Source organism: Mustela erminea, chromosome 18 (genome assembly GCF_009829155.1).
Source record: "Mustela erminea isolate mMusErm1 chromosome 18, mMusErm1.Pri, whole genome shotgun sequence".
Taxonomy (NCBI): domain Eukaryota; kingdom Metazoa; phylum Chordata; class Mammalia; order Carnivora; family Mustelidae; genus Mustela; species Mustela erminea.
The window spans coordinates 53587807-53659360 of NC_045631.1; the positions used below are offsets into that span (position 1 = coordinate 53587807).

The 71554-nt window shown below is 49.1% G+C and overlaps 2 long non-coding RNA genes across 2 annotated transcripts; one reads left to right on the top strand and one right to left on the bottom strand.

Annotated features, from left to right (window-relative positions):
* Window positions 1–15680: 15680 nt before the first annotated feature.
* Window positions 15681–26567, bottom strand: LOC116578445. The gene is made up of 6 exons (XR_004280882.1): window positions 26459–26567; window positions 26002–26091; window positions 25734–25779; window positions 21255–21445; window positions 18030–18247; window positions 15681–16027 (listed from the first exon to the last, which is right to left on the bottom strand). It is a non-coding gene; the product is annotated as an uncharacterized LOC116578445 (long non-coding RNA).
* A 157-nt stretch (window positions 26568–26724) lies between these two features.
* Window positions 26725–27801, top strand: LOC116577089. The gene is made up of 2 exons (XR_004280382.1): window positions 26725–27238; window positions 27716–27801. It is a non-coding gene; the product is annotated as an uncharacterized LOC116577089 (long non-coding RNA).
* The last annotated feature ends 43753 nt before the right edge of the window (window positions 27802–71554 follow it).

The window sequence follows — 71554 nt, forward strand, 5'->3', positions numbered from 1 at the left end:
GGGTCTCTTGATCTCTAGAGGCTTGCTCAATGGACCCCACAGGTTTATGGAATCAGAAATGGGAGGTGTTTTAGTCTGGTTGTGTTCTCACTGAAAAAATTTTTTATGCAATATCTCAGCCATTGAACACTCTTCAGTCTCTTCTAGAATGCTTACATTGATTGAGCACTCACTTTCCCTGTCCTGGAGATCTACCTTCCTTCCTTCCTTCCTTCCTTCCTTCCTTCCTTTAAGAGAGAGAGAGAGCGATAGCATGGGGGAAGGGGCAGAGGGAGAGAGAGAATCTCAAGCAGACTTCCCACTGAGCACAGAACCTGATGCAAGCCTTGATCCCATGACCCTGAGATCATGACCTGAGCCAAAATCAAGAGTCAGCAGCCCAATCAACTGAGCTACCCAGGTGCCTGTCCAGGCGAGCTTTAACTGTGCAAAAGTCTAATCTCTACAGTCTCTACCAACAGTCCACGGTGACCCGGCTCTACACCAACATGGTGGGAGACTTGTCTTTCTTTCAAACATAGCTCTTCAACTAGTTACACAGTTTTCAGGATTTGTTTGTTTGTTTGTTTGTTATTTTACCACATGCTAAACCTTTCCAGTACATTTTACACATGACTTGGTCCCCAACTCTTCCCTACTTTGTCATTCTTCTGTGAATGTATTTAACTTACTAACATGCCCCCAATTAATTCCAAGACCCCAAGTAGGGTTTGACTAGTACGGAAGATGAGTTGATTCATCCTTTTAGTAATCAGATATTTTTGTAATCAATTCATAGTTTTATTAATTTAAATTAAAACTGTATTCATTGTTATGGTAGCCACAGTACCCAGTTATGTGATGGTGAGATATTTCTCACCTATTCCATAATTGTACAACTGAGTTTTGAACTTAATTACCAAGCTTTACATTCATCTCCGTCTTGACTGGACTGTGATATATACAGGCTCCATGGAAGGAAAACGAGGAAAAGGGTTTTACATCATCGGCCCCTCACTTTTCCAGGCACCGTGACAGATGTTTCATATATATATGATCTCATTTGATCCACTTGATAACCCATAGAGACAGGCGTTATTATTACATTTTTATTAAGGAGGCAACTGAGGTTCAGAGAGATTAAACAATTAACCTAAGGTCCTGTAACTAATAAATAGCCTCAGACAACTACCACTGACTCCTCCCCAAACCACTACCTGCTCCCACCTACTGAATCTTCAGTTTTCAAAAGAAAATTTGAAATAGAGTTTATAATGGGAAAAAAAAAGAATAAACCCTTGTGTTGTAAATCATTTTATAGGGAATCTCTTTAGGGAAAAAAATCTGACCAAAGACCCCACCCCCACCCCACCTCCTGCTCAATACCTTGCAATGCCTTCCTATTCACTTAGAATACAATCCAAAAATCTCTACCAGAGGATCCCCCAGGGGGTTGCAGCTATAGCCCACAGACCAACTCCAGTCCTCACCTATTGTTGCCAATAAAGCTTTATTGGAACACAGTCACATTCATTAGCTTATAGATCATGTATGCTGCTTTCTTGTTATGACGGCACTATTGAGCCATTGGAATAGAGATCAGGATCTGCAAAGCCTAAAATATTTACCAGCTGATCCTTTACTCACCCTCTCCCTACACACTCTAGCCCTTGCCCATTTCTGTGACCTGGTCTCTTGCCATGACTCTCCTTATTCTCTGTGACCCCACCCCTCAGCCCTCCATTCGCAAATCTGTCAAGCTCTTTGCCACTTAATGGCCTTTGCACCTGCTCATTCCTTGGCTTGAAGCACCCTTTCATCATCCCCATTTTTCCCTTTCCATCTTTCAAATGTCAAATTCTCCACGGGACCTGGCTACCCTAGATCGAATGGTCCACATGCTGTCACTCCAGTCACTCTCCCATCATCCTCTCTACCCTGGTGACACCATCACTTTCTGAAAGCATCTTTGCCGTTTGTGTCCATCACCTTTGACTAAGGCTTTGAACTTGGTGTGTGGGCTTTTTAAAAAAAAAAAAATATTTTTATTTTTAAGTGATCTCCATACCCAACACGGGGCTTGAACTCACAACCCTGAGATCCGGAGTTGCCCGCTCTACTGACGGAACCAGCCAGGTGCCCCTGAACTTTGTCTTATTCCCAACTTACCTCTGGTATCCAGAAAAGTGTTTGACGCATAATAGGCGCTCAGCTTATTGATGCATTTGTTGGTAGAGTAAGCTGCTTTTATTCCCCCAGATCCTCAAGTGGGAATTGAGTATTAGGGGTTAAGAAGCAAAAAAGTCACCAATTCTTCTGTAATTAAATGATCAATGAAGTGAACACGTGATGAACATTCAGCTAGGAGCTAGGGACTCCAAAACTAATAAGATAAGGAGCTCGCGAGAAAAAGGATGGAAGAAAAGTAATTAAACCAACAATAGTGTCGAGGGTTGAGCTTAAGGTGTGCACGGAACGCAGTAAAAATACAGAAGATGCAAGGCAGAGAGAGCCTTCTGGAGGGAGGGGAAGGGGGCTAGCTGCAGGAAGATATTTCAGGCACAGAGAAGGGACAGGGTAGGAATGAGGGGACGCGAAACAGGTTCATGCTTCGGGGCCACCACGGCTTGGTTGGGTGCAACCAGGGTCGGATGTGGGCAGGTAAAGTGGCGGAGAATTAGTTGAGACAGAAGCAGGGGTAGAACCACAGAGAATTTTAGGAAGATTTTAAGCAGGATAACGACAAGAGCCATTGTGTGCTAATAAGAGGATACCACCCCCCACCCCCCGCACCCAGCTCGCTCCAAGCCAGACTTTTGATGTCACTGTTTTAATCCAGAAACAGGGATTGTTTCCTCTTGGAATCTCTTGTCTAGTCCACTGCGGAGGACGTGAAAACCTGAGGTAAGGTTAAGGCAGGGATGCAAAAGGGAAGAGACGGGAGTGAGGATGGCTATGAGGAGACTCGAGAGGTAGAAGTGGGGTTTGAGAACGGGTGGGATGTAGACCGAGAAAGTGGGGCCAAGCATGAGCCCCACCTTCTGTCTTTGGGGACCTGGTGAGAGGAGGTGCCATTGAACACATGGCCAAACACAGGTGCATGCCCAGCAGGCATTGAATACGTGTGTAACCTCCAATACGAAGCAAGCATAGCATGTGGGATGTGACCAAAATGCAACTCTTTTACTGTCTCTGTAGGCTTTATTCGGAGCTGGGGTCTTCCCTTGGCCCTGAGTCATCATGGGGGGTGGGATTGGGGCTGAGGGAAATGAGGGAAAAGAGGCCATGATCTGTCCCAACATTCTCAGAAAATACAAAGTCCTTCGGTGATATAGTTACAAAATAATAAACACTTTTCAAGGTCCCCTTTCAGTCATTGAAATGTCCCATTCCAGGAAATACCTAAATTGATTTAAAATTTTATCTTCTGGGGCGCCTGGGTAGCTCAGTGGGTTAAAGCCTCTGCCTTCGGCTCAGGTCATGGTCCAAGGGTCCTGGCATCAAGCCCCGCATTAGGCTCTCTGCTCAGCAGGGAGCCTGCTTCCTCCTCTCTCTCTCTGCCTGCCTCTCTGCCTAATTGTGATCTCTGTCTGTCAAATAAATAAATAAAATATTTAAAAAAAAATTTTATCTTCTTCCTTCCTCACCTCATGATTGCTTCAGGATGGAGAGCCATACTTGGGGAAAGCGTGGTCCTTCCCTTCTCTGCCCCCCTCCCACGGGCTAGCTGCTGTTCCCTGTGCCCGACAGAGTCCCAGGAGATGGGATAAACAGGGGAGGAAAGAGAAAGAAACATTTATGGGGACGGTGCCCCATGTCGGGTCCCAGCAGGTGGTCAAAGCTGGCATCCCTGGTGGGGCAGGCACTTGATCAGAGCTGACATTTTCCCCTGGGCCACCTTCAGGATGTCTCCTTTGTGTGACTGTCTTGATTCAGGCGCATATCTTCTTACTCAGACTGGTGGTTTTCCACCCCTATCCCACTCAGCATCCTCTGAACACCCACCTCCAGCCTCTTTCTGTGAGGTCTCGCCCCCGCAGATGGCTCTGTGAGACAGGAGCCACGAAGCGCCCCTGCTTGCTCTCCGGCCCAGGGAACCACACAGGGTGAGTGAAGAGAAATCGCTGAGCCAGGAGAAGTCACCGCTGCTCACATCCCACCTGACTTACCTAGACGCGTGAGTCAGCCACCGGGGCTCTGTGATTCTTGGCTGTAAGAAGGCATTTCCGAGCTTTGTGTGTAGCATCTTTTAAAGCCCCATTTGCTAACTTGAAGAGAGTGGATAACACTAGGGTGTGCCCCCAAGGAAGCAAGGGTGGGCACAGAGAGCATGGGAACTCCCCGGAAAGCATCCTTCACAGATTTCCTCTTCTTTTTCTGTCTCTGACCCTCCCTTATTTTACTGAGGTACAGAATGAAAACAAAAAACCTTCCATACAGTGAAATGCATGGATCTGAAGGGTGTACCTCTGTACTCTCTGGTAAGTGTATACATCTGAGCCACAACCACCCCAACCAAATTAGAGAACGTGGCTATCACCCCCGGAGAACGTAACCATCAACCCCAGTCAATCCCCAACTCCCATGGACAACCACGGGTCAGATCTCTATCTCCACAGATCAGATCTGCTTCTTCTTGAACTTGACATAAATGAAATTATATAATGTATACTTATTTATATTTCATTTCTTTTTTTTTCTTTTTTTAAAAGATTTTTGTTTATTTATTTGACAGATCACAAGTAGGCAGAGAGGCAGGCAGAGTGGGGGGCTGCGGGGGAAGCAGACTCCCTACTGAGCAGAGACCCCCCCCCCGATTCGGGGCTCAATCCCAAGACCCTGGGATCATGAACTGAGCCGAAGGCAGAGGCTTTAACCACTGAGCCACCGAGGTGCCCCATACCTGGTTTCTTAGGTTCATCACAATTCTATTCTATTTCTCTGAAGTCCATCAATGTTTTATGTGTCAATAGTTGACTCTTCTCTTGCTGAATCGCACTCCCTTGTGTAAATGTACAACAATGAGTCCATCCATTTTTCCTACTGATGGACATTTGGATTTTGTCTGGTTTGAGATGACTGCAAATAGGGCTGATAGAAATCTCTCTTGGGCAAATACCTTGAAATGTTTCTGCTGGGTCATAGGACAGATAAATGCTCAACTTCGTAAGTACCTGCCAAACCATTTTTTCTAGGTGCGTAAATCCTTATGTATTCCCATATGAAAGAGGCTTCCAGTTCCTCTATGTCAATGACAACATTTGTTGTCAGATTTTTAAATTTTGAGACCTATTTTTGTGAAATGATATTTTGTCCTTTTACTTTGCATTTCCAGTGACCCCTCTTCCTTGATGCCCTCTGTCATTCTCTTGTACTTTCTTCTGCATTATAGAATTAATGTGATTTCAGATCTGATGACCCCCTTTACTCATTTAGAACCCAGATGTTTCTTTCCTTCCTTTGAAAAACAAATGAATATCCAAGATATCCATTTTACTTAGGATGTTTTTAAAGATTTATTTATTTATTTTAGGAAGTGGGGAGGGGCAGAGGGAGAGGAAGAGAAGCAGTGCTCCCCGCTCCTGAGCATAGAGACTAACAAACTCGGGGCTCCACTCGGGGCTAGATCTCAGGACCCTGAGATCATGACCTGAGCCAAAATCAGGAATCCTATACCCAACCAACTGAGCCACCCAGACACCCCATGACTTTTCATTTTGCAGCTTCCTTAGAACTGTATGAATGCAGCTAGAACCATGTACAGCGTGCCAAGTACTGTGGGCAGTGCGGGTGACTGATTGTACTGGCCCTCTGTGTCTAACTGCAGACAAATAAGGCTGGGAATCTAGGACTATCTAATAGGAGACTCGCAGCTTCATTATGGGCAGCTTGGGAGACAGAGGAAGTCAGGATAATGGAAGGGAATGTTAAAGTCCAAGTAAACATCTGAACTTCTAGGTCATGCTTATTCAAGTTACCCTAAATTCTCTCACTTGTGGGGACCCACATCTGTACAACTAAAGGACGTTATAGAAAGATCATATTTGTGGGGCTTTTGCACTTTATGGCTTTAAGCCTCTAGAAAGAGTAAGATCTGCTCTTCTTCTGGGTGTCTCATCTCTGTAAGTTTGGGGGGCTAGAAAAGGGAATGCTTCTTCTAGGGCCCCCAAAGCAGAGATGGAGGAAGGAGTCTGGAGCTTCATTTCCCTTTACGCTTGAGGCCCCTAAATCCCAGACTGGTCATGCCTTTGTCCCATCTCCCAGCCAAACAGAACCACCTCTCTCCAGAGCCAATTTTGAAAGTCCCTGAAATTTCTGAAGCCCTCACTGAACATGAGCACACATCTGACCTCTGCATTGATTTCATCACCCAGCTGGCCCCTGTCTGAACCCCAGCCTCCATGGAGAATTCTTGAAATCCATCCTATTCTCCACCTGCAGCTGTTTTCTGGGATTTCAAAAAAAAAAAAAAATGATATGGCATTTTTAAGTCTCCCCAATGCCCGCGCTCCCAGATTCCCCTATTCCCACCCAGGCTCTTGCACGTCTGATTTTCATCTGTGTTATCTGGTCATTTCGACCCAGCTATAATGTAAGTGGTTAACTACCGAAAGCTAAGCCTGCACTCATGCCGGACAGCAAAATTAAGATGGCAGGAAAGTAACTTGAGCCAAGAGAGTATCAGAGACCAGCCATGACCAGTCACCGATCAATAGACATGAGGGCAAATAAAATTCAGCTGTCCAGGGAGAGGCCAACACCCACCGCTATTAATCAAAATAACCCTCATGGGCACAGAGTGTAGAAAGGACTGTCTTGCTCTGGTCTGTTCCACCGCAATGCTCAAGAGGTCCTAATCATTGAGACAACAAATGTTTCATGCTCGTCGACCACCTGACAGGCTCCACGCTGGAAGCTGGTGGCACAGAGAGACCCCACACCTCGTAAGGAGAGACCGGCATTAACAAGTCATTTTAATAAATTATGGAGTTATGTTTCTGGATTAAATGTAGTCCAGGGAGTTAAGTGAATAAAGAGCTTATAGTCAGGTGTGCCTTAGTCTCTAAAATTCATCATCTGAACATGTTTTGCTCTTAAACCCCAAAAGAAAAAGAAAAGATTATTTCATAAATAAATAAACTGATTACCTAGAAAGAAATAACCATAGCCTGATTTGTAGATTCTTGCCCCCCCTTCCATTTGATTAGCATCTCGATGGCCCCGCCTGGCCAGGTTATACTTGATTACAAGTCTAGCGGTTTCACTGAAGCTGTCGTTACCATTCGATTATCGATGGCGAGCAGTTGGGATGGGCTGGCCAAGTCCTCCCTTTCCCAGAATCTCTTGTCTTTTCTGATGTGACATCTACACTCTTTCTCCGAGCGGCCACATTCTTCACACTTGATTTCTCAGAGCTCCCCAGCCCAAAAGTCCCCCCGGAGGAAGAGTCCAATGGCTTTTGAAAGGGAGCCAATGATTCGGTCTTGTCCTTTCTGCTTATTCCCTGTAACGTACCGGGCCATCGTGGACAGAAACGATTCGGGGTCTTAACCTGCTGGGTGACTTGATGTGCCGAGCGCCTGACAAAAGCCAGGTTTACGCAAAGCTGACGTAACCAGATTTCTCTCAAACGTATGCGAGATTGAAAGAAAGAACAGACCCCAGCAACAACAAGGAGGTCTGCTTGCGGATCCGTCCCTCTGATCTGTAACAGATAATTCGGTCTCCGTCCTGCAGTGTGACTCTGAGAGTGGAAAGGGTGGGAGGGGGGCAGGGACCCCCTCTCCGCCGAGGACACCCTTCTCGGGGATGCCCGCCCTGCCTGGGAGAAGGCTCTGGACAGACTGTAACCCCCCCCCCCCCAAGGCAGGGACCCACCCCGCAAGCTGCTGATGTCTTGCCACAGCTGTTTCCGTGTTTTATTACAATTTTCTCCGCCTTTCATTTTTCAGGCCAAGGAGAAACTCAGGGGGCCCATCTGTTTCTCTCTTGCCCTTTTCCCTGTTCCCAGAAGCAAAGCTCACACATGCCTGTGCGCGCGAGCACACCCCACACCAGGCCACCACAGGCTGCTCTCGGGACAGCGAGGGGCAGGAACCAGAAGTGAACCCCACCCACCCATCCGCACCCCAGGGACCTGCAGTGAGAGGCCGTGTGAGGAGAGAGGAGGGGGCCCTCTCAGAAAGCTGGGAAGGAAGAATAAATGGTGACAAGGGCAGCAGCTATGGGAGCGAAACCTCGTCAAAGCAACAGGTTTCCTCCCGAGGAGAACATTGTTTTGTTTTTTGTTTTTACTTAAACTCTCCTATTTAAAAAACAAAACAAAACAGACCTCGTGGTGTAGATTCACTCTCGTCCAGAAAGCCTAAGAGAAGCGATCCCATCGGGCTTAGGAAGAGTTAGAAACAAATTAAAAGAGTAACTTCCTCATCAAGATGGAACAAAATATTGTCCTTTCTAAAGAGAACAACACTATGAAAGCCAGCCAAAGCCCCACTCCCCCCGCCAAGGGCCCAAGGATGACGCTAGGCCTTGGGGGACACTGTCATATTTAAGTTCTAGACTTCAGGACCACCCTCTGCTTCCTTCTGGGGCACCAGTAGGTCTGCACGTCCTGTTGGTTCTTTCTTGCCATCGGGTCCCTCCATAGCCACCACCCAGGAAAAGCTGGTGCAGCCCTAGTAGATACTGGTACAAGTGTCTTCTTCCTTCTGCTGTCATCAGAGTTTTCTAGAGCACCGTTCTTGGGTCTCTGGATTGTCCAAGAAGCTACAACACTAGACCCTAAGGACCACCCTGAGCCAAGCAAGCCAGACTCTAGGTTCTTTTTCAACCTCAGGTTCCCCCCACCGCCCTCTGCCACCCCCATGAATCCATCCCCATTTGTCTTTCTGGGTAATCTGTCCCACACCCCATCACATTGCTGGGCCCCTCGTCCTTGGAGGGCAGCGATTCTCAACCTCTGTACTTTGGGCATCACCTTGTTGGGCTGTCTGGCACACGGTAGGCAGGTTGGCAGCCTCCCTGTCCTTTAGCCACTCCCCCGTGGTGGGTGGCATCCGGTTCCAGCTGTGACCATGTATAATCGCCTCTAGATATTCCCAAATGTCCGCTGGGGAAACAAAGTTGCTCTGGTTGAGAACCGTTGCTGTGGATCTCTATTCCCACAGTTCTTGGGCTGGAGCATACTGCTACTTCCTCGCCTTACTAGAATTCTGAAGACTTAAATCATCTCCTCCAAAGACCGTGAACGAGCGAGCCTCGGCTGAGCTGATCTTGGCCGTGCATGTTCCCTCACTACCTTCCTAAGTCTCAGATATTTACCTGTGCTTTACTTTGTCAATGCTTCCCCCACTGTTTTATAGGGGTTTGTCTCATTTAGAGCAATTGCTTTCAAGCTTCTGGAGAACCAGAGTTGTGTCTTCCTCTTTTTTCCAGGCATCACCTGTAGCTCTTAGCAATGAATACAGCATTCCGCTCATCAGAGAGTAGCTGGCACCTAGTGATCCCTGAAATCTCTGTGACAGGAAGGACGGGACTGAAGGAAAGGAGAGAGGAAAGATATTTAATAAAGCTCCTTATAGATGGAAGAATGAGCAGTATTTCTTAATTGTTTCTTCATGATCTCTGTCTCTGCCCAAATATTTCTTTATCCCTCTACTGGCACTTGCTTCCCGAATCACTGAAATCATATCTGAAATGTGAAGTCTGGGTAGCCCCAGCTTTGGGCCTGGATGCCAATAGGACACTGTTTCCTGCTTAATAATAACTTCCGTCTCGAAAACCTCCTGAAAGGCACGGTCTTTACTCCAGAGCTTTGGGGTCTGGAGCTCTGTTCTGGTTTTCCACTGTGGCGTGCTCACTCGGGCCTTGGGTCTCACCAGTGTCAAGTGTGAAGAACTTCCCGATGGTGCGTGAAGGTGGAGGACAGGAGAAGCTGCGGGACGCATGAAAACACTGAGAAGCCGCCAAGCTACCACAATGGGCAACGCCTGCCCACACATCTCGCACAAGACACAATCGTGCGGGCTGGGCTTGGGGCAAGGTTGGGCTGAGCCGTAGGACCAGAGGGAGGAAGTGAGCCTGGAGAGAGAAGACGGAGTCGACCCACTGGTTTTTCCCAATAACTTCCAGGGTCATTTCAAAGAGCACATGAGATCATACATGGCACATTGTGCGGGACCAAGAGACGGGCTTCCGTCTCTCTTCGCCACTTCTCCACACCATGCTGCCCTACTAGCCTTCCAGGTCACCTAGCGCTCTGACTCGCATCTGTGTGTCTATGAAACCATAATCCCGAGCACAGACCCCATTACTCACCACAACGGTCTCACCACTCCTACCAACAGTTTCCCTGGCCCTCTCCTAGTCGCATGAGAAAATTCAGAAACTCCTGAGCCTGTCCCTGTCCCACCTTGCCTTCCTCACCTCCGTCCCCTTGGTTACCTCTTTCCATTGCCCTAGCGTTTTCACCAGCCTCAAGCTCTTGCCGCTTCCCTTGCTGGTTTCTGTTGGGCTCATGGTCTCCTTCCACCCGGTTCCACCCATCTCAACAGCGTGGACCCTCCTGAGCCTTCCCGGCTTCACACTCCCACCCAAGGTAAAGGACCTTTCTTTCCCCCAGAACAGCAAAGCGTCTTGAAGGGACTGTTGCATTTGATCACACCTAAGATGCCACTGATTAAAAGACAAAACGTGTGTCTTCAAAAAATGAAACAAACATATGTTCTGAAAACGTGTCTTTCCTGTACAATTTAACCTGCATCACTGCTACTGTGTATGTGTTCTATTTCTGAGCTGTGGTCTTTTTTCTTTTATTTATTTGTTTGACAGAGAGAGAGAGAGAGAGAGAGAGAGCAAGCGAGCACAAGCAGAGGGAATGGCAAAGGCGAGGGAAAGGGAGAAGCTGACACCCTGCTGAGCAGAGAGCTTGACGAGGGGCTCCATCCCAGGACCCCGGGATCACGACCTGAGCAGAAGGCAGACACTTAACCGACTGAGCCACCCAGGCCTCCCCGAACCTCGATCTTCTTAACGGCGTGGCCTCCTAGTGGCCCACTTCTGTGCTCCTCCGCCATCTGAGCACAGACCCAAAGCCGTATTTACATGTAGAAGCGAACGTATTCAGATCTGTATACAACATGGGCAGTAAGGGGCGCCGGGGTGGCTCAGTGGGTTAAAGCCTCTGCCTTCGGCTCAGGTCATGATCTCAGGGTCCTGGGATCGAGTCCCGCATCGGGCTCTCTGCTCAGCAGGGAGCCTGCTTCCTCCTCTCTCTCTGCCTGCCTCTCCGCCTACTTGAGATCTCTGTCTGTCAAATAAATAAATAATTAAAAAAATCTTCAAAATGGGCAGTAAGAACGCATCAATATTTCAGACGGCAACAATCCTGGTACAAATACCCAACTCCTTAGGTTTCGTAGTTAAAAATGTATACTTGCTTCTTTTAATGGCTCAACTCATCACACATCTCAAACTATTAACTTATATGGACAAAATATAGACATTCATACAAATGAATGAGGAAGAGCAAAAAAAAATTACAAACTATCAGAACGTATCACACCAGAGCACCTGCTGAGTGTAGATGCTCTACAAACCTGCCACCCCACCCACCCCCTCACCCCCCCACCCACCACCGACGGGAGCATTTTGCCCTGATGCTTGCATAGCCCTGGCAGGGAGGTGAGTGAGTTCCTTGAACGCCACTTCTCAGATGAGCACCCATGTTCATCTCCACGGGGTCGGGTCCCAGCCTGAGAGTGGCTGAGGAAGAATTTGAACCCACTCTATCTTGATGCCGGAATCTGAGCTCAAGAATTTCTAAACAACCGGTGGGCCTGGGTGGCTCCGTTGTTATGCATCTGCCTCCAGCTCAGGTCATGATCCTGGGGTCCTGGGATCGAGCCCCACATCCGGCTCCTTGCTCGGCGGGAAGCCTGCTTCTCCCTCTCTCATTCCCCTTGCTGTCTCTCTCTCTCTCTCAAATAAATAAATAAAATCTTTAAAAAAAAAAAAAAGAATTTCGGGGCACCTGGGTGGCTCAGTGGGTTAAAGCCTCTGCCTTCAGCTCAGGTCATGATCCCAGGATCCTGGGATCGAGCCCCGCATCAGGCTCTCTGCTCGGCAGGGAGCCTGCTTCCTCCTCTCTCTCTGCCTGCCTCTCTGCTTACTTGTGATCTCTGTCAAATGAATAAATAAAATCTTTTAAAAAAAAATTCTAAATAACACCTAGTCTACCTCTCTCATCCAAGAAGCTGAATGTAGTCCCTCTCCTAGAGAACAGCACACCCCACTGCCAGGCCAGCCAGCAGCTGCTCTCCTGCTCCTCAGGGAAGGAATCAAGTACCTCCGGAGAGGATTCAAGGGAAGCCACAAGAGCCATGAGGAGACCCCTTGGACTCTCCTCCCTCCTCCGAGGGAGAAACCAGCAAGGACCTTCCCATTTTGTGCCCAGCCCTTGCCCGGGAGTTTCCTGGGGGAAGGCCTGGCTCCTGCATCGGGGAGGCACTGGGGACCCTAGAGCAGAGACATCTGGTCAGCTGTGCTTGCTGCGGGTGAAGGTCCATTCTCGGGGGAAGGGGGCTCCATGGAATTAACTAGATTGTATGCATGGTTGGGGAAGGAAGGAGTAAAACTGGCTGAGCCCATGAGCTGGGGAAGCCTTGAAAACTATGCTCCAAGCCACTGCCTTTTCTTATCTGCTCCGTGGGAGCAAATAATCACTACTCACACTGCGTGAGGTGGTTTCCCCTTAGCTGCTTCACTGCGCTGTGGGTCCCAAGAAGAGCCCCCTCAATTTTCACTACTAGGGCATGGAAGCTTTTCTTTTCACCTAGGAAAATGTCATGCAAGTGGTGAACATTTGCAGATACGTAGAAATACGCGTGACCGTGTTGCAAACGGGCAGAAAGAAGGAACAGAAGAACCACACACTCTAGCTCCCAGCGGAAGCCTCTGATGACCACGCACGCGTGCCAGGCCATTCACCTGGTGCCCTGAAAATGAAAGAATGAGAACTAAGGCAAGATGATTTCCTGGACTCCTACTTGGCGGCTTGTACTGAGCACCTGTCTCGTGTAGCGTCCCGGTGACGCCCTGAGGCAAGGCCCATGTGCCCCATTTTCCAGGTACTCAGGAAGGAGGTGGCCGTGAGAAGAACCACCAAGACCCCAAGGATCATGTGGGCTAAGGACCTGACAGCAGGAAAGCGCTGACTGGAACCTCACTGGGACTCCAAGCTTCTGGGCAGTGAGGCTGCATCTCACACCACTCCTGCCTGTCCTCGCCCCCAAAGATTATACCAGAATGCATCCCTCAACAAGATACCCTATGTGAACTCTGGAAAGGGTTTCCACACTCTCCCCGCGGTAGACAAGGTGTCTTGCTGCCACAACCGTCGATACGCACTTGGATTCAGAATTCACGGAGAAAATCATCCCGTTCATCCATGCACAATACATTCCTGCTTACCTTTCGGTCGTGAGAACAAAACACCATCGCAGGGGACTGATTCCTGAGAGTGGTGCAGACTTCCCCTTGCTACAGCATAAAAGCACACCATCCTATAACCCTGGCATCTTAGTCTAACTCTCAACTGACCGCGTGTGGTTTGAACAAACAGATGCTTTCCCAGTAGGAAAGAACACAATGCCCCCAGAGATGCTAAACCTGGGCCATGTTTAGTTTTGATCATCTCCGTTTATAGGGCTGCGTGATCTGCCCACTGGGCTCTATTTTCTACCTAAGGGATTGTTACCCTGAGTTGCTGGGGCTCTGAGTTCCTTATCCCCACACAGTGGTCTCAAGTCATAAATTTCAAGCAGCTATTAACTTGGCCAGACAGATTTTTAAGACTCCTATGGACAGCATACAATTAACCATCTCCTGTCAGCTGGAAAATCAGCTCAATGGCCATTCAAGTTCATGTCCAAACTCCTTTACATTAAGAAACGCTTAGAAAGGTTCCTTGAGTCTCAGAACTAGGATCTCTTTGAAACTAGAGAGACAGGAAGAAGTCCAAATGGGAAATAGAATTGGCCATGAGGAGGAAGCTCTACCCCAGTGTAATATAGGCACGTGAATTAGAATTTTTTAAAACTCCATTCTTTCAGAAGACTCAGAAAGAAGGAAAGCAATGCTCCAAAAGGGGTCAGTGTTCTCGCCTAGTTAGTTCCTATCCTTTTGTCTGGTTCATCCTGTCATGGCTGGGAAACTCTCTTAGCCCCTACGGGCTGCTGTAACCGAACAGCCCAATAACAGAAATCCATATCTCATACTTCTCAGGGCTGGGAATTTCAAGATCAAAGCTCCAGCGAATTCTGTGTCTTGTGAGAGTCCACTTTCTGGTTCATAGATCCTGTTTTCTTGCTGTGCCCCCATAGGGCAGAAGGTGGCTAGGGAGCTTCTGGGTCTCTTTTACAAGGGCACTAATTCTCTTCATGAGGACTTCACCCTCGTGACCTAGTCACCTCCCAAAGTCCCCAGCTCTTAAAACTATCTCCTTCATATGTTCGGACTTCAACGTATGGATTGGGGAAGGGGGGGTGGGGCGGTGGCAGCGGGATGGGATTCGGGGAGTGACACAAGCATTCAGTCGGTAAAGGAGAAACATCAATACCCATGTAACCAGGACAGCGGCTCTAATGAGATGACTTCATTAGTGGACATCATTATTTTAACCATAGTCAAAAACGTCAGCGTGTCAAGAATTAAAAAGTAAAAGTATCCTAAAATAATACAATAAAACAAAGCATACTGGGATTTTCTCTGATTAAGAAGGCATTCTCAACCCTCTAAAAATCCAAAACCAACATGAGATTGCTGATTTCTCTCCTTCTGCCTGGAAATGACAACATTCACCATGAGACCTAACTTTAAAGATCTCCAAAGGGAAAATAAAAAATTGCTAAATCTTGAAATTCCAGGAGAACCCATTCTGGGTCTTGAACTTGGACCTTTTATGGGACATCTATTTAAATGCAGATTATAATTTTCTACCTGGGGTTCCTAATCTGTTTTGCCACCAAATCAGATAGGGACACCTTTCCCCAAAGCGGAGCCCAGGCTACGCTTGAGTTCGGTTCTCCCTTTCTGCCGCCTCCCTGCCTGGCTGGGTCTCTCTTCATGATGGCGGCTCCAGTGCGCCTACTTTCCTCCTGCCTGGAGCCCAGCTGTTCAGGAACAAGTGCCTGACAGGGGTGTGAGGAGACGATGAGCAGGGGCTGTGGGAAATGAAGAAGAGCAAAACACTTGTAAAGTCTGGAAGCAGTTAGACCAGAGTTGTCTTTCTGTCTGCAAATGGGAATCAAAGTTATTATTTATACTGTTGTTCAGCTACATTTCAACTGAAGCTGTATCAAAGCCTAGTTAATTTATAGCAGAGCCACTAAGTGAAAAGATATATTCCGAATTCCAAACAAAGTTACAAATGTAGGCTTGGGAAATAGTGTGTTCTTGAGTTGGAAATTACACGTCTTTACGAAGAGACCATGAAGACTGGATTCAATGATTTAACTCCTTTCTCAAGACTTTTGGTTCTTACTGATCGAGCTTGCCTTTAACCCAGATAGCTCATTTTCATCCCATAAAAACCATTACCAATTGGATTTTGACATTAAAATCTTCAGGAATTTCCTGTTGACCCTGTCGAATTTCATTTGGTTTATCTAGATCGACTACCAACTCTCACATCATTCTGAATTTTTATTGGTGAAGCTCTGTACATGAGTTATCCCTTCCAATTACTGATCAACACATTTAATAAGCATTTCATCCATTTGTTATTATGAAAATGTCGAGTGGGTCAGTGGCAAAGTAGAATCCAAATGATCTTCCTCTGGACATTTTCCGTCATCTTAACTCTGACTTGGTAGGGAACTGTTGAAACATGCTTATAGGAGACGGCCAGCTTAGGCACAAGGACAAGTCAGCCGCCTATCTCAAGTCCCTCTGGTTTTTGATGCCATCCTGCTGTACCACCCAGTTTCGGTGTTAGAGCTTCGTGAGCTGAGACCCGACAGCTGTTTTTTTTCTTCCATCACACCTTCTAATAAAGGACTCACAAAAAGGGTATTTAAATTAGCACCTACCGGATCTGCATTTAGTGAAAATACCTTTTGAAATACTAGATGACGATATAGGACTTTGAATAATTCTATTTCTCAAAACCAAACATGAGCTTTACAAAAACACGTATGAAGTGCTGCTGAAACCCCTAGTCTCATTCTCCAAGCCAGCTGGGGGGGAGGAGGGTCACAAGATGCTCTTCTTTCTCCTTCTCAGGGACACTGTGGGGCAAAGCTAAGAAACTCAAAGTTACTTTTAAGTGTAGTAATTTCGACTCTGGCAATCAAATCTTGTTCTGGGGAGGAGAGAACGCCTCATACCAGGAGATGCGTTGTAGATAAGCCTTCTAGAACTGGCAGCACCCACAGTAAAAATGGTTGGGCTTCTCAACAGACCTGTTACATTCAATGTGACAAAACAGGGCACTATCAGATCACGAGCTGTCCAGTCCCAGCAAGCCCACCACCCCCATGGTGGCAATGGCGGGGCCACAACTGGGGTGGGGGATGGATCTGTCAATGCAATCAGTCGTCTGTCTCGGAGGCCACCTGGGTTCCTCGAGAAGGGACACAAAGACAATGGAAACCACTGAATGGAAGAATGAACAAGAGAAGGAAGGAAGGATGGTGACCTCTAGCGCATATCCCACCTGGCTTACCATGTGCCAGGTATATTCTGAGTACTTTGTGTCATGGGAAAAGGCACTACAATCTCCATTTTACTTGTGAGGACACTGGGGCAGCAAAGAGTTAAGTCACACGGCCAAAGTCAGGTGGCTGGTAAATATCAGAGATGGGATTTGTACCCAGAAGATCTGGTTCCAAACCCTCCCTTTGAGTTCTACAGCCTCTGGAGCCGAGGGAGGAAAGCAGGATGGAACAGAGCTGCTACATCACTCCAAGTTCAAGTCCTTCAAGGGAGGGCTGATGGGAACACTCGGAGAGAACAGCTTGCTTCGGTCCCAGCTAGATTTCAAGGTCCTTGAATAGTCCACGCCACTGGTGTCTCTATCCTTTGCCCTGTATCCCACTCCCACACTTGACCTTGGTATCTTCTGCCCCACCTACTCCCACAGCAGCTTCTCCGCGCCCCCCCCCCCATATCACCAATTACAAGGAGGCTGGCAGCATTGACAAGCCATCTGTTTTTAATTAAACTACACACACTCACACCTCTTTCTTGGTCATTTCCTAAGAGGTGGGAGGGAGAGATGGGGGTCTGGGGAGGTTTTGAAAAGCATTCTTTCCACCTCATAGCGCCCTTTCCTCCCCTCTAAGAGCCCCCGCCCCAGGGGATGTTCCACTGGGTGAGGGGCTAGGGCTTTCCACAGTGACTAGGCAGAGGGACAGGAGAGAAAGAGGGAGGGAAAGGGGGGAGGAGGGGCAGGAGGGAGGGCGGGCACTGGAGGGGGAGGGAGGGGACGAAAGAGGAGGGGGAGGGGAGGGGAAGGTGGAGGAAGGGGAGGGGAAAGGGGGGGAGGGGGAGAAGAGGGAGGAGGAAGAGGTTTGCCTCTCAAAGATGCTTTTCCCATGGAAATGCGCTGTGGCTGGTGCCCATTAGCATCCCTAATGCATAATAAGGATTCAGCCTATTGTCATGCAAATTAATTCAGATGACAACACTCTCTCCTCGACAACATGCCCGGGCACGGGGAAGTTTCTCACACTGCCTCAGCCAATGCTAACTGGTGGTCTCCACCCTCTTCATTAATTATTTTACCCCCTTCGCTCCTGCAAGGTTTGTTTTTGGCTATGACCCCCCCTTCACTCCCCAGCTGCTGCTGGCTACTTTTCATTCTAGAGCGCTTGAGAACACCCCATAAGCAAAATACAACAAAAGGAAAGTAAATAACAACTAGAGGACAATCCGCATTTCAGAGTCCTGAAAAGGAAGGGTCTGCTTGAAGAGGGAGGTGGGGTTATTTCCAGGCATCCAATGAGCAAAGGCCCCTTTATTCCCTTGTCCCTTTTGGGTAAGACTACCTAAGCAGTATCTCTTTGTCCTGCTGGTCATTTGGGGCCTGATAAGATGGATTCCTTCTGAGCGTGACGACAAAGGGGCTGAGTCATTCTTGCCCTTGTCTTCCTGCCAACCTCTTACTCCAGGCCACGGACCCAGTGTTTCCCACTTGTCCACATCTGCAGGCTTCCGGCTAGTGCTGCACCGGGCTGAGACCGGGTCTTGCTCGGGAGGGAATTCTCTGTCAAAAGAAAGAGTAAACATGGGATGGCTTGGACCAAGCCAGGGAGCGAGAGCAGTTGCAGCCCCTTTGCGCTGCCGGGGTGGGCTCGGCAAACCCCCTTCCATCTCCTGCCCCGCTTGAACGTCCAGGCAGGCATGTCATACCCTGACCCCTCTCCTGGCCTGATGATTTCTCCCTAAAGTGAAGAGCTGGCCTCACCCTTACTTCCAGAACTATCCCTTCTTGTTCTACACACAGCAGAGCAGACCAGCTGTACCCCCATTAGGGAATCTGAGGACCAAGCCAAGTTCGGATGGTCTCCCTTTGCTGCATGATCTCAGGCAAGGTACTCACCCTTTGTGGGTCTCGGTTGACTCCTCTCTAAAATGGGAGTAACAAAAGTACTTGCCTAGTAGGGCTGTTATGAGGATAAACTCACAATACAAGCAAAGCACTGGAAACAAGGCCTGGGACACTGTGAGCATTTCTCATTAAGAGTTAGTTAGCATCAGGGCGCCTGGGTGGCTCAGTGGGTTAAGACTCTGCCTTTGGCTCAGGTCCTGGTCTCAAGGTCTTGGGATTGAACCCCGTGTTGGGCCCTCTGCTCAGCAGGGAGCCTGCTTTCCCCCATCACCCCCCCCCCCAGCCTGCCTCTCTGCCTACTCTGTGTCAAATAAATAAAATCTTTAAAAAATGTAGTTAGCACCAGTAATTTTCCCAGACGTTTTCCTTCTTTTGGTCTATCTAGCTAACTCTCCTCTTTCCAATTCAGCAGAGTTCACTCCCCTACCTCTTGCTTCTAACCCTCTGAGCAGCCCTGTTCCAGTTTTTGTTGCCGTCTAAGACATTTTATGACAATAAAACTCCTAATTAGGCAAAGCGTTGCCGACAAAGAGAGCATGTGACCCAGGGACTACCTTTGTCCCCTGAAAATCCTGACATTTCTACCATGCATCTGAGTAAATGGGGTAAGGAAAGATGGGGAGAGAAAGATATTCTAGAAATTAACTTTAGCTTAAACATTATCTGAACAACAGACAGGCTTTGTAGCCGGACACAAATTATATGCAAATCACATGCAAATCTGAATGTAAATACTTTGGGCCCAGGGAGAAAATCCTTGAGGAGACATTCCCATTCCCTTGTCCCCTGCTTCTCAAGCTGCACTTTGTGTTCTGATTGGTTAGTTTGGAATTCATCATAAAGATTCAAAGGTGCATATAATTGTCCAAATGGGTTCAATTCACCTGTTTGGCAAGGGTCAGAGGCTAAAGAGACCTTGAGAAGCAGACATTCTTGCATGAGCTTCTTCGGTGGAAGGGAGTGTTCTGTCCACCCACCCCTACCCTCCCTCCCAACTCCTCCGCCCCCCCAGACCCAGCCAAGAAAAAGTATAAACATCAAGGACAAGGTCAAGAGCCAGCACAACTACAACCCTTTTGAGGGCTCTTGGTTGGGCGGGGAAGGGCCCCTGAGGGTTTGGGACCCTCAAAATAGCCAGAAATCATGTGTGTTTCCTGAGTGAGCTCATGTTCCCATTCCGGGGAACGGCTGTGTCATGGTTCTGCTTTCCTCCACCCTCCTTCTACTTCCTTTCTGCTTCCTCACTCCAGGGTGATGATCATGCCTCGTACAGAGAGAGAGAGAACAGAAGCCGTCCCACTGAAGGCACAGACTCACCAGCACCTTACCTGTCCTTTCCTCCCCTAGTGCTCCGAGGATATGTTGCTCCTTCTCCTACAAACCAATTGCTCTGAGTCCTCCTGGGGACCTGGCGTCCTCGTTAGACTCCTCTCTGAGACCCTCTCAAATTCCGCTTTCCTTCTTGTGCTTGTTCTCCAGCATTCAAACATCAAACTGATAAAGACATTCAATGGATGGCCTCTGTCACACACTTAGAATCTTGCCTCTTATGTAACGAGTGTGCCTAAGAGTTTGCTACAGATGTTCAGTGAAAATCTGGTCCAGCTCATTAGTGTCAGGGACATGGATCCCAAAACAATGAGATTCATTTCTTTGTCCCAAAGTAGCACTGTCTAGTAGAGCGTTCTGGGGTGATGGAAATGCTCTGTAGCTGTGCTGTACGACATGGTAGCCACCAGGCCCACATGGGGCTGTTCAGCTCTAGAAATGGGGCTGGTGCAGCCAAGGAGCTGAATTTTAAAATTTTATTTTGATGAAATCCACACAGACACACCAGGTCAGCAGCTACTGTTTTAGATAACGTAGCTCTACACATGAGGCCAAAATTTAAAGGATTGATAGCATCCAGTGTGGCCGAGAGTACGGGAAGACAAGGGCCCCCATACACGGTGAGTGTATCAGCAACTGTGGCCTTTTGTAGGACTGCATGGCCCTACCTGTCCGCTCAAGTGCGCACTTCTCAAGGTTGCAGAATCCAGGCTAACAAGAACTCACGTAAGGGAACACAGAGCTAAGAATAAGGAACGTGTAATTTGCAAGTGTATGTGCTTGTTTCCAATTTTTCACTCTTGCACAGTACGACATAATAAACATCCTGGCTTGTCTGTAAACGGACGATAATCACCGTACAAAGAGTTATTGAGAGAATAGGAGCTACTTTATCTTAAGAGCCTAACATGGGTTCCAAAGCAGATGCTTAATAAATGGTTAGGTTTATTAATTAATCATCATCATCAGAAGAGTAACATTGGTAGGGTCAGAATTGGACTCAAAGCCTTGCAAGTGGGTTCCTAAAGCTTCCTGGGTTTCTGGGTAAGCAAAACTCAAGGGGTGGAGGCTGGCTGAGTGGAAGAAGTTGCCAAAGGAAAAATATGTGAGAGAGAGAGGCATCAGTCCAAGAGGGGCATACCCAGATTCAGAGCCCATCCCTCACACCCCTCCAGGATGAACTACTCTTTCTCTGCGTGATGGAAACTGAGCAGACACCAGAGTCCCAATGACCTGTGTTGAAATTCCAGCTTTTCCCTTTAAAAGCTCTGTGTCCCTGGGCAAGTTAGCAAACTCCTCTGAACCTTGGTTTACTTACCTGTGGTTTACTTACCTGTCAGCCAGCTGTCAGATCCCTACTGAACTGTGAATAGCCCAGAAAGAACTCCTGTGTTATAGGATGGATTGTGTCCTCCTCAAAATCCACGAGTTCAAGTCTTAAGCCCCCATACCTCAGAATGACTGCATTTGGAGACGGGTCTTCAGAGACATAATTAAGTTAAAATGAGGTACGTGGCTGGGGTCCTTGTAAGAAAAAGAGATTAGAACACAGACACTTACAAAGGAAAGGCCCTGTGAAGACACATGGAGATGATTATTTACAAGCCAAGGGGAGAGGTCTTCAAAGAAATCACCCTGCCGACACCTTGATCTTGGACTTCTAGCTTCTGTTGGGTAAGCCCTCCCACCTGTGCTGTTGGGGGCAGCCCGAGAAAATGAATAATGAATGAATGGATCCTCCCAGAGTATTTTATTTTACTCTATTTTATTTTATTTTCAGAGATCATGTTTGATTTGAGCTTTATTTTCCTTGTTTGTTCCAAGGTTTTATTTGAATTCTGATGAGTTAACATATAGGGTAGTACTGGTTTCAGGGGTAGAATTTAATGACTCACCACTTGCAGACCATTACATACACTTACTCTTACCTCCAGTGCTCAACACAAGGGCTCTCCTTCATACCCATCCCCCCTCACCCCCTCCCCTGCCCACCTCCCTCCATCAATTAGTTAAGAGTCTCCTACAACTTGCTTTCCTCTCCTTTTCCCCACCGCCCCCCGCTATGTTCATGTTTTATTTCTTCAATTCCACATACGAGTGAAATCATATGGTATTCGTCTTTCTCTGACTGACTTATTTCGCTTAGTATGATACAATCTAGCTCCATCCACATTGTTGCAAAAGGCAAGGTTTCATTCTTTTTGGTGGTTGGGCAATATTCCTTATACATATAGGCCACATCTTCTTTGTCCTTTCATTAGTTGATGGACATCTGGGCTCTTTCCGTAATGCGGCCATACTTGATAATGCTGCTGCCAACATCAGGGTGCATGTGCCCCTTCAAATCAGTACTTTTGTGTCTTTGGGGTAAATATCTAATAGAACAATTGCTGGTTTGTAGGGTCGCTCTATTTTTTTTTTTTAAGATTTTATTTATTTATTAGACAGAGATCACAAGTAGGCAGAGAGGCAGGCAGAGAGAGAGGAGGAAGCAGGCTCCCTGCAGAGCAGAGAGCCCGATGCGGGGCTCGATCCCAGGACCCTGGGATCATGACCTGAGCCGAAGGCAGAGGCTTTAACCCACTGAGCCACCCAGGCGCCCCAAGGGTCGCTCTATTTTTAACTCTTTGCGGAACCCCCACGTTGTTTTCCAGAATGGCTGCCCCAGTTTGCATTCCCACCAACGGTGTAAGAGGGTTCCCCTTTCTCTACATCCTCCCCAATACCTGTTGTTTCTTGTGTTGTTAATTTCAGCCATTTTGACAGGTATGAGGTGGTACCTCACCATGGGTTTGCTCCCAGAGTATTTTAAAGTTTCTCAGTAACTTCTAGAACACCTTTGAGGTCTACAGGAGTCAGTCTCTAAGGGGAAAACTCTTGCCACACTACAAGCAGTAGAAGAAACATACTTGGCCTGTTCCTGTCATGTACAAAGCTGCCTCCATTCCGGCACTATTTCCCTCTACTGCTTCTTGTGCTCTGAGCACAGTGTGTGGAGTCTGAGAACTTCTCCTGGGAATGTTCCGTCAGATGTGAAGGCGGTAGGAAAGATAAGGGGAGATATCTGAGCCACAGTGTGTATGCCCTTGAAATTCCTCTTGCCCAAGACCTTATTTGGTTCAGTGCCTCAGCATTGCTTCCACCAGTCCAAAACAGGACTCAGTAGGTCAGGGAGCCGAGTGCGACAGGATCAACACAATCATTAGGTCTCTTCGACAACATCCTCTAATAGTGTGTGTCACCCTTTCTCTTTTTGGGCCCCCTTCTTCCTCACTCTCTGTCCCACATCTCTCGTTTTGTCCCCATGTTGTCCTCCCTCCCTCTGTCCCTTTTAGAATCTTTGGTGGAAATAGGTTGGAATTATGGAAGACGACCAAGACTTGGTCTAGAGGTTTGCTTCCCTTGGTGGGGATAAACAGTCCTGATCTCTCTTTGTAGGGGTCCCTAAGCTTAGAGACATCCCACAGCTTCACTGGATCCCATAATGGACTTCAACTGGGTTGTCTTCCCCACCCCTTTCCAGGAATGCAATAACCAGGGAAAGAAATCTTGATCCTGAATTCATTTCCACAACCCCTTCTATGACCAGAATGAGCTTTTCCCCAGGCCAGTCTCCTATGGGGTCCCTCTTTTTGCTACTTCCCCTGCACGTTCTAGCACCATTTTGCGGGTAGAGAAGTGCAAACAAGCGCACCCATCTCATGCCTGCCCTTAGCTCCAGGAGAACGTAGAGTCCTGTGAAGACCTAACAAACACAGAGGGAAAGCAAGGAACCATGGAACCAAGCTCATTTCTTCCCACTTGTTGCCTGGATCTCGTTTAGACCAGAATGAGTGTCCCGTGGTCACATGCTTACTTTCCCGGACGACTTGAGCCCCTTGAACTCTGTTCTTTTCACTGGGGCTCCCTCATGCCTTGGGCCATCAAAAGAGACACATGGTTGGCTCCTCTGGCCATCTTCCATATGACTTCATTTGCAAAGTCCAGGGAAAAGGACAAGCCCAGGCACGGCATTCGGTTCCCTTATCAATGTGGGGGATGGTGGGGGGAGGCTGACGGGGCAGAACAAGGCAAGACAACCCCAAAGGCAGTCCCCAAAGGACTCCTGCTTTTGATTTTGCAGCTTGCACAAAAGATCTCACCACGCCTGCCAATCGCCCCAGCAAGGGGGTGGGGGTGGGGGGGTGACTGGTGCTGGGGGGTGCAGGGCGGGGAGGAGAGGAAAGCCAAGGCATCATTCAAGCTGCCTGTCTTGGCGCGTCATTCCCGGTCTGTGCGTGGACTGTGCTTCTCTGTTCTCATAACTCACTTCCCCCGAGGTGTCACGGTGTGAAGGGACAAGGCAAGTCTCCTCATGGTTTCTCTAATCCTCCCGTGTCAAGTAACATATGCATCGCTCCCCTACCCTCATCACGGTCTTGGCAGGTCCTCCACCAACATCTGTTGCCTGAGGTCTGCCCCATACAAGCTTCCCCTTCATCAGTTGACAGGGCCAGTAGGTAAAGCCCTGGTCTTCCTTCCCCTTCTGCCAGCTCGCAGCTTGGGGTCCCTGGGCCCAGACCTGGAACCATCAAACAAGGCCAGGAGGCGGAGGCCGTCCCAGGGGTGCCTCCCCAGAGCCATCTCCCGCCCCAGCCCCCACCCGAACGCCGCCCGGGTGACCTCCTCGACAATACCAGTAATTTGTCTTGGAGACCCGCCATACCTACAGCAAACACAGGAAGGATTAGAACACAACATATGCCGCACAGCAACAGAAACATGTGAAGGTCCTTCCTGGGCCTGGAGGATTACTGAGGGGGAGGAGAGGCAGAGACAGAAAGCAAGACCGATGAATGTCCAATCAGAGAAACGCCGCGTGTTCCTCCAGAATGGAAAGGAAATGGATGCCTCAGAACTGGGTGTGTTGAGGTCAAATCTGATAGGGGCTTTGAGCTGCAGCCGCTTTAAAGCTCATTGGTGACAGATGTGGACTTTCGCCAAGTCAACCACAAAATAGGATCAAAGGAAGTTGAAAAACAACAACTGGAGTTTCCTCGCTGAAGCCACTGCTGCCCTCGGAATGCTCGCCCGGAGGACCGACCAGGAAGTGCAGGAGAGACCAGCGCAACATCAAAATGAAATGCGGGTGGAGGGGACATAAAAAAACACCAAAGATCCAGAAACCGGTGTGATCCCTCCAGGGTGGGAGGTATTCTCTATTGCAGGGAACAATCAGGAAACACGCACCAGGCTGCCCTCGAGGGACACCTAGAACCAGTGCTGTTACTGTTGAGAGCAGATCTCTTCACCTGCATTCAAGGAAAGAGTGGCTGAGTAATAATTACTGCATTTTAGAAGTGAAAGGGACAGGGAAGTGAAGTGGGTTTCCGATGACTGTCTTTGAGGTCAGAGTAATTAAGTTCTAATCTGGGTGTTGCCGCATCATGGCTGTGTGACCCTGAGAAAGTCACTTAACCTCTCTGGGTTTCGTTCTCTCATCCGTAAACAGGGTGGATAACACTATTTATCTTAAAGGGCTGTAAGGATTCAAGATGAGTACTGCTGGAAACAGTGGGTGGCAAGTGTAAAAACTCGACAGACGTGAACGACTATTCTGACATACATTTGGAAGAATAAATTTACATTCTCTAGAATGTCCACCTGAGGGAAGACAGGATCAAAAGCACTGTGTGTGTGTGTGTGTGTGTGTGTGTGTGTGTGTGTGTTTTCACAGTTACGAATTCCAAGAGTCCTTATCACGTGACAGTAATTTGCACATGAAAATTGTGTTGTACAAACACATGTAAATTTCAAATTCCTTGTTCCTCACCTTTAAAGCCAGGCTCCGCAACCCCACCAGTGAAGGTCAAAGGCAACTAAAATAACAAAAATAATTGCCTTGAGAAGAGAAGCATGCTTCAAAACACATGGGCTAGCACTTTCTAGTTGTGGTCGTGTTCTAACCTGTTCTTTAGTCGGTGAGGATAGTTAGAAACATTAACCCCTACTTAGTTACCTAGCTGCCTTGCCACCAAGGGAGTACCACCCCGTCTGTCCCTCCCAAGCCTTCCGAATCAGCTTCTCGCCTGTGTTCTCACACAGTCCGAAGACCTGGAGCTCTCCGGTGTCTGCAGCCCAGCTCCACGTGGATCAGCTGCCCAGGGGTCAGGCTTCATAATGCCGCAGCCCTGTGGGAAAGGGGATATGCAAGCATCACTAATTCTGGGGCAAAGCCTCTCTACACATCCACCCACAAATGTGCCCAGCTGTGGCAGGGGAGCTGGGGGTCCTTTCGTGCCACCCCTCACCCCTTAACCATTCCTCTCCGAGGAGCTTCCTGCAGTGAAGCAGCTGATACCTCCTCCAGGGGCCCATCTCCAAGGCCGGCTGCGTGCAGCCCGCGTAATAATCGCCGAGTTTGGGGCGCACCCCACACTCCAGGTCTTAATGATGGGGGGACGTGGACAGAATATCCCGACAAAGGAAATTTCTCAGCAAACAGTGGAACAGAATTTCACTGAATGAATGAGATAGCGTTCCTGTTTTTAAATCTACCCAAAGACAGCTATGCAAGACGACCCCGCCGGACAGGCGTTGCAAATAGGTTTCATCCCATCTCGGCAACCGACCCCGACCGCTGGGTGCTGGATTCCTGAACCGTGCTGCACTGGGCGATTGTGAAACCATAAACAGACCCTAAGTTCGCTGTGATTGGTCAGCAGTGTGCACCGCGTGCACCGCGTGCGCGGGAGGAGCTTAACAGTGATTGGTCAGCAGTGTGCACCGCGTGCGCGGGAGGAGCTTAACAGTGATTGGTCAGCAAAGTCTAAGGTGAGCGCGGGAGGAGCTTAACAGTGATTGGTCAGCAATGTCCGCAGCCCATGTTGGCCCTGGGTAGGGTTCCTAGGATGCTGTAAAACTCCTCGTGTTTTCATGTGACTGTTCCAAGCAGTCCTTGAATCGTTTCTTAAAATTCCTAGGCCTTCATTTCCATTTTATTAGGACATAGAAGGGAGAGGGGAAGGAAGAGTTAATTTTTTTTTTTTTTAATGTTTGAATGAACTGGTATTTATATATGTGAAAGCGGGCATGGAAATCCCCCTCTCCAAATACCAGATCTAATCCTAGAGGGTTCAGTAAAAGTTGACTTCTGCAACTGTAGCGGACTTCATTTTCTGCCGCCCTGAAATAAATATATCAGTAAGCTTGACTCTCCAGCCACCTACCTACCCACCGGCATTGTGGTATCACCACGTGACTCTGACACCTGGAGCTTGAAAGAGGTGCAGGAGCTCACAGGGCAAGCAGGGAAATTCACTGTAGACGATGTGAAAGGTAAGGCAAGGGTAGGGTAGGTGACATATGAACTTATAGGGACGGAAATCGGTCAAAACCCCTGTCTCTGGATAATGCCTTTTCTCTCTTCCTCTCTCTTTCTCTCTCTCCCTCTCTCCTACTTTGGAGGTCTCCTTGTCCATCTTTAAGAGACCCACCAGAAGAAATAGGAGCACATAACCCTGTAATAGAGTCCAGGGTCCCTTCTGCAAGGAAGCAAAGAAGAAGGGAGAGATTCTAAAACCACGAATGAACCCAGATGTTGGAAGTGAAGTCAGATAGCATTGACTTTACTTGAAAATAACTGTTTGTTCCTCCTGATCTGAATTTTAAGATTAGCTTTTGCTGTCCTAATAAAAAGGACAGAGGTAACGAGCACTATTAATTTCTTCTTCTTCTTCTTCTTCTTCTTCTTCTTCTTCTTCTTTTTTTTTTTTTTTTTTGCCCTGATTACAAATATGATGCCTGGAGCTGCAGGAGCTCTTTTGTGACCATGAGGCAACATCCATGAGGGCAAAAGGCCAAGGGGTGGAGCTAATGAAGCTGTAGAAAGGCAGATGGAAGCAAAAAGAAGCATGAAGTTGAGGTTAACTGCCAACCAACTCTGCACTACCATCCCTTAGGTTTCCTTGTGAGGCAATTAAATGATTTTTCTCTTTAAACTACTGTTATTAAAGTTTTTATTATTCACAATTCAATGTATTTCCATACAACTACTGACCTTACTGCTACACATTGGTACTTTACAGGCATTGGACCCATACTGATTTCCAGAACTGCCTTACACTGGGACCTTAAAAAAAATAGAATAAAATAAAATAAAAAATAAAGTGTCAGGTGGTCACAAAGAGAAAGAAAGTGAGTCCTGGCAGCTAGGATAAATGGGGGTTTGGGATGCCAGGAAGAGGTCTATAAGGAGAGGAAGGCCAGAATTTCCATCGGATTGACTTTTCTCACACATTCTGGAGGATGAGAAAATAGGTTAGGCCATCGGCCAACCCTTTCTAAATACGGCATTTCCCAAAGCTGTGCCCTGGGTTTCGACACCTTTTGAGGCTTGAGTCAGGGCGAGCACCCATCTGTACACACACTCGCCTCCCACCTGCAGCTTAGCCAGTAAGCAGAGTGGGGCTGAGTCAGCTCCCCACACCTGCGCTAGTAATTTCGGGGGCTTCCAGCCTGCCTTTTTGCTGTGTACGACTCACAAGAACAACACAGAAAACTGCTACTGCTGTAGATTTCAGTGCCCTGGTACTCAAAGGCAGTATCATTGTGCACCATTATTTTTTCCAACAAAGCCCAGAAACAGTCACCAAAGCAATTAGGAAGGGCTCCACCTGGGCTAAGAAAACCTCTTCTTTCCAAACAGCTAGATATTATTCATTTGCCTTGAGAAGACCAGCAAAGAATGTAAATGGCATCTCCTCACATCCTGATTTATCGGATGAAAACCATATGTAGACCATCCTGCCTGCCTCCTCTTGTCCTATGTGTTACAAGAAACAACTCAGAGGGAGGCGGGGTAGGACGGCAAAGAGAGGGGGCACCTCTGTAGCCTCTGCTCTGTGTCTGACCCTGGGCTGGTAGATACCTTCCAATGTTTTATCTTATTTAATCCTACTAAGAATTTCAGAAGCTAGGGGATTTTGTCCCCTTTTCATGGATAAGCAGGGAAGGCTTGGAGAGAACAGGTGATTTTTTTCCGGAGACGCACAGCTAAGTATGTGTGGCAGAGAGTCTCCATGTTCATCCATATTTCTGTGGCTCTCTCCATTTCCCAAGCTTTCTTGCAATTGTGTTGAACACAAGCCAATGCATACCACTTCTCAGCTGGACCCCTAAGCCATCTCGCATATGCTTGCTCCTACAGTTAGAAGTAAAAGATTCCAAGATGGCAGAACAACCAACTAAAAGGTTGGTTTTTAAGTTTCTTTAAGATCTCCCATTTTAAAGAGGGTCCATGATATACTAATCCATGGAATAATGGAGGAAACTTTGACGCAACTGTCTCCAAATATTACATAGGTCCATGTCCTATACAGGCGCACAAGTGAAACTGCCCCAAAATGAGATCAGAAGGATTGTATAAGGACATGAAGGCATATTATGAACTCCCCGAGGCACAGATTTCTGTGTCGAACCTCTTTATCTAACTTCATACTCAGACATCATAGAATCCCGAAAACGCATGTTGCATCTAATTAAGGGCAGTCTCATGCTGGGCTTGAACTTGATGTAAGAACCCTTAGTAAATTCCTCCTAAGGTTCATGTCTCAGTTTCTTCCTTTCTTTGGTGTTCATGAAATAAAGGCTCCCCTTCTCAAGTGTCCTTAGGCATATGCAGAGCCCAGGCTCGGTCAGTCTGAAAGGAAGGACCCCAAGAAGCCATGACATCATTGGTAGAAATTATTTAAAGAGCCTCATGCAGGTACAATTTCAGTATGCTCTGACTCTTCAGGTATATATTCCAGGTGGGGCTAAGCTCTGAGAAGCCAAACCAGTGATTATCCCAAGCAGATCAACTTTTATTAAGAAGCTGCCAAAGAGAAGTAGGTGGCCCGATGGATTAGTCGGGGGAGGTGGGAGGGGGGAGGGAGGGGTAGAGGCCGCGGGAGAAAAGCAACAAAGATTTAGAGGATTTTGTATCCTTGGTCCTCCTTCTCATTATATAGCATCTCCTGTGGTATGTGACTGTTGATAAATATTCATTGAAGGCGGAATGGACCTAATGTCATGCAAATCACATGCAAAGCAACATGTAAATTGGAGGCATTATGCGAAGTCAATAGGTGAGGTACTATGCATATTCACAGTACAGGACAACAGCACAGAAAGACCTAGAAGAGGCCTTTAATACTAGCAGGGGACCTTCCATTCCGAAAGGAATCCCATAGTCAAAGAGAGAACACTGCTGCCAAAGAATGTCACCAAGCATGAAGCCAGGGACCCGGAGGCCTAAGGGAGAGAAGGAGAATGCGGGTCGCTGTCTGCGCTCTCCATCCCTGTCCAGGCTGTATTCAAGGCACGTTCCCCTTCATCGTCTTCCCATACCGATCAGACCCGATACTGATTGATTTGGTCAAATGCACTGAGTGACGGGAGGCGGTCTGACCTGCTTGTCCATGAGCCACGCTGCTCGGGACGGTTCCTTCGAGCCTTCTCGCAAAAGAGCAGGGGACACCGAGCGGCCCGTGAGGCTGGTCACTTTGAACTGGCTGGCACCCCAGGGAAGACGTTCACAGGCTTTGTGTCCCCTGAAAGTTCTCTTCCCGTGAGCATCACACAACGCCTGCACGTTTGGGACGCGTTTGCACGGCCCTGCAGAAGGCATGAAGTACAGAGACTTGCCAAGAGACACCCCGATGCGCACTTTTTTGTGCGTCCGCGCAAGTCCTCGGGGAGCTGTAGGAAAGTTGACCATCGCGCCTGCTCTGGGCTCCAGGAGGTCACGGGCTGTTTCTGATTGGAGCCCTCCGCTGTGTTTGCTTTCTGTGCCCCCACAGACCTCCTGACAGGACTGGAGGACATGGAAATAAGTCAGGGGTGACCCTTCTGGTGACCCAGAGCCTCGCCAGCCAGCTCCTGATTGCAACCTTCTGGCTTTTCTGAGGCCAGAGCGGCGGCAGAGCTGGGAGCGGGAAGCATGCTCGGAGGCCCCGTGGCCTCTGTGCCTCTCGCCACATGTGGGCCAGCCCGGGGATGGGGGGGTGGGGGGGGGAGCTGCCGAGGGGAGGAGCAGAGGCAGCAGCCAACTTCCGACTGCCCAGCAGGCACGGATTCCTCCTCGTGGGGCTACCAACACCCTCCGGGCCCCAGGATTACCCTCTCACCAAGCTAGGACCCGCCGGCTTTGGTTCCTCAGCGCAGACCCATACACGCACTGGGACACCCGTCAGAGACGGCCTGCCTTCCCATCCGTGCTCCTCTGACACGCGGTCGTAGAACCTAGTCCGAGGGACATAAGAAAAAACAGACATGTTTTTGCAGACACAGCTCCCACGCTGTGAGGGGAACACACACACACACACACACACATACACACACACCTCTGCATATGGCATAGTCAGCACAGTCCTGGTCACCCGGGCCATGTGGCTTTTTCAAAAAGGATCCCACCTTTGACCATGGACATCAAGAATCAAAGCGATTTCCTGATTTCTGTCGCTGTATGCCTGGGACTACCTGTCCAGCACAGGCGAGGACATCTCATGGACTCTGAGATTGCTAAGTACCCCCACCTAGTTGTTTCTTTTTCTTTTCTTTTCTTTCTTTCTTTCTTTTTTTTTTTTTTTTTAAGATTTTATTTATTCATTTGAGAGAGAGAGACAGAGAGAGCACAAGCAGGTGGAGGGGCAGGGGGAGAGGGAGAAGCAGAGTCCCTGCTGAGCAGGGAGGCTGAAGTAGGGTTTGATCAATCCCAAGACCCTGGGATCATGACCTGAGCCCAAGGCAGATGCTTAACCCCCTGAGTCACCCAAGTGTCCCCTCATGGCCTCTTTTGACACATGAGAGACCTGAGACCCAACAAGAAGAAGTGACCCAGTCAGAGTTCGTCTTGCCGCTGGGTCTTGGGGACGGTGGGACTTGATTCCAGTGTCTGACCTCTCCGCCTGGTGCCCTTCCCACCACACACATTCCCAGACCACTGGCCAATGTCCAGCGCCTCCAGCCGCTGCTTCCACAAACCCTCCCCCTCAGAGCCCCTCCCCCCGATACAGCGTTCTCACAGGTGGATTTATAGCAAACAGATCCTAGATCAATGCAATGATGTCCTAAAGAGCGTTTAGAGTCGGAAGCAGAGGGGAAAGGAGCACCGGAACCGGGAAGCCAAACACATCGCGTTTGTTCTCCCAAGTCCTGCTGGCTCTCCAGAAGGGACGCAGGATCCTCGCTAGACCTCCAGGGGCCAGGAGGCCAGGTCCGATCCAGCATCTTCTGATCCAGGCCAAGCACCACCCCTCCCCGGGCTTCTCCAATCCACATTCAAACAAATCCTATCTTCTGGAAAATTTGCTTTCCGAACTCCAAGGTCCTTTTAGGTTTAAGGAGCTGCAGGACAAATAGTATGGAAAGGTGAAAGTTGGTGGAAGGAAGTCAGCCTCGATAAGCCAGCCTTCAGAGGGGTGTCGAACCTGCTCCTGCCTCCCTCTGGGGGAATCAGCGGGACTGTCCCCTACCAGCCTTGCAACAGAAGAAAACGGGCCGCCTAACCCCGGCTGCTTATCTACACATTAAACCCACACTCTGTCAGGGTGATCCAAGCTTAATACGTGACCTGCTTTTATTTTTCTCTTCCCTTTGACCAAATGGCCGTGCGTTTCCTTTTTTATTTAAAAACATTGTTTGCCTTCATTTATTTTTAAGGCTTCAGAACAAAGTCCATGTCGCATTTTCAGAAATCAAACGCCAAATTATCCTCCGTATCCCTTTCCATTCCGAATGCGTGCCTTGCCTTTAAAACCTGGACCCTCTTACTGTGCATGTGTCTGCAGAAGCACTGTTCACTCAGACCCACATTATCCTGGGGCTGCAGGGTAACCCGTTCCCCGGAGCCCAGGACCCCCCGCTACCAAGTCTCCGCAGGATTAGGTCATTCGGGTTTCTGAGGTATGTTGTCCTTGAGGAAAGGAACTTGTAACCTTTTCAGTCCTGCGTAGTTTATTGGAAAAGGACCTTTTCCTTTAGCGCCAGCTTAGAAGGCTGAGCTGGTGCACATGGTGCCAACTTCAAGCTCCTCAGTTATTCATTCATCCATCCATCCATCCATTCATTCATTCAATCAACCAATAGAGTGAGCAGATAAACATGACCCCTGACTTCACAGAGCACACAACGTAGTCGGGAAGACAGACAATAATCAAACGTCCAGACTGATGGCGTGTAGTGGCCGAGGAACTACGGTGTGCAGTGCAGTGTGTAGTGGCACAAGGTGAGTCTGAGAAGTGGGCAAGGGCTGGTTCCTTACGACTGGGAAGGGTTCTGTGTTAAACCTAAGAACGGGGGAGGGGGAGATGTCTCAGGTCCGGCCCCCTCCCTTCTCCTGCCCCCATGCTCTTCCAGAAGGGACACACCCTTCTGGATTGAGTTAAAATTTTACTCCCATCCACACTAAAAGTCTTTGCCCCAAACCGGAGAAGGTTCTTCATGTCATACCACCCAAACAGCCCCTGACACCACATGCCCCACATGAAGAAGACAGAGTGGGTGTTCAAAGTCTGCGGATCAAGCACGGGAAGGCTGCAAAGAGTTGGGGGCCCCCAGCCTGCCCCGGAATTTCAGCCCAGCTGGGAAACAAGTGGAGAGGTGACCCAACTGTTCTCTTGCTCTGTTTGGAAATGTGTCAAGATGGCACGATACTCACCGTTAAGAGCCGCGACTGTCCCGCGACTGGGGCTGGCTCTTACTCATTCAGAGAATTCCGTGGTTTAGCCGACCACTCCTTGCACCTGATACCGGCGACAGGTCCCTACCCCGTGGAAGAGCTGTTTTGCTAACAGCCAGGCTTCCCAGCCGAGCAGCTGCGCAGGAGGCAAAACGAGCCGCGGTGTAATTAGCAAAACGATGGGAAAACGTAGAATCCATTCTAGGAGCTCCAGAGGCTGCCGAAATGAACACAGGAAATGCATTCAGGGCACGAGGGCAAAAATGCCAGAATCTGACACCGTTGCATGATTTTGCCAATGATTTTCAGAACACTCCAGATTGTGGCACAGTTTTAATTCAAAATATTCAAGATTTCAGCTCAGAAAACTCATTTTCAGCTATTCCTAAGCAGGTTAATGTGGTCATCCATTTCCGCTTTTCCTGCAGAACACAGGATCTGCTTAGAATGGTTTCACCATCAGGCTGGTGGCTGGGGTGTGGGCCTTCCACACTTCTGCCGCCTGAGCCCCAGAGACCCCATGCTATGGGGTGGATGGTGTTATTCTCACACACCTTTCTGGATTATATTCTTTTAAGGAGCAAGAGGGTTTGGTTGTGTCGAGTAAGTGGTTTCAGGGACTGGAATTGAAAAGAAAAGGAGGGAAGAAAAAACCAGAAAACAAACCAAGTCGTCTTTAGATCAAGCCCTAAACTCCTGACCTTTGGGTTTGAGCTCTTCCCTCATTTTCTTAAAGGAGAATGGCTATTATATGACTCTCCCAAGATCTGGAGTGACTTATCAAGAAGAACAATGGCCAAAAAAAAAAAAGGAGGGGGATCCTGGGATGTGCCACCAGCCACTGAAAGACTAGATGAATCATCATTTTTCTCTAAAGAAATGTTTCTCCTCCCCACTCTCTGTCCTACTTAATGATACAGATGACCGAGCCACAACACCAGGCCCCATCTTGGGCCATTTCTCCTTCTCTCACTTCTGTAGCTAGAAGTCCTTTCAATGTGACTTCCTAAATTTTTCTCTCTTCTTTCTGTATCATTGCCTTTTAATTTGGGCCATGTTTATCTTTCCAAAATTTTATTATAGTTTCCCCCAAATATTGGCATCACCGGATCCCTCATTTTATCCAGCCCAGGGTGCAGTCCCATCTGCCCAGAGAGGCCTTCTCTGGCCACCCAGGCTCCAATGTGACTCCCGGGGTGCCTGAGTAGCTCAGTTGGTTAAGAGGCCAGCTCACCATTTTGGCTCAGGTCATTTTCTCAGAGTCCTGGGATCGAGCCCAGCATCAAGCTCTGTGCTCAGTGGGAAATCGGCTTGAGATTCCCTTTCTCACCCTCCCTCTGCTCTTCCTCCTGACTCACGTGTGCTCTCTTTAAAAAAATAAAACAAGAAAATAAAATGTGATACCCCATCACTCTTTATTCTTGTGCACTTCATTTGTCTGAAAAGACCCTATCCACACCTCTCATCACATCACATGCAAACATATGTATCATGTAACGACATATGATACGTTTATACATGGTATATTTTGTTTATGTGTATCACAAATTTGTTGTGGGCTTTTGCTTCCAGAAAATAATCTTGTTTTGTTCATTGCTATGCCCCAGGTCCTGGATTACAAAAGAAAATATTTGCTTAAGAAACCAAGAAACAGGGGCGCCTGGGTGGCTTGGTGGGTTAAGCCTCTGCCTTCAGCTCAGGTCATGATTCCAGGGTCCTGGGATGGAGTCCCGCATTGGGCTCTCTGCTCAGTGGGGAGCCTGCTTCTCCCTCTCTGTCTGCCTGCCTCTCTGCCTGCTTGTGATCTCTCTCTGTCAAATAAATAAATAAAATCTTAAAATAGAAAAGAAAAGAAACCAAGAAACAGGTCTCCCTCCCTCTACTCTCACATACCCTCCCCTCCATCCTCTGTATCAGTGAGACCCACTTTCTGAAACCCAGACGTAACCGTATTCTTTGACTGACACAAGTGCTTCCATGCCTACGGGTCACCCACAGGCTCAGTCCCGTGTGCTGCCATGGCGACCCCTGGGGCGCCAGGGCCCAGCCCACAACTTCTACAGCCTCCTCTCCATGCTCACATCCAACTCCCCAAGTCTCACCAACCCAACAACGCCGCCATGTGCAATGACTGTGGGCTCCCCCAAAAGGCCATGCTCTTCCCATACTCAACAACATCCTGGGGGACATTTTCTAGGCCTACAGTGGCCCTCCTCCCTTTGATTACTAGGCAGACTCTGAAAATCCCTCCCTTACCCATCCGGAGCCCTCCATCATCACCTTCCGTACCCCTGACACAATACTCCTGTCCCCGGTTAGAGAAACTTCTCAGAGCATGGCACGTGCACTTGTGTCTTTGTCTGCCTCCTTCCTTGTCCTAGGAGCAGCGACCATATTGTAACCATTTTTCGGTAGACACTCAGCGTTTGTAGTACTGGGAAATTCTTCCTTTATGTTAGCATTGCTTATCACAAAATAAAATGTAGGTTGTGAATGAGATAAAGATAAACTTTAAATCTCCCAACTCTGCCTCACATCTCCCCCTCCCCTGGGACCTGTTATTTAGTCAGAAAAAAAAAATATGGAGATAAGATAAAGAGATCACTAAAAGATGCATTTTTCAGCCAAGTGAGGAGATAAAAAAAAAAATATTAGTAACTGGCTTTTGCTTTCTTCGGTGCATTGATTACATAACTGAAGCCTGAACTCAGATGACAGAGAACTTGGCAGAAGGACTGCCCCCACCATGAAAGGCGGCTGCGCATGTCCGGTGCATGAAGCTGGCAGCGAGCCAAGACCGGACAGGAAATCGCGTTGGGCTTTGACTTGGGTTTCTCTGGCGTGGCCGGGAGGAGTGGCAGGGGGACTGCAGAGACCTAGCGACACGACCCACTACAGTCCTGCCTCAGCGGGTCCGCTGCTGCCCCTCTCCTCCCCAGTGACTCCGTCTGTCCCAAGAGCCCTTTCCTTTCCTTCACTCTGTTTTCTTTGATGAGCTCACGCTGGGTGCATGGAGCCGGCTGGGCGTGTGGGCCGTCGGGTAGTAGCCAGAGACACAGGCCACAGTTGTTACTTCCCGGGTAGTAGCCAGAGACACAGGCCACAGTTGTTACTTCCCTTCTCACCGCCCAAAGGGGCAAAAGCAATATCCACAACAAAAAAATAAAAATGTGGGGGCACCTGGGTGGCTCAGTGGGTTAAGCCTCTGCCTTGGGCTCAGGTTACGATCCCAGGGTCCTAGGGTCGAGCCCCGCATCAGGCTCCCTACTCAGCAGGAGGTCTGCTTCTCCCTCTCCCGGTCCCCCTGCTTGTGTCCCTCTCTCACTGTCTCTCTCTTTCTCTGTCAAATAAATAAATAAAATCTTTAAAAAAAAAAAAAGTGTATTTCACATCCATGTGAGGGAAAGGACATTAAAGCTTTAAAGAGGAGAAGAACCTGGATTGGAACCTCCAGAGGCCATGGGCTGCTCACTGGAGGAGGGTTAAGCTTGAGAGCCAGGCTCTGGGAAAGGTGGGGGAGGGTGGGGGAGGGTATGCTAGGGCCAAGGCCCCCAAAAAGGACACCGCGGCTGCGGGGAGATCCTGCCAGCCTGACTCCAGTGTACCTCCTGACTCGCTGTGGCTGTGCCAAACAAGGAGGGCTTCTCTATCTTAGCAACTTGATGTGAAGATCCTGTGTCGACCTCTCTTCGAGTTCCAGAAAAGTCTGGAAATGTGGCATGTGATGTCCCTAACTCAGGCTCCAGAAAATATTTCAGCCGAATTCAGCTTCGTGTCGGCTGGTCCAGGAGGGACACGTATAAATTCTTTCATTTGAAAAATATCGTCACTGTTAACGGGCTGCGGGACACGGTAAGGTAGGAAGAGAGAACAAAGTTCCACAAAAACTCTTGCTCTCTAGGAATTTATTCTCTGCTGGCGGCGGGGAAGGGACGAAGAATTTTAAAAACAAAGAAGTAGTTAAAACACATGGGTTTGAGGGGGCAGGGTCCTAAAAGAAGGGGACTCGGTTGCTTTTGGTCCCAGAAGGTTGCACTGAGAAGGGGACATCTTAGCAAAGCCGACAAGGACCCTACTGGAGCCGCTGCAAAGCCATAAAGCAAAGATTTAGGGTTTTAACAAAGATTCCAAGGAGGTTCACATTCTGTCCTACCCCGAGGCACCAGGAGCAGATAAAAATAAGGAGAAGAAACGGAAACCACATCACCCACTGTACTTGTTGCCATCTGGTGGGCCCTGGAAGTCATCAGCGTGTTTGGTTACTGTGTTTACACAGCCGGCAGGACACACGCTGTTCGCTCAGGGCTCCCCGGAGCTGTCGGAACGGTCCCCGCTTCCCCGGATTCCTGCGGCCCCCGCATCCGGGTGCGCAGCTCCGCCCGCCCCTCACAGGGGTTCGAGAATCCCCTCGGGTTGTCCAAAGACAAGGGGGGGGGCCTCCAGGACCTCCCTAGGCTGGGTCGTGATCTTTACTTACCAAACCCGGGGGGAGGGGTGCAGGGGGTCACGTCGGGGAAGGAGGGAAACTCACTGCCCCAGCCAGGAAGGAGGGATTGGGGGCCAAGGGGGCCGCCAAGCTGAGGCCGGCAAGGGAATGAAGCATGTAACATCCTGAGAGCAGTAGCCCCTGCCTTGGGAGGAGCTTCCCCAGTGTCAGCTATCAGGCATAACCATCAGCCCTAGGACCGTGTTCCAGGTTCCGGAAGCATCCATCCGCGTGCTAGGCACGTTATGTGCAGGGGGTGGTGGTGGTGGTTTATCGTTGGCCTCTCTCCGATCAAGACACTGAGGTTGAGAAAAGTACAGTACTGCCCCCCAAGATGCCACAGTTCCTCAGTGGGCCGTAGTAGTGGCCCAAGCCTGCCCAAGCCTAGCACATGGGTTCTTGATCTAGACTTCAGGGGGAAACAGAGGTCTTGTGGGCAAGACTGACGTTTCTCTTGCCACTTCAGAACCTGAGGAAGAGGACAATTTGCAGCGTGAAAAACCAAGGAAGGGCGGTATCTGGGTAGCTAAGCCTCCATAACTCCTGGTGGTTCTTTTCAGAGAGGCCGTCTTTCTTTTGACGGCTGAACATGGTACCCAGGCTGCTGTGAAGAGCCCAGATGGTCCGGACGGTTTAGACCAGTCGAGGAGCCATCACAGGAAGTGCCCCGTGGTCCTTAGTGTCGCATGCGTGGCTGTGTCTGTGATCCCTGACCCTCGTGACATGATCTGCGGACGATAGCAATGAATATTTGCCCCAAAGCTGGGACTTGTTTCTCATTTTAGTGGCACTGAAAGCCACCAGAGGAAAGGCTGGGGTGACCTCTGGCCTCCGTCAGAAAGTGGGGGGCGAAAGCAGCTCAGGGCTTGAGAGGGGCTGTCGGAAGTGCCTCACGGCGTTAGCACAAGAGCCCGCGGCAGAGATCTCCGGGCGTCGTGGGCCAGACAGCCGAGGCTGCAGGGACCAGACTCCCCTCTAACCTGCAGGCTAAAGTCATCAGGCAAGCAAATAAGGATCCGTATTTAGAAGGAGAAAGTTCCAGCGGTGTCGAACGCTTTCCCACCACCTCCAAACCTCCCGACTCAGACCCGCATCTGCGACCCCTCCGGCAAGGATCCAAACAGACCTTTGAAAGGGCCAGGCTGGGCCCCGCTCACCCACAGGAGGAAGCGAAAGCAAACTCTTCCCTCCCTGGGACTGGCCGAGGCGGTGGGTGGACTGGCCCAGGCCAAGTCAAACAGGGACAGGGCATCCGAAGGCATTATTGACACACTGGGTGTGTTCGTGCACCCGGAGAGGGACGGCGGGTGGCTCCAAGCTGCAGAGAACGGAGAGGAGCAAAGAACTTCCAAAATCTCTCTGCGGCCTTTGCCCAGCTCCCCTGGAAGAGCCCCAGGTGTCTTGCTGCCCTGCCTCCCTAGCCTCCCGGCCATTGCTGGGAGAGTCTGCCTTCCTGCAGGCTGGCCTGTTTAACGAGGCAGGTTGAGAATTTTCAGCCTCTAACTCATGTGTTCTAATCCTATTAAATATGCACCGGCTTCCAAACTCAGCTTTTTAAAAACTGGCTTCCCCACCCCCACCTTCCCCCCCCACCGCCCCCGCCCACTTGGTCTTACTTAGTTAGACTTGCTCCCTTCCAGCTTGAAAAGCCATTGCTCAGTTGTTGGCAGGGGTCCCACCAGCGTTTTTGCAAGGATTTGGGCTGTGATTCAGCTACCTGCAGCTGTTCCCCAGTTACCACCCACGTAAAGGAATTTCTGATATTAAAACGGGTGACAAACTTCCTCCCCCTTCCCCCAACACATTACTTTGATTGACATCCACAGTCCAAGCGGCCAAGTTCACCCGCACTGGGTTCTCCAGGTCCAGGGAATGGTACGTTTATTTCATTCCGCCCACCCTCCCGTGACTTACACACACCTTCTTCTCACTCTAAAGGGCACCCTCTGCCAAACACCAGTGAAATACCACCGGGGGACCATTTTTTTAGGGAGCAACCTATTTAATCTCTCGAGAACTAAATTTTGGTCTCTCTTTATCGTCGAATGAAGTCCTCTCCCCGGCATTGCAGTAAATCTTCCTAATTTCTCCCCGACGGAGGAGTGTCTTCAGGTGGGAGAGGCGAAGCCAAGGCCAAGAACTGATGTTGAAGGTCCCAGTTCGAAGGTTCCAGGGAGCCTTTCCGAGCTAGCACCGGGGGGTGGGGAGGGGGCTTCTGCTTCCGTCCAACGGTTTAGAGATGCAAGGGTATTTCTTTTAACCAGATGGCATTGTCTCCAGTGGGGCACACAACTGGGCACAGGCCTGAGCATCCGGGCTCCAGCGACTTTCCTTTGTGTGCTTTGGGGGTGGGGGTGGCGGTGGGGGATGGGGGACGTGCACAGTGCAGATGGCGAGGCCGTCGAGTGCCCATCCTCCTTCTGGCAGAAGTCCCACCTCAACCCCGGGCTCCGCAAAGGAGGAAGAGACAGAGGTCAGCCCAGCACCCACAAAATCGTCAACAGTCAGCTTTCTGGGGACCTACCTAGAGAGTGGATGCTCAAAAGGAGGCTTCTGAGCTCCGACCACATTGGTGCCCCCGGATGCCAAGTCCTGGGCTTTCTCTGCCTTTCCCCATTCTGCTTGGCAGACACTTTTCCCCGGGAACAATGCAGTGGCCCCACCAGTCCCATCAACCCCGAGGCCGTGTCCCCTTGCTTCTGGGCAGTAGCCAGTAATGTGATCCTTCAAGGCACTGCCAACCCCCCCTGTTGGGAATTCAGCCAATCTTGGGGCTCTTCAGGGAAGAAAAATTCCTTTCCTGACCTCTGCAGGTGATTGGATTGAGGTCCCTGCAGCTTGAAATTTGATTTGATCTTTGATCTCTGCTTGCACAGCTGCGTGGCTATTATGGGCCATAAAGGGTCCCAGCGCCCTTTTCTCGCTCACCTGCCCTCCAGGGTGAGTGCTTGGGGCCAGGTAGTCCCGAACGGGGACGGAATATTGCTTTTCTGGTTTTCTCATACTGTGCGCCCCCTCCCCAGTTCGGCCCCGTGCTCCCCTCGTTCCCGGGACTTAACCCCAAATTCCAAGACCGGGGACATTTTTGGGTCCTTCTAAATGAGAGTATGTGGTTTCAGGGGGGAAAAGGTGCTATGGGTTAGAACCAAACACTTAAACAAGGTCATAGCCTCCGAAGAACGCCGCACCGTTCTGAAGACGTTGGTATAGGGTCGTGGTCTTCAAAATGCGTTTTCCTAGTTTTAGTCAACTTCTCTGTCATGTGAGATCACTCTGTGCCAAGAGCTATGTCTAAGGCTGAAAGTGCAATCCAGTCCATCAGACCTACGTTCTTCTTATTAGTAGTAAGTGGTGTAATAACACGTGATTTTTCTTTTTATTTATTTGACAGAGAGATCACAAGTAGGCAGAGGGTCAGAGAAAGGGAGGGGGAAGCAAGCTCCCCACTGAGCAGGGAGCCCGATGTGGGGATCAATCCCAGGACCCTGAGACCATGACCTGAGCCGGAGACAGAGGCTTAACCCACCGAGCCACCCAGGCACCCCACAGGTGATATTTATTGAAAGTTAACTGTATTTCAGACCTGATGCTAATTCGCCTGCACGGACACTTCTGAGCCTCACGAACTCTACGAAGGATCTACTCTTACTGTCTCATTGTATGGATCAGGACACGGACGTTTGCAGGGGAAGTGGCTGGTTTGAGATTCCATAGTCAGGGAAGAAATAGAGTTCAGGGCTCCCTGGCAGAACTGTCTGATCCTGAACCCAAGTACTGAACCAAATTCATCTGCTGCCTCTCTTTGGAGTTTTTTGCCCAAGCGCTGCAAACTGACACACCAAGAGAAACTTGATATCTTGCCCACAGTGTCCACAGCCCAAGGAACCCAAGATTTATATTGCAGCTCCCTTGATTTTAAACCAAAAACAAGATCAGAATAACATATTTTCTCTTCTCATCTTTTATTTTTTTAAAAAGACTTTATTTATTAATTTAGAGAGAGAGGGTGAGAGCGCAAGCAGGGGAGGAACAGAGGGAGACAGTCTGCAGCAGACTCCATGCTGAGGGCTGAGCTAGACGCAGGGTTCGATTCCAAAACCCTGAGATCATGACCTGAGCCAAAACCAAGAGTCAGACGCCTAACAGACTGAGCCATCCAGTCACCACTCGTCTTGTCAAATTAAAACCAAAATTGCATTCAACGGCTTACAACACTGATAAAAAGAAGTAGTACTTCTTTTTTTTTTTAAGATTTTATTTATTTATTTGACAGAGAGAGAGAGAGAGATCACAAGCAGGCAGAGAGTCAGGCAGAGAGAGGGGGAAGCAGGCCCCCCACTGTGCAGAGAACCCAATGTGGGGCTCGATCCCAGGACCCCGGGACCACGACCTAAGCTGAAGGCAGAGGCTTTAACCTACTCAGCCACCCACGCGCCCCGACTTAGTACCTCTTTTTTTTTTTTCTTAAGATTTTATTTATTTATTTGACAGACAGAGATCACAAGTAGGCAGAGAGGCAAGCAGAGAGAGAGGAAGGGAAGCAGCCTCCCCACTGAGCAGGGAGCCCGATGCAGGGCTCGATCCCAGGACCCTGGGATCATGACCTGAGCCGAAGGCAGAGGCTTTAACCTACTCAGCCACCCATGTGCCCCGACTTAGTACCTCTTTTTAAAGAAACAGCTGAATGGGTATAACTTGGAAAATTCTATACCAATATTTAATTCCTGGGTCCCCATGCCGATCTTACCTTCTGGACGAGAATTGATAAGAACATTTCTCTGCAATTCTGTGACTAGCAAAGCCAAATGCTTCTCTCGTGACTCTCAGATTCATTCAGCTGGATTAAAAATTTCAGCTAGTTTTTTGTTTTTGTGTTTTTTTCTGTTTTGTTTTGTTTTTGTTCCCATTGACTGCCCGGTATTAAAAAAGCATTGCAGTTGCTGGTTTTTGTATTGTTTTGTTTCGCTTTGTTTTAAAGAGAGAGAGCAGGGCTGAAGGGGTAGAGGGAGAGAGAGAGAGAGAGAGTCTCAAGCAGACCCCTCACGGAGCGTAGAGCTGGACGTAGGCTCCAGCTCATGACCCTGAGATCATGACCTGAGAATCAATGTTTCACCAACCATCCCCCGGATTCCCTACCCCTCCCCTGCACTGCAGTTCCCTTAGAACTCTGTCTTTAGTTACTGCATGGAAGGAAACCATTCTCTTGCTGGCACCCCCCCCGTTCCATCCCACTCCCCAGGGATGGTCTTATTCCCCAGCATCTACCTCCTTTCCTTTCTAGATCTTCTCCTTCATCTTCCGTATGGAAGGAGCAAGATTGAATTTGTTGTGTTGTGTCTTGTGTCTCCTTATCCACTGAGGGCTGGATCTCCGTGGATATCCACTGAGAGAGTGTCTTCTGGCATCTAAATCTTTCCACCTTCCTTCCTTTTATTTTCTTTATAGACTGGAGGTTTGTCTTAAGTTTCCCCCCCTTTGGACTGGTCACTGTCAGTGCAAGTCTTTGTTAACTAAACCATGACCCTGTGCGTTCCCGTGGCAGCTAACCACCTTTACAACCAAATTGTGACTGAGAGCTGAGTTACAACTTAGACAACGTTAGACAAGAAACTACGTCTTTTCAAAGGAGATGACAGTAGCCTTTCCACGCAAAAGCTTTTTCTCCACTTTTTGGTATAAACTGATATGGAATTTGAAAGAATAATATAAGGAGAATTGATATAGTTCCTAGACTCAGCAATTGCTAACTTTTTTGTGCCATATTTGCTTGGTCTCTATTACACCCATGTGATTGTTGACTTTTGATTTTTTGTTTTGTTGTAGAACCATTTGAAGACAAGTTGCAGACAGGACACGTGGCTTTTCAAAAGCCTAGAATGCTGGCATTCTCCTACATAACCACATACCACTGACAGACCTAAGGAAAACTCACACTTTGCCTATCCCTTATCTACTACCCAACCTGTACTAAAGTTCCCTAGTTGTCTCACAAATGCCTTTTAGAGCTGTAGTCTGAGGGTTGGTTTTAGTTTTGTTTCTACTTTTTACTTTGAATTAGAGTCCTGGCTTGCCTGGATGTGTCCCAGTTTTAGGATGAAAGTCTGGGGAACATCCCCCCTAATTCTATTCTAGGCAAACTGAGTCAGTCACCCCATTGGGGAGCCAATCAAGTGGCACGCATCACACTTGATTATTCTAGTTGGTGTTTGCTCTTTTTAAATTGCATGTGTTGGGGCTCCTGGGTGGCTCAGCGGGTTAAGCCTCTGCCTTCAGCTCAGGTCATGATCTCAGGGTCCTGGGATTGAGGCCGCATTGGGCTCTCTGCTCAGCACGGAGTCTGCTTCCCCCTCTCTCTCTGCGTGCTGCTCTGCCTACTTGTGATCTCTCTCTCTGCCAAATAAATAAATAAAATCTTAAATAAATAAATAAATAAATTGCATGTGTCACCAGATTTCACCCAGAAAACTCAAGATGTAAAAATGAGACCAGCTTAAGAAATTTCCCAACACACAGGGCAAACCTTGGAGCTATCAGGCATAGACTTCCAAAGTCTCCCCGATACATCTAGCCTTACAGATAAAAACAGTCCCCTCCGGAGACAGTATTTTTCTTCCATTTCACTTTGTTTTCTAACGGTCTGACATGTTGTCATCTTCCAAGAGCATATGTAGGAGACACCCACTTAGACAACAGCAGCGTGTGAACGGTCCGTCCAGACTCCAGACCCCGTCGTTAGATACTAAAAGTGAGCTATCCGAGGGCTCCTGCTCTCTTCCTCGGGAGCCCGCGTGGAGGGGTAATCGAAGAGTGGATATCGAGAACCTACTCATCTCTGATGTCACAACCTTCGACAGCACGTTCCTGCTGGGCCCCCATAGAGGAATGTCGTGGGCACCAAAGTGAGACCCAGGTTCGAGGTCCCAGCAAAGCGCCTCTCCAGGCTCCTTCTCTTCGGCCAAGCCGTGAGTGGCTCTGACCCAGAAGGCAAGGCCACCTTCTTCCCAGTTGGCTTCATTTCAGGCCCTCCCAGGAACGCACACCTGGCGCTCAGGCACTCCCTCAGATTATAATTAGAATTTCCTCACTTTGTCTCCAGGAAGTCACCGCTGTGACGCAAGCCTGATAAACCCATGGAAGGTCAGGAGGCTGGCGGCCAGCAGGCTTCGAGGGTTCGCTCTGCCCTCTTCCTGCCTCAGATGAGACCAAGTGGCACATGAGGTCCTGAGCCCTCACGAGCAGCCTCTACTTGTCCAACCTCTTCAGCCTCCCCTGGGCCTCCAGGGACTGGGAAGCTCTTGCTCCACTCCATCCAGAGTCTTTACCAAAATGGTGGGAAATACGTCAGAGTCAAGTTAAGCTATTGGCTCTAAACCAGCTACGTTCTGTGAGCTCCAGACCGACGTGGCCGCTGCCTTCTCAGTGTCTCCCGTTGGAGGCTCAAGAGGCATTTATTTAATCCTTCCTTCTGCCTGAAGCCCAACTCTTAACAGCCTTCCAACCCTTCCTCCCCAACCTTCCCCAGAGCCTGCGGAGCCTCCCTGCTCGCCCGGCCCCTCGAGGCAAGAGCCTAGGGATCATTCCTAAATCTTCTACTTCTGTCATGCCCCGAACCCCATTCATTTATGGGGCAGAGGAGCTCGACCTTCAACTATGGCTAAATTTGCTCCCTACATGTCAGCCCCTGGATCGTACCCTTCATTAAAGCCGCCAAGGCCTCCTGCCCTAAACCACTGCAAACATCTGTATTTCCAGCTTCCCCTTCTGCCCTCCTGCTGCCTAATCACCGCTCAGCAACCCCTGAACGGTCCCGTCAAAACTGTACATCAGACCCGATCGCTCCCTTATCGGCCATCTACCAAGAGTCTCCTACTGCGTTTATGATCAATTCTCACCTCAGCTCGTCCTCTTCCTCTGTCTTCCTCGGCCATTTGGCCTCATTCCGCTTTCTCCCTTGCTGACCGCACACCAGCCACAGGGGCTGGCCCGCAAACACAGCGGGTCCATGAGACCCTCAATTTACTCCTGCTTCCTGATGTTCTGGGCACCTGGGCTCAGATTCATTTCCATGCCACCTCTGCCGCCTACTGACACCCTCTGCCCGCCCTCCACCCCACATTGACCCTCTCCTGCCTCATGGCGTGTCGTGTGTCTTGTGCCTTTGCGGAGTGTCTGGGTCATGTGACAGGTAAGAGCAGGCACAGAGCTGGCTGTGGTCAGGAACAGATCGCCGGCGCCCCAAACACTTGCCAAGCCCAGAAGGCACCCGATAAATCTTTACTGAATCCCTTAATCAGTAGAACATAATTATTCCAACTAAGGCACAAGAGGACGCAGGTAATAACCAAAAACACTTACTTCACGTTGCCATTTCCGTAACTGCTTTTAACTCTCTCAAATATAAGACTTGACTGCCGTAAAGTTTTACCAAACCGATCCATTGCACACTTCTGCCATAATTAAACATCACCTCCTTCCTTCCCTTCTGTTTCTGGTGGTCTTAGAACCATCAGTGATTATCTTGTCATTTCGTTTGTTACGACCTCGTTTTGCCTGTCTCATCTGTTTTTGGACCTAAGATCAGGAGAGCAGGAAACGCCCTGCTCAAGGCCGCATATCCCCAGTGCCGAGCTGACGGACTGGTGCGTAGTAGGTGCTCAGTACACATGGGGTGATGAAGAACTAAGTGGGAAACGTAACTGAGGCTGAAATCTCATTAAAGGAGATAGTGAGCTGTTCACCGTCAAGAACGAGATTTTTTCCTCCTTCTTTGCACTCCCCTAGAAGCCCGACACAGTGCTTTGCACTTAGGAGTTCAGTAAACATATTTATAGAGTTGAACTTCCCTGAACAAGCAGAGTTTCAGAGGCTCCATGTCCTAATTAGAAAAACTCTTCTGGAGAGGATAAAGGGGCTGGGGGCGGCGTTTGTCCGGAGACCCAGGTTCCCAGCTTGGCAGGACATAGACAAAAGGTTCAATGGGCTCATTTGCATTTTGTTCCGCATAAATATGCAAGCTGAGTGGCTGAGCTGGTGTCTCTTGGAGTGTCAGATGGCAGCGGACTGTGTTTTTAAATACGATACTCAGGATCTTACAAACGGTCAGATTCCCACCCAAAAGAAGATTCTTCCTCTGCCCTGGTTATGGGGAGATAGCCCTACCCTGAGTAAATGTGTTTTGACCGGGTCCTCCCTGCGCCCTGGGCACTGCCGGCCACTGGCCCCACACTCGCCCCCTCTGGAGACCTTGGCAAGCCTGGCTAAGGTGTGGTGACTTCCAACAAGGCCCCGTTGACAGAGCTTAAAACAAACCTCCCTGTTCACCCACGGGCCAGGGAGACAGAAAGAGCCAAGTTGGGAGACCACCTCTGGCCTGGTGAGGCTACCAGGGCAGGAGAGACATTCCTAACAGAAAACAGCCCTTTAAAAAAAAAAAGAAAAAAAAAAAGTCATCCTTTCGGAAGCCAACACGGAGTGCTGGGAAGGCTCAGAAAGACCATGAGATTTTTTTTTTTCTCCCCAGTTAATCCAGTTGCCCTGATTTGCATGGGATTTGCATAAACAGCACATTGTATTCAAGCAGTCCTCACTTCAAGGGCCAAGATTATGGTTGAGGATTTGTCCCACCCACAGTAGTTTTGTTCCACTTGCACTGTTTGGAAGCTCAGGGACACCTAAAATAGCCCTTTAGATACTGGCCGAGGTGAAAGGGATACAAAATGATGATGGGGGGTGGTTGGGACCAGGGGCGAGGGGGATGCGGGGCTCCATCCCGGCTCCCAGGAGGGGAGGTGAACACTAAGAACTTTCAAGTGTCTTCTAATTCTGGAATTCTCTAAAACCTCTGCAGGGTGCTAGACACTGAAGGGCAGGCCCTGCCAAACCCTGGGATGAAAGTGGGAGCAAGAGACACCTACCACGGCAGCCAGATCCAGGTTGAGTTAATATTTGTTGAAGGTTTTTCTGTGACAGCCAGTGTCACGTGGGGAAAGGGAGGTGATGTGACTCCATTGGACGAAAGAAGGGATGGGCACGAAGGAATGTGGGATTCTTCCATTAACCCCCACCGCGGCGGCCCGGCCAGCCAGGAAGCAGCAGGAGGCCCTTCAGACGAGGGTAACGTTTATAAACCTCTTTCAAGCTTCCAGCCATTGAACTCTACCTTGTCCTTGAATGCGAAACAAGAGCTCTCCTTGGCCCTGGTCAAGAGTCGCTTTGCCACCCCCAACGTCGGGCTCTACTCAGGGCACTTCCGAATGGGACTTTCCACCCACCGCTGGCTCTCCCGGGGGGCTGGCCTTTGAAATGTGCCATGCTTTGTTGGCCTGAAGGAAGTTGCCTTGGCCCCAAGCTCTGTTGAGCCCACACCCAGATATCCCAACCTTAACTTTAGCCTCGTGCCAAGAAAGATCACAGAGCAAGAGCATGAAGCCTACTGGGTGACCTCAGAAAAAATAAACAATAGGTAATAACCTTCCAGGGTAACCTTTGTTTCTTTCTCCTCAACTTCCTTGATACGGTCGTGGAATACTAGCTGCTCGTTATCCCGCGTGCAGCTGGGCACCGGATAAACCCAGCGTCCAGGAGAGCCACGTGTCCTAAGAGGGAAGGACAGCAACCTCGACCTTCCTGGCTTGGCCTCATCCAAGCTCTGCCCACTTGATCTCTACAGAATCACGTGGGTCGTCCCAGTCCTCCTGAGCATGACGGTCGGGGGAAGAAAACTGGAATAAAGTAAAACAGATGAGCAAAAGGAAAACACTGGTGTCCGGTCCTAACCCTAAGGCTTGGAAGCTATGGAATTTGCTCAGGTCATTCTAACTCTCCAGGGTTTTAACTTCTCTTCCTTACATAATGGGTATTTTAAAGTCTGTCCTACTTCAGGCAGTGGAGAATCACAAAGAAAATCGCACAGGTGCTGAGTGGGACAGCCACCTGTCGCAAAGCGTGATTTCCCCAGGAAAACAGACTCGGCGGACATTTTTCCCAGTGGGTCCGCCGAGACTAAGTTATTCTGATCCTCCTAAATCTGATTTCCTCTCAACGGTTTCTGATCAGGAGCAGTTTCTTCTTTTCTTTCCGTTTTTTTTTTCTCTCTCTTTCCTAGACATGCGGGAGGAAAAGAAACTCAGGATTCTGGCGTCTTTCTGCCCACATAGAGCTTCTCCAGCAGCAGGTAGAATACAGTATCTAGTATCAATAAAGCTTCTACAGTATCAATAAAGCTCCCATCTCATTGTTACCTAATGGCTTAAGAACACACTTTTGTGATCTGGTGACTGTAAAGTAGATGTTCTCAAACGGAGTCTGATTTTTTGGCTTTCTAGGGTCTTCAGATGTCCAAGAACCAAACTTGGCTTGTAAAGATGGGGAACGGAAAGTCCTGTTCCCATTTTGGATGCTGACCTCCTATCAGACTCTCATGCTCATGGATCACTTAGTCCTAATTTAAACAGTTTCTAATAACTTCAATTATCCTGCTTCCCTTCTGCATTTTTCCTTTTTTTTTTCCTCCAAATTAACCCAGTGCCTCAAAAGATTAAGGAAAATTTCCCAATGGCTTTAAGCTGGTTTCTAGCTTAAAACCCAGTTTTCTTCTGAAATCCTTGGATTTCCACTGCAAGATGAGCAACATAGCTTAAGCCCCCTTCTGTTTACCCCCAGAGACCAATGTGCCCTGGTGATTTATTTACAGAGCTTCAGGATGCTCTTCTCTCCACCCTGAAATGTTGCCAAAGTCCAGGAACTAGGGATATGGGGAGGAGGAAAAAAAAAAAAAAAAAAAAAAAACCCATATTGTTGCAATCCCCTCCTTCTCCTTGATCATTAATTGTATCCTGCTGGGAGCCCTCCCCTGCACTCTGGGTGAGCATGTGTCAAACACATTTCCCTCTTCCCCTGCACTTGCCAAGGGTGTGTTAGCCTCTTGGTTTTGGAACCCCCTCCTTGGGACCTGGAGAAAGTCAGACCAGAGGAAGGAGGGGGAGGAAGAGAAGATCACAGGCAGGCAGCGGGCCGGGGTCAGGCTCTGGGCTGGAGCCTGCAAGTCTGAACTTCCTCCCTGGACAGAGAGGGTGGGGGGGGTCAGTTCTGCTGTGGTGACCAGCTGGTGACTGGGCCGGCAGAAGGGACCTGCGATGGGGACCGGAAGTTAAGAGGCTGCAGACTCCGTTGGGGTTCTCCTTAAATGATGGGGCTGCAGACCTTTCTGTAGCTCCGCTTCGACTCGTTCTGAGGCCCCCACCCCCACCCCCAGGACAATCCCTGGGCCCAACACGGCTGCTTCCCCTCCCAGCTGTTTTGAATTCTTGAGAAAGAGCAGAATAAGCAGACAAATCCTTCCTGGATATTTATTTGCCCCTGAGGGCAACAAGGTACATGACCAAAGGGCCAGGAATGGCCTATTGGGTTCTATCAGGGGAAGGAGCATTCAGTCTGGGGGGCCTGGAGGCTCCGTTGGGGTTTTTGCAGTTGCTTGGACTCACGTGGAAGGTTCTGGCCTCTCACAGTTGCTCACCGTGCTGAAGCGGGAGAGTCAGACCAGCCTCAGCAGCTCCCCGCAAGGAACCATAGGGGTGAGGTTGTCCTCTGTCTCCAGGCTTAGCCCCGTCCTCCCCGCAGCCCCAGCCCTGTGGAAGGACTTCAGATTATTCCGGCAGATCACGACTGGCTTACGGAGATGCCACTTCTCCAAGACACAGGAGCGCCGTCTCCCTTTCCCCAGGAGCAGGAAAGGATGCTGCTTGTCCCCCTTTTTTTCAGCTTCACCGTGACCTTGGCTCTCTGTCGTCCCACGCACCATAACTTTAACCCCACAGGTCTCAGCCCTGCGTGGTCCTTGGATAAGCTCTGCGACGTGCCACAAAGCGGGTTATCGCTGCCTGGGGCAGCACCCCCGGGGCTACCAAGCACCAGGCTCCCAGCACTTGCCCCAGACCTCATATCAGCTGCAAGGACCATCCTAGCCGAACATCTGAGCTGTAGGGTAGCTGCCCCCTGTTTATCTTTAACAGACGGAATGAGAATATGTACACAAAATGTATCACCCTTCGAGGACAGGTGATGTTCAAGAAATCCGATTTTATAATTGCAGACGAAGGGAAAACACGCTAGGTGTGCGATCTGGAAGCTTCCACTGGGCCAGCCACCTTTACCGGTGCCATCTCTTGGCCAGGCTGCCCCGTCCCTGGGTTCTAATTCATCTCCTCTTTGGATGGAGAGCACACATAGGCCCACGAGCCACAAAGGTGCCGTGATCCCATGAAAACTCAAACCAAATGGAGATAAACCAAAAAAAAAAAAAAAAAAAAAAAAAAAAAGCGAAGGAGAAGGAGAAAACAGCCCACGTCTAGCTCTCCTTGGACCCTCACTTCACTCACGCTCGGCACACTGCCCGCCTCTGCACTGAAGGTACAGCTGCTCTGCCCGCCACGCTCCGCCCCAGCATCTCACGTGTCCCCACGTCACAGCTGGCTCCTCGAGGCAGCCCGAGGTCTGACACCACCTGAAAGAAAACTCTTCTCCCTGTTGCAAATGCACAGGGCCCCCTCTGCCCCAGTCCCCGCCACTCCCCCAACATTGTCCTACTACTGTTTCCGTGTAGCACATCTGGCCAAAGCAAACAGCTCCTTGGAGCCGCGCTCCAGTGTGCAGCTGCAAGACGAAGCTGGCAGGCTGTTTCAGGAGGCCGAGGCCTCCCCTCTGCTCGCCCCGTGAGCTCTCCTGGAAGACACGAGAAATGAGGCCTAACCTTTTAATTAGCCCTTGCACAGAGCCTGACCCCATTCTCTGGAGGAACTGGACCTCCCCCCTGCCCCACACTCCTCTCCCCTCGCCCCCACCCATCTTCCACATGTTGGGTGCCCAAGGACTGGGATTGGTGGAAATCAAGAGGAAAAGGAGAGTGTCCTGGCACACAGGATGGTGGGAGCTAAAGGAGCAGATAGGAGGCGCACGTGTAGGAATGCTTATTATTATCCCATATTCGTGGTGCCCCGCCTGAGTTTGGGGTTTGAGGATGGATGAGGGTCTCCAATCTGGAAGTAATAAGAAGAGGAAAAGTTGCAAGAACAAAGCAGGGAGACAGGGAGGGATGGAGAAAAGGAAGGAATTTTTTGCATCTTGATAGGTTAGGTACCGTGAAAAGTGTTTTATGTGGACTTTTGCCTTTAAATTCCATAGGCTGTTGGTATTGATGATCCCCAAAGTGTAAGACTTTGGGGCCCTAAAGAGAAGTGCATTGCTCAAGGTCACAGTTGGTAAATGGTAGAGCAAGACAAGAATCCGAGTCTTTGGACTCCAAGGACAGAAACTTTCCATCTAGTTCTGCTGTTCCTCAGTAGTTTGTGGATTCCTCTAGAATATACTTTTTTGGTCCCATGACCTGGAATGATGCATCCGTAGGCTCAGGGGTCCCCATCTTGTCCATTTTGGCTAAGGTTGATGGTACCTAATTTTGGTGTTTTTAAGAGCTACTTATTGGTGGCTATGGTGGTAGTTGGAGGGGCAGGGGGAGTGCAAGTGGCTGCAGTGGTGGTGGTGGTTATGGTGCAGGTGGTGATGGTGGATTGGTAGTATTGGTCATCATAGCGCGGTGGATGGTGGGGATAGTGGTGGTATGGATGGTGGTGGTGGTGATGATGAGGATGGTGATGGCAGTGATAATGGTGATGGCGGTGGTGCTGATGTTATTGTGGTGGTGATGGTGGTGGTGGTGATGATGGTGGTGGTGACAGTGATAATGGTAATGATGGTGGTGGTGGTGATGGTAGTGGTGATTATGTTGTTACTGGTGATGGTAGTGAGGATGATGACGGTGGTGATGGTGACACTGGTGGTGATGATGATGGTGGTGGTACAGATGGTGCCTGTGGTGGTGGTAATGATGGTGATAGTAGCGGTGTCACTGGCGTGCTCCTCTGGTTACTAGTAGTAGCAGGAGAGTAAGGCAAGATGTAAATAAACCAGGTAACTGACTTTTTCTGTCTCTAAAATCCTTCCTTGCATCCCACTCCCACCTTCCTAATCTTTTGATTTTGTAAGAAATGGCCAGAGTTCTGAACCTCTGTTTTTGGTAGCAGCATCTGTAAGATGATAGGACAGCCTTTTTATTTATTTATTTTTGAAAGGATGTAAGGAAACAGCTTCCCTTATTTAAACAAAGCACAGAGTCCCCAAGGCTTTAAAACTGGAAGCCAACTCTCCAGGTGGGGCGGGGGCACTGACCAAGCAGGGCCCACACCTCTCCCGAGGTTCCTCTCTCCCTTTGCCCTCCTCTCCCTCTGACTCTCACAGCCACGACCACGTCAGCCCAGCGCCGAGTTACTGTCCATCCTTCAGAGGGCCAGCCCGAGTGTGGCCAACCATCTGTTCCCTTGGTTTCCCTTTGTCCAGCTGAGCCACTGAAATTTCAATGAGGGAGGGAGAGACACAGACACAGAGATAGAGACTCACAGAGAGAGAGAGAAAGAGAGAGAGAAACTGAGGAGAAAAAACCAAAGGAAAACAAACAAAGAAAACACAGGAAGTTTAGCGAGCATCCAGATTATAAAACTTATTTTTCTGAACTTTCACAGCTAGCTCATTCCCAGGCCCCCTGGCCATGCCTCTCAGACCACATCTTGTCTGGTATGCTCAAGGTGCCAGAATGATTTAAGAGACACCTTGCAGAGTCCATGATCCTCACAGTTCCTGACTTGTTCTCACGTGGGAAGCATCATAGCCTGTCCTCTTACAGATTTCTGTAGTCCCCATGCTGGTGGGACCCACGCAGAGATCACAAACCTCAGCCCCCCACCCACCCAGCCCCTTGCCCTGTTATCTGGCTGCACCGCAGCCACCACTGAAAGGAATGAATGCACCACTGTAGGTGACTGACTTGGCTCTTACAGTTGGCCTGACAGTGAAACGACCACTGAAGCCCAGAATTACTTTGTAATGAAATTAATTTCAGCCAGAAGACTACAGCTCAGCCATCACCCAGCAGCAGGACTGAAAAACTTGGGGCAGGGGACTGACATCCCCGGTGAAGACACCATTATTGACAAAAGTCAAACAACAACAACAACAAAAACCCAGCAGACTTCAAGCTCAAAGGAGGACAGTTTAAGACCCCCTGGGGCAGCAAATAGAATCACTTTAAGGGCAACTGAAATTTCCCGGGGATGTTCTGTGCAGCCCACTTTTCTCTTTCTGCTAGTGCTGCATTCCTGGGCAGTCTACGGAGATGTCGGCCCTGGAGGCAAAACAACCAGTCCTAGCTTTGGGGTTAACAGGGGTGGGGGTGGGGGGAATCCCATGGGGGGCAGTGCCAGGCCAAGGGTGCTGCAGGACCTCAAACCCCCTTACCCGGCTCCTCTGAGCCTCACGTGTGGACCTCTCCCTTTCAGCCCTCACCCAGTTGCTCCCTCTGGGGCTCTTCTAGAAACACTTCGATAAGGGACACAAGGATGAGAAGATGGAAAACAAGCCTGGGAAGAATATTTGGCATATGTTTTTCTTTGCTGTTCAAGTAACAATTTCTGCCTGGTCAGTTTGGACCGCAGATTCTATTTATTTTGCTAGCCTCCTACCCCATTCCCACCCCAGGGGTGGGGTTCGCTGATAGTTTCTTTCAAGGCTGTACTAAAAATTGCAGCCTCCCTCATGATTCTAGCTCCCAGGATCACCGGTGCAGGCAGCCTGTCCCTCTTTGTCACTCAAGGGACAAATGGGGGGGGCCGCATTTGGGGTGGCCTTGAAGCATTTGGAGATGCGTGAAGAACAGGACATTCCCCCTGTCTCCTATCTCTCAAATGTGTTGCTGGAGGATTGCAATTGTTTCTTTTTAGCAGAAACTCTCTGACAAATCACCTCATTCTCCCGGAGGCTTATCACGCCCTGCCTTACCAGGAGTCCTAATCTCGCTGCAGAAGTGAAACTGTTTCCAGGCACTGTCCCTCGGCTGGTGGCTGTCCTCCACCTCTCCCCAGGGAGGCAGGAGTTTGCAGGGACGCAGAAGAGGGAGCCGGGGACTCAAAGGGTTAACTGAGCCTGGCTTTGGAAGAAGAAGGACAGCATTCCCTTGCTCCCAGATGGAGAATACTGAATAACTCCCTTCGGCAAGTCAGCTTGTTTGGTTATCTTGGAGTGTGTGCTGGGCCTAACTCATCCTGGCTGGTCCTTCCGGATGTAGCCTTGCTTAAAATCAAGCCTTATACAGGAGTGTTATTCCCCGGGGCCGAATCCTCCCAGGCTGATAAAGAGTTTCATCATGGGATGATTCAAGAGGTTGAGATGCAGGCTCTGGTGATAGCTAATGAGGCTGCCAGCCCCCAGCTGACCTCACTTTCGAGCTGTTGACAGGTTAAGTCAGGCTGGCCAAACAGCATCCCAACCAAGCCAAGACAAATGAGCTCCAGGCCTTGCGCCCCTCCAGGCCTCCCAAGTCCTCCTCCTGGATTGCGATCCACCTCCAAGACTCCCCGTGGGGCCTCTCGGGCTGCCCCCTCTTCCGTAGGCAAAGGAGCAGGTCCGCAGGGAGAAGGCTGATTCCGGCCTCCGTGGCCCCATCCCTGGCTCTCCAGAGCCTGACGCGGATCCTCATGGACCCCAGAGTTTCCTTCCCACTCCGTCTCTTAGGGACCTGAGTTGGTGGTTTGGAGACTGAGGTCACTCTAAAAAAGCACGAAGTGGGCCCCATCTTCTTGTGGATGGAGACTGTAAATTAGGTTGGGAACACACACACACACACACACACACACACACACACACACACACACGGCAGGCCAGCCCACCCACCAGTCAGGGCTTGAATGGGACATGGAGACCTCCTTACAATCCACGGGGCCAGTAGCACTGAGGGCCCCCAGCTCCCGGGGATGGTCACCTCCTCAGACCCCGAGGACGGGACTGAATGAAGGCACACAGGAAGGCAACGCTGATCTCCATGTGGGTGCCGGACAGACTGGCCCAGGACACAGCACTTTCTCCAAAACCTCTAGAGTTAGCATCGCTCTGGAAACCTTGGAAGGGACGGAAAGTCCTGGGGCGTGTGAGGAGGAACTCTACCCTCCCCTCCAGCCCACACAGCCAGCTCTCGGGGGCCAGCGCTCAGACTAATAGGCAGCTTGGGCTGTGTCCATACTGGGCTCGAGGCTGAGGCTGAAAAGGCTCCAGTCCTCGTGTGGCAATTCAGTCCGTGGAGTTAGACCCGAGGGCCTCGGCCACAGCAAACCAAGCTCCCTGATGGCCCCACGATACTTCGTACTTCATTAAATCCTTTCTGAACGCTTCGTCTCATCCTCATGCCATGTCTGTGAGGTAGATATTATTATTCCTTTCTCCTTTACAGAGGAAGAAGTTTGGGATAGTAAGGAGCACAATGAGGACACTAACATTGGACCTTTGACCCCAGGTCCTTTGCTTCTCCTTGAAGAGCGAATTTCACTATAATTGGACATGGATAATACTTTACCAGCAACAGGAGGAGGTGAGCACTGAGAGGCACAATGATGAGATTAACAAAGGCAAGGTGACAAAAGAATGGAGGACATTTTTAAGAATTTTTTAAATTGCGTTATTTCAGGATGGTGGAAATTTGACTTTCAATACTTTAGGCAGTTTGTCCATGGTTATTATTTAAAAAATTTTAAGTACTGATAGGAAAAAGGAAAAAATAAACCATTAACTACAATTCTAGCCACAGGATGTAGGTTCATATATACACACATACATCCATATTCTCGCAGAGTCATTCTTCATGCATATACATATTACGTATAAAGATCATGTTAGTAAGTATTAATTATATATTCACATCTCTGCATACCTTCTTTTTTTACGCAGAAGCCTAGAAAAATCCTAGAACTATTTTTCCATGTCAATAAATAGGCCTATAAGATTTTTTAATGATTTCCTAGTGTTCCAATGTATTGATATTACTGGACACTGAACACTGTTTTCATCTTCTTATAATTGCAAATCGTGCTGTAGGGAAACTTCTTAGGCACAGATCTTTGTGCAGCTGTCTGATTATTTCCTTAAGATAAATTCCTGGAAATGGAATAACTTGGTCAAAACACACCTTCAAGGTTTTCAATGTGTTTTGCTAAAAAGTGTGCCTTTTTGTAATCCCAGCAACAGTATCTAGGGGTCGGGAGGCTTAGTCGGAGAGCCTGTAAGCAGAGGAGCTGGAAGGTCAGAGGGCGAGCCTTGTTGGGGGGACCTTGGCTGACATTAAGTCAAGACTGGACTTTGATTTCTAGGGATTAGAGAGTGAGGTTTTGAGCAGAGATTGAACTGGCCGGAGTGGCAAAAACAGAACAGGGAGAGACAGGAAGAGGCTAGAGCCCTGGTTAGGTGAGTGGAAAGGCAGTAGTGAGATGAGCTCCAACAGTGGGACAGACAGACAGAGGCAGAGACAGACAGACAGCGTGACAAAGGAGAAGAGAAAGAAGGAGGGAAAGGAGAAAGAGGGGGAGTAGGCTGAGGAGGCTGTAGAGAGTCATGTCGTATGTGGGAGTCGTTCAAGATGATACCAGGCTTTTGAGTCTGAGCAACTGGGGGAGGAAAGAGCCTAACAACATCCAGGGTAAATGGGGGAAAGTCAAACTTGTTTTGAATGGCTTGACGGTTCCTCTCCCTGCAAGGCTGTCTCTCGGAGCTGGCTGCTTGGGAGGGTGACGTGGCTTAGGGGCGGGTTTAGGGCCTCAGAGCTCCAGGTAAAGGCGGCCGGAGTGGCCAGCGCTGCCAGGCGTGGAGTCCGGCAGGATGAAGAGAGAACCAAGGACAGATCCTTGCATAATCGCAACTTCCGTTCGTGGGAGGAAACGGAAGCAGAAAAGATGGTCAAGAAGAGCCAACAGATAGGAAGATAGATAGAGGACGCGGGATGTCGGGCAATGGGGCCCGAAGAGGCGAGGTTTAGAGGAGACGCTGTAGGGCAGTAGGCAGAGACCCCACGTGCAAAACCATGGAGAAGGAGTCCTTCATTTGACCCCACCGGTGAGCTCCTTGAGGAATGAAAGAGAAGGTATCACCCCACTTGCCACGAGGCTGGAGGCTGGGGAGCTTGGAATGAACCTTTGCGGAGGGCAAAGATGGGAGTAAAACAAACAGGGTGCACTGGGCCATGAACGGTGGGAGAGAAGCACTCACAGGCTGGGTCTGACCGGAGGGTTCCACGCATCGGGCCTGGCTTGAACCTCCAAAGCCCGATCGAGGGGCTGGGGGTGGGGAACGGTCTTTGTGATTTCTCTAAACGAACGCCAAACGCCGACCCCACAGGGGAGGCACCACGCCCGCTCTGCTTAAGGCAAGGGTATTCTGGTACCCCGGTCGCTTTTTTTTTTTAACATTAAATTCCATCCCAGAAAAAGAAAGAGAACCTCTTATTCCTTGTTACGGGCAAAAGTTCCTCCCTCTTCGTTCAACAAAATAATGAAGGTCTTTGGGCTGGCACAAATGCTATCCTCTCCCCCCAACACAAAAAATCTCCGTTCCCGAAAAATGACTCTCCCAGAGAAGCTGGGCGTTCTGCTACAATCCCCGCGCCTCGGTTCTCTCCGGAGGTAGTTCCCTCCTTTCGTGCCTCCACTCCCAGTTTCGGAAGGCGGGGGGCAGCATGTCCGCTGAACCCCTCCGCTCTGCTCTGCCTCCTCCAGGACTCAATTGAGAGCACACACCAGGCAGAACAAAACAGTGGCAATTGATGACAAATGGGCTAAGCGGCCCCCACGTCGCCCTCCCCATTCCCTGTTACCATGGAGACACCAGCCAACTGAAGCCAAGAGATCAGGAAATATCCATAAAGGACAGTCTGGTGGACACAGGTGTTGGGGGAATTAATAGGCACCAGCAAGATCCTTTAGTCTGTGGAGGGCTGCAGGGGGAAAGGCAGTGAGATGGGGGACAGGGAACTAAGTAACACAGGTGGGCTTTGTCCTTGGGACTTAGAGGCTCTTTTCTCCCCAGTGGGAGTTGTACTGTTCTGACGCGTGTCAACGCCATGCTCCAAAGGTCTGTTTTTGTTCGATGTCCATGTTTTCTCTCTTCTACTTCACCTGCAAGTCTGTGTAACCTCCGAGATGGGCCCCTGGATATAGGTTCAAGAAGCCTCGAAATCGGGCGGAGCATTGAGAAGACTTGGTCACTGGAACCTCCTTCAATCACTTTGGAAAGTAGGCAAGACCTGGGTACTGACAAAGGATTGTCCCCACTCTCTGCAGCTGGAGGAAACAGTAAACACATCGTCGAAATGTATAGGTGGAAAGCCATCTTTTTAGAAGGATACAGACACCCAAGTTCAAGGGAAGGAAGGAGGCTTCGTTCATATTGTGGTTTCCGCTTTGCTATTAGTTTTCTAACAGGAAGCTAACAGTCAAATATTAACTGGAAGCGTATCACAGCTCAGTAGTCTGGTGGACATGATTTCCCCCAAACAACTGTCATCAAACATAATCATGGGAGGAAAAGAAACTTCTTAGGTACTCCCACTTTTTTTTTTTTTAATGCAAATAATGTGTTCCTACTTAGGAGCTTTGAAACTCAGTCATTTGAATCGTTCCAATTCTAGGTACCTGCCATGATTTCTTACAACAAGACACTCACTGCACTCAGCGCGGCAGCTGGAGGATGGATTCAGCCCCTTGCTCTAGGCTTCAAGGTCATTGCTTTGTCCCTGCAGTCATTGTGAAGATCAAGATTTTTGCAGTTGGTTTTGCAAAACACGAGTTGCCAAAAATCTAGCAGGGTTCATTGCTTGTAGAAGGCTCTCAGAATGGTTGACTGACCACTGGAAAATTCTAAGCCTTGTTATAGTAGAAATTATAGCCGAAGTCCCAGAAGCTCTTCTTTCCCCCACTATATAACAAGGGACTTGAATGGAGACAGATCCCATTCAGCTGCAGGGTTGGACCAACCGGAGATGAGATTCTGATCCTCCTGCCACCGTGATTGGTTCAGGTAAATAAAATCTATGTCAATCACCACTTGGCATTTTCCTGAGTCCTGAGAGAACGTCTTCTAAGACTTTTGAGAGAATATGTTTTTAATTTTGTTAGGGAGAGCCACCGACGTCAATGTCCTCACTCCTGGAGAGCATGATTTGAAGATAACAATCTTAGAGCTTTGGACACCGTGAAGGAAACTGGTCTGAAAAAAAAGATGGCACCAAAGAAGACAGAGCAAAGAGTCAAAATAAAAATATGTCTTAAAAAAAAAAACAACCAATCAACCAAACAACAAAAAAAAAACATGTCCTTGATGACTAAATCTCTTGGATCAAACCAATCCTGAATTCCACTTTACCCATTCTTCTTCCAATGGAGTAGCCCAACAAATCCCCTCTGTTGTTTAAGCCAGTTTGACATAGGCTGTCTTTTTGTTTACTTATTTGTTTTGTTTTCAAAACAAAGAATCCTCATACTTGTTTAAAATTTTCTGAAAGTAATAAACAGTCCTAACCAACGTACCTACTCAAACTGTCATCTGTTTGACCATTTTGCTCTTAATGACCAACCAACAAAAGTAAATTTTGGAGATCTGGAGGCTGAGAGAACAAAAGAAGTCTCCTGTTTGGAGAAAGTCACAAGCTGGTGAAGCTTATACCCTCCAAGATATTGAAGCATAATCAACCCTTAATAGTTCTTGTTAAAAAGCGGGGGGGAAAGTCAGGGAAGATAGTGAACATCTTGTGATACACTTCACGTAGTGTGAAAAGCAGATCCCTTTCTATATGTAGCTAAAGCTACTATTTTAATGAATTTGCATTCTCTGAGCATAAAGTGTGGACCGTTGTGAAGAACAGATGTTGCGAGGGCTCAGGCATTCCAGAAACCGATAAGGAATTTAAATTAGAAACGAATAATATAAAATGTAGATAATCCCAATGCCAGTTGCTGAGAAAACCTTTTTGGCATTCTACTGGAATGAAACTATCTGTCATGCAGTTGAAAAGAACATGTTAACTGATCGTTGGTCTCCAAGAAGACCCCCCTCGTTCTCTGACCAGCTACACAAGTGAAAGTACTAAGAAGTTAAACCCAAATATTCTTTTTGGAGATTTAGTGATTTATGGGCTGTATTCTGCTAATCCGGGGATGAAGCTTTGCTTTGTTCTTTGACTCTTCAGAACTGCAGAGTTAAGAAAATAAGAGATGCTCACGAAATAGCAGACAGATGGATGGATGGATGGATGGATGGATGGATGGACAGATGACAGGTGGAGTCTTCACTGGAAAGAACACTAATCCATACTACACTATCTAGCCTGAAACATTTTTTCCAAAGGCAGGAACTGGTCTCTGATTCTGCGATTGCGGGTCCAAAACACATTCTTCAATAGCATTCATCAGCTGTCTCATCAAATCTCAGGGTAGAAGTCTACCTCTTGTGTCTTGGCCTCATATGGCCTTAGCATCTAACACCTATAGCTTTTGTATTTTTTTTCATTCTCAAATGAGAACTCATCTATACCTCAGATTCATTGAGTACCAGCATGGAAGTATTCCCTTTCCCCATGTCTGGATCTCACAGTGTCAACTTTGATATACCCCACTTTTGACTTCCAACTTTTCTTGCAGCTGCTTTTTTCTATAGGAATTGGGCTTGTGTGGGGGGCCAGGCTAGGGAACAGTCACCATTCAGGGGGTAACTTAGCCTTGTCCTCTCCTCTGTCTCCCAGAGACCAAAACAACTTGATCATACCCTTCCAGATAGACAGAAAAGCATATATATACACATGTGTATATGTATATGTCTTATACACATACATACACACCTGGGAATTTCATTGACCCACTAATTTATCAGGTAACTGACCAGTGGAGACTTGGGGGTCATCTTGAACATTTCACTTCTCTCTTCCAGTATCTAGTTAACTGGTTCTGTTGATTCCACCTCCTAAATAGGTCTCATTTCTGTCACCTTCTGGCCATCCCCATTGTTAATCACCTTACTATAGGCCCTCATCTGCTAGTGCTTGGACTATTGCAATAGCCTTCTGATAGGCCTCTCCGCCTCTAAAATCATCCCCTCCTTTCCATTTGCTCTTCACATTATAGCTAGAAAATATATTCATGTCCATTTTTTATGCCCCAGCTTAAATTTTTTCAGGGGTTGCCTTTGGTCTGGAGACAGAGAACTAACTCCATTCCTAACTCGGTCCTGGTTTCCCGTACAACTTTCTCCCCAGTAGCTCTGGTGAGAATTGGTGAAATCCCCCAGTCCATATTTGTGGTGTTTCATAGGAAATGGCCATGCCAGAACGTGAGCCTGTCCCGTGGCCAGAACGGCTCAGTCCCAAATGGGTATTTGATCCCTGCTGGGTCCATGAGTTCCCTCATGGGGAACTCTATACAATGTTAAACTAGGGAGTGCTTTCCACCTACGCTGTCCACGAAGCTCCACGCTAACTTACCATGAGACAGAATGGTGGAGCCAGCAAACACGGGAAGTGAGAAGTCATGCTAGAGAGAGGGGGTGACTAAGCACACTCGAATGTCTGGCGGGTACATCGCTGTACGAGTCTTCCTTGGATCTCACGAGCTACTGTAGAATTCTTCAATTCTCTTATGATATATGCTAATTGGAGTTGGGTTTCTTCTCTTTGCAACCCAGGGTCCTTGCTATGTGACACCCCACCCTTACATCTCAGCCTCTTGAGACCAGGTCTGTGTCTGTCTTCTCCGCTACCCTCAGCACCCATTCAGCAGTGGCACTCAAAGGTCTTGGAACAATGAACTGATTTGGTGCCAGATGTAAGTTTCCAGCCATCTCCTTTCAGCGGCCTTGCCAGCTCATCACCAAAGAGAAACTTCATAACAATTTATGAGACGCCCGCAGCATTCACCCCTTCCAGGCTTCCAGAGGAGGCTTCCAAGATCACAGCAGCACCAGCGGAAAATGTAGCGATGCCCACCACCGACGGGCACGTGCATGATCTCATGTGACCTTCCCCCCACAATCTAGCAGGGCTATGCTGTCCTTGCGACCACCTCCATATTCTCAGATGGACAAAGGGAGGCCCGGAGGAAGGAACAAGTGACCAGATGTCCGTAACCCTGCCATGCCACGGGGTCTACCTGGCTCCAAATGAGTTTGCTTCATGGCCTTCTTGTCCGATCTCCTGACCTGACGGGCTCTGTTTTTAGATCAGAAGACTCCTCAGAGCGGGCGCATGCATTTCAGATCCCTGTTCTTTGCTTGCAGTCCCTTCTGCCAGGGTGCCAAGAAACCCACCCAAGCGCCTGCAGAGACGGGAATGGTCACATTCTGTGCCAGAGTCGAAGCAGGCAGCCGTTCCAGCCAGCAGGGTGGACCTGCCCAGGGCAGGGGGAGGGGGACACTGGGTTTTCCAAGAGCATCCCAGGGGATGGGACACCACACGCTGCCTCCCCCCATCAGCATCTACAGCCCCCCTCCCTGCACGGCAAAGTGACTCTAAGAACTGATCGGCAGCAGAAGGAGTGGCAAGAGAGGGGACCCCGAGGTGGGTAACAAAGGGTTAAGGCCGCAGCTGCCGGGGCGTGCAGTGTGGAGTTATGTTCGAACTGTTCCCACTGGAGACCGAGTCAGCTGTCATCAGAGAACAAAGAATCCCCCAGAGCCGCTCAAGTTATGTCACAGCCGGGAAGCCCTGAGCGCTCCCTGATTAGGATTTCTAAATCAGCCCCATCGAGGCCCGCAGCACAAAGCTGAGGAACAATGCGCTGGCCACATTCACACAGCCCCCGTCCTGCAGGGCTGCCCGCCGCCACCGCCCCTCCCACGGGGCCTCAGAGGCCACTTCACCTCCATTGGGAAAACCCAGTCGCATCGAAAGCCCCCAGCCGGCTGTGTCCCAAGAGCTTTGGCCGCAGAGTGGGGGCATTTGCTGCTCGAGGTCTCCATTTGCCATCAGATAAGGGTCTGTGGGCTGTTGCTCAGGTGTGTGTTTGGGGGCAATAAAGAGGAATCTGGTGCAAGGACTTGGGGGGAGGAGGGTTCCTGGAGGCAGAGCAGAGGCTGAGTTTGGGAGTGCAGATCTGGCTGTTCTTATTTCGTTCCATGCAAGTCCAGCTGGTCAGAGCCTGGTGTGGAATCCTGGGGGACCTCCACCCTGAAGCCTCAGCCCTGAGCCTTAAAACCCCGCTCAGATACCACCTGAGACTGGTAAAAGGCCAGCAGTCCTGCGACCGCCGGCCAGGAAGATAGAGCTTATTATCGGCAGAGACCGCGGCAAGACGAGGCACTATGTATCCAAAACATCTTAAATTCAGAATTTTGACTTAACCTCCATATAAAAATATTCATAAAATCATGCCAGTCCTGAGGGAATGGAACTTCTTTTGTTCAAGGTAAATCCTTGGAAAAACACCAAACTGTTACAACCTTGCATTTGCACATATTTAAAAATTCTGGGATCTTCCAAAAAAGGGCAGGCTGCATCTCTCAAATTCTCAGGGGTCTTACTTTTCATTCAAGGATTTTTTTCCTTTTTTTTTTTTTTTCTACCAAGAGTCAAAGTCTCTGCCCAGGATTGTCTGGTGTCATGGGGTCCTTAATGAGGGGGTTTGGAGGAGCTCAAGCTCAGAGGGGAACCCATTGCTATAGCTGGGGGATTCTGGCTGTCCCCTCCTCTGCCTGTGCCTGCATCAGCCTCGTAAGCTGGGGTTAGCTCGGTGAGAGTCGTGGGCATTTATGAAGGCCTCCTGGAGCCAGGCCTGGGGAAGATTTGTCTGCCCCACGTTCTCCCGACATGCCTTTCACCGGCCGGAGTCACGAGGAGATGCACCAGCATCTTCAGGACACTGCTCCTCTCTCCTGAAGGGGATCGTGGAGGAAGGCGTGGTCCAACGCCCAGACCACCTCTGATGGCTGCAGCCCTGAGATCTGAAAGCCAGTGCTTTGCCTCAGAGTGATTCAAATGCTCACTGGTTTTCAAGGTCAGGGGCTCATCAAGGAAGCAGAGCGGAACCAGCAGGGGAGGGCACCAAATGCATTGAGGCTCCAAGATTTCCTCAAGGACTTATGCCTAAGCTGGGACGATCCGTCACAGAGTCCGAACGCGGCAAACGGCCTGCTCTTAGTAACCACCTGCCAACGTGGGACACTTGGGTGTTCAGCGTGGCTTGCGATTTATGCCGCGGCATCTAGTCTGCAGAGCCCTGATGTAGAGAGGAGAAATACAGAGCACACGGGGCAAAATAGGGACAGAGCCACAATTTGAGCCCTGGTCAGTCTGTCTGCACCCTGCAAGGCCAAAGAACCAAGTTTCCCGGACTCCTGCGCTTTGATGGCGTTCCCAATCTAAATTTAAAAGTCTCCGGTGTGCCCCCTTCCCCTTTCTCCTTCTGTCCTCGCGGCGCTTGGGAAGGGTAGAACAAGGGGGGGTCTGTCTCCAGTGGAGGACAGTCTTCCCCGGGGTGGGCCGCAGCGCCAGGGGGCAGCAGCCAGACCCGACAGGGGCAGGGGTGGCCCTGCTGACGACAGGCTGAGCACCTTAGGCCAATCACCTCTCCTCCCTGAGCCTTGCTTTCTTCTTGGGTGAAAGTCTGGACATGGTCCCAATCTCACTGATATCATGGGGGATCCGAGAGAGAAACCTGCACAGAAATGCCTGACCTGTCGTCCATGGGAGAGTCTCTTCCCTCCGCAAGCATCCAGGTAGCTCGTGAGCCAGACCTCTCATTGCTCTGCTCCTGGGGAACAACCTCCCAGAAATGGTTCCACTTTTTTGCTCCCTTAACACCTTCTTGAACCCTAGCAGGACTGATTGACAAGAAATGTTGCCTAAGAGGAGCCCCTACCCTAACCCCCTCCCAAAAAAAAAGAAAAAGAAAGGAAATAAAAAGAAAGTAGGAAAAGAAACAAATTCTGATCTTGTAACATAATGATACGACGGATTCAGGGTCGGTGTTGGGGAAGGAGGTGAACCTTGCATCCTCTGGACATTAGTCAAACGGTTTTGTTTCTTCCCTAACCTGGAGTATGAATCTGATGTTACCAGAAATGCCTGTAATCTCGTCACCACTGTTTATGGATCTGAGAAAGGGCGGAGGCAGGTAAATGAGAGAGAGGATACATTAAATGCAGGTTAATCTAACACTAATGATCAAGACAGTGATTGCAAGACCCAGTCGGCAGCATTCACGCTTTTCTTCAAAGTCCTTTCTTTTTTTAAAAAAAGTTTCATTTATTTTAGAGAGAGAGAGAGTGCGCACGCATGATTGGGGGGGAGGGGCAGAAAGAGAATCACATTCCCCTACTAGGCAGGGAATCCCATGTGGGGCTCGATCCCAGCACCCTGGGATCATGACCTGAGCTGACAACAGACACTTAACTGACTGAGCCACCCAGGTGCCCTCCGGAGTCCTCCAGAGTCCTTTCAAGTTGTTCAGAATGCGGCGTCCCTATGCAGGGTTGTCAGGCTGGGACCTGTGGACCACGACCCAGGAGGGGAAGCCCTGCTTTCTGAAGGCGCTGGTATCTTCAGCTCGGTTCAGGTGTCCCAATTCGGTAATGCTTGATGTGTCTGGTGGGTTGAACGATCAACGAATGAATGATGGGCACATCCCAACTCAAGATTCTCCCAACCCCCAACTCACTGTTGCCCAACAACATCCAAGTATTATCAAATCCCTTTTCCTGGATTTCATTTTAAAAGATCAGCTCAGGGGTGTCTGGGTGGCTCAGTCATTAAGTGTCTGCCTTCAGCTCAGGTCATGATCCCAGGGTCCTGGGATCGAGCCCCACCAAGGGCTTCCTGCTCGGCAAGAAGCCTGCTTCTCCCTTTCCCACTCCCCCTGCTTGTGTTCCCTCTCCCGCTGTCTCTCTCTCTCTCTGTTAAATAGATAAATAAAATTTTTAATAAGATAAATAAAAGATCAGCTCAGCTCTTGAAACTAGAGAAACTCACACTGATGTTGGTGGATGCCAGATAGACACGTTGACAATTACGGACACGCCTCAGTGACTGGGAGAGCAGAGGTGCGGCACGCCTAGCCAGATGCTGGGGATGGACCATGTGTCAAGCCTGGAAAGAAGAATGGGTGGCAGATCTGAGTAAGACTGGATTGTTGAAGATGCCATTTCATGGTGTTAGTGGAGGTCGTGGAGTTCAAGCAGTCACAGGACAAGACAGTGCGCCGTGTCTTTGGAAGAGCCGGGACTTCACCATCAGACAACAGAGAATCTGAATTCAAGCTCGGCCACTTACTGGATTGGAAGCTCAGTTTCCTCACCTGTAACATTCAGAAAACAAGTACGTAGGCTTGGGCACCTGGATGGATCAGTAAGGGAAGCATCTGCCTTCGGTTCAGGTCATAATCTCCAGGTCCTGGGATCCAGCCCCACATGGGGCTCCCTGCTCAGCAGGGAGTCTGTTCTCCCTCTGCCCCCTCCTCCCCACCCCACCCCCACTCCCCATGTGTGCTCTCTCTCTCCAAAATAAATAAATAAAATCTTGAAAAACAAAAACCAGGTACCTACTCTTTTCACAAAGCTCTCATGGGAAGAAGATGAAATCGGACACATGTACAGAGCCTGGCATGAAGAAAGATTCCATAAACGGTCATATTGTGGGGGAGATAAGGAACAGGTTGAAGGAAGGCCAGCGGACCCACACCGGGGTGCAGGGGGATAAGACCTGTGGCACAGGATAACCACTGTGTCACAGATAAGAACGCGTGGCTGAAAAGTGTGTCTTAATTATGCCATTAAAGCCAATAAAGGAAAGAAGGAAATATCTATTAATTCAGGGGAAATAGGAAATGGACAAAGACCCAGGAAAGGATTACCTGGGGGGCACGGGCTGAGGCCCTGGGGGCTGGGGCAGTCCAGGTACAAACTGTGAAACACACCGCACTTGTCCTTGTTGTGACTGTCTTCGTTGTTGGTATCCATTCTCGCTCCCCATTTCCCAGAAGCCCGTGACTTCACGTCCTCTCCCTCTTTCTGACAGGAAGCCTGCTCTCCAAACACTTCCTTTATGCATCGATGGCAAGGCACGGATGATGGGTGACAATTTAAAATATAAACCCACCCCACCGTTATTTGTATTTGAAAGCTAATTAAATAAGAAAGTTGACTTAGCAAACGTTTTTGGAACTCTGGTTTGCTCCAAGCACTCGGACAGACGCTGAGGATACGAAGTAGAGAGGAGGGGTGCCTGGGTGGCTCCGCGGTTTAAGCCTCTGCCTTCGGCTTAGGTTATGATCTCAGGATCCTAGGATTGAGCCCCGCATCGGGCTCTCTGCTCAGCAGGGAGCCTGCTTCCCCCTCTCTTTCTTTCTGCCTGCCTCTCTGCCTACTTGTGGTCTCTGTCAGGTAGATGAATAAAATCTTAAAAAAAAAAAAACAAAAACAAAAACAGGGGCACCTGGGTGGCTCAGTGGGTTAAAGCCTCTGCCTTCAGCTCAGGTCATGATCCCAGAGTCTTGGGATCGAGCCCCACGTCAGGCTCTCTGCTCAGCAGGGAGCCTGCTTCCCTTCCTCTCTCTCTGCCTGCCTCTCTGCCTACTTGTGATCTCTGTCTGTCAAATAAATAAATAAAATCTTTAAAAAACAACGACAACAACAACAATGTAGAGAGGAATGCCTTGTTCCTGCTGTAATGTCATGGCGGCTAATGGGTCCATCTCCCAGAATCCTGACGTTTGAGCACTACAGGGGTGCCCCTCCTCCCAAGAGTAAGAGAGATGGTAAATCATGCTGGTAAATCATGCTGGCATTTTGCTTTTGTACGAAATTACATATTAATATAATGAGCATTAAATATTACCATAAAAATTATAGTGACGTATTTTATATCGATATACTTATCTATTATTAATTAGTATGTTGATATATTGATCTGTATTTCTAAAATATATATTAATATAACAAAAATAATTTCTATGATTTAACCCAGCAGATGAAAGATCTGTACACTGAATATTATAACACATTGATAAAAGAAGTTGAAGAAAACACAGATATGGGGTGCCTGGGTAGCTCAGTCGGTTAAGCTTCTGCCTTCAGCTCAGGTCAGGATCTTGGACCTGAGATCGAGTCCCATATTGGGCTCCCTACTCAGTGAGGAGTCTGCTTCTCCCTCTCTCTCCGCCCGTGCTCTCTCTCTCTGAAATGAATAAATAAAATATTTAAAAAATAAATTAATTAAATAAAATTATATGTATGCATATATACACACACGTATGTATATGTATCTGTGTATGCATATGTGCATCTGTGTCTTTTCCACCCTGTTTAATTATGTACATGTGTATATCATATATGTTCATATACACGTGAATGCGTACATACACTTAAAAATAATGTTAAGAACCAGTGTTTCTAAATCACAGAGTATCTTCTCCATAAAAAACAGACGCACACAGTTCGGTTAGAGTCAAGAACATGTTTGCTGCTCTTTAGACAGTGTCATTATTTTAGAGCTGGGTGCCCGGGGGGCACGGGGACCTGAGATCATCTCCTGGGCTCTAGTCTTATCAGGGCTCAGTGGAGACTCCTCCGGACATCCAGACTTACTGCCCCCCATGGGCACTTCCTACCCCTTGTGTGGGCTTGAGCAGTGCCTTTTGTTTCCGGCCTGAAAGGAAATGGCACGTTTAGATACACACGTAAAATTGGTAAGTGAATCGTGGAGCTTCCGTATCAAAATTACCGTGGTGGGGGCACCTGGGTGGCTCAGTGGGTTAAGCTGCTGCCTTCGGCTCAGGTCATGATCTCAGGGTCCTGGGATCGAGTCCAGCATCGGGCTCTCTGCTCAGCTGGGAGCCTGCTTCCCTCTCTCTCTCTCTCTCTCTCTCTCTCTGCCTACCTCTCTGCCTACTTGTGATCTCTGTCAAATAAATAAATAAAATTTTAAAAAAAATTACCGTGGTGAATGACAACGAAGCTCTCTCTAGCCAGTGAGCAGAGCATCCCCAAAGGACCAGAAATGGACGGTGCCATCATTCTCGGGTTCCCAGAACGCCCAGGTTGGCAGGGATCTCTTCGCCAATTCCACCCCGCCTGGTACACAGGAAGGTCATCTGGACCCACCACCCGAATAATAGTTGATTGCATCCCCTGACTCACGGGCAACGCGTCCAGTTCACCAAGAGAACACAAGAGGCGCTGGACCAGGCAGGTTGCACCCCTGGGGGCTTGGGGAGCAGGACACAGAGAGTAAGAAGTGGATCCAGGTAGAGGGTAGACTTGGGTAAAGAGGTGAGAGAGTGGAGTCTAGGCGGGGTCAGCACGGGGCCAACCATGGTCAAGGGCACAATGTCAAGGCACAGCCAAAACGACAAGTACACTCAGGAATGCAACTTTGCGGAGGGGCTCATGAAGCACATCTGTCAGCAAAGCAGAAATGAGAGAGCGCCGGCTCCTGAGAGGTGGGAACCGGAGGGAGGGACCGACAGCCCAGCATGCGCCTCTCGTGAAGCCCAGCAGCACTGGGCTCCCTGGACAAACCAGGCCAAGGGCAAATAAAATCCTCTAGAGGCAACGGTCCTTCAAAAAGTATGTTACTAGCTCTACATAAAACTTGACCCATGCAAATTGTGAGCATTGCACTAAGTTACCGTTATGTCATCATCCTGTGCGGGCTCGGTACTTCCGTGTCATCTGCATCTTTTCTCCTGCTACCATTTTGCCTGTTTCAGATTATGGCCTCTGGAGATGAGGGACAATTTCTGTTTGTTTCCCACGGTGCAACCTGTAACACAATGACACGTTTACAACTTTTTTTTTTTTAAAGATTTTATTTATTTATTTGACAGACAGATCACAAGGAGGCAGAGAGGCAGGCAGAGAGAGAGGAGGAAGCAGGCTCCCTGCTGAGCAGAGAGCCTGATGCGGGACTCGATCCCAGGACCCTGAGATCAAGACCGGAGCTGAAGGCAGAGGCTTAACCCATTGAGCCACCCAGGTGCCCCATCCTCCCTTATTTTAAAGCATCATATTTTAAAAAATCAGATAGGATTTTATCAATTAAAAAACGGACTCATCTTGCAAGCTTTGTTGACCTGCTTTTGACTCCTTACACGCTAAGCATGTTCTAGTTACAATCGCCCAAGCTGGAACCTGGCCAAATGTCCATCCACAGCAGAATGGAAAAATAAATTGTGGTATTTTCACACAATGGAATATTTTACCACAATGAGAATAAACAGTCTCTGACTTTATCCAGCAGTCAGGCTGGATGACGAGAAGCCTGACACGAAACCACATGTATTGTGTGATTTCATTTATATCAGTTTCTCAAATAAGCAATACAAATTGATAGTGTTAAAAGTCAAGATGGGGGCTGCCTCCACGAGAAGGGGGGTGAGGAGTCCCGGGAAGGAAGCATGAAGGGGTTTCTGAAGTTCTATTTCTTAATATGAGTGCTGGTTATGAAGGTGTGTTCCTTTCATGAAATTCACCAAGCTGCTCCCCTTTGTAATTTGAGCACTTTTCAATAGGTATATTTTGATATTTCAATAGAAAAGCAAAGAACCGT